Genomic DNA, 70,041 nt, shown 5'->3' with positions numbered 1-70,041 from the left:
AGAGGCTGCCATCCGGGCCCTACATCCCTCGGCGGTGCGGATTTGCGTTGACTCGGCCGGCGAACCCGAGATTTCGAGATGCACCACGTCCCGGGCCACCATACGCGACGTTTTGGCCGCTTTCGTCGGGCTAGGTGGCCTCAAAAACGAGAAAAAAAAAGTTTTGACATGCACCACGGAGGGACCAAAATCGTCGGCCATGGTACACCAGCAACCACGGCGCGACTTCAACTTCGTCGGCCATGGCAACTTTTCTTGTAGTGTATGAAGATAGATTGAAACACATAATAAGTTTAAGTCAAAGTACATAGAAAGGATATTGAAGTAGTTCAATATAGAAATATTAAGAAAATGTTCTTGTCATGTGAAGTTTTAACAAGACTTGAGTGTATCTGACACTCAATGAGTAAAAACACATGAGTGATTTTAAATCACAATTAATATGTACACAATCAGATGACCTGAGCTCTAAAAAGTTAGGAGCTTATACCAGTATGATTCATGTGATGATCATTGACAAACAGTAAGAATATCCATGTGTGCTTTAGAAGAACCAAGGATATATATATAGTTTTATATGGGTAATGACAAACAAAATCGCTGTAAAGTGTTGCACCGATATTAGTTTGGTCACATATAAAAATAAATTTCAATCTCAATTAGGCTAAGTGTTATTAAAAAGGTAGCACAATGCTAGATTTAGAAGAGCTCTAAATATTGTGACGGATTCTACAAAAGAAGGCAGAATATGTCATTGGTTTGACAATGATTGAGGATGTTGAGTCAAGAAGTTCTTTGAGAATTTGGTGTAGTTCCAATAGTGTCAGAACTTTGAAGCTATATTGTGTGTGACAATATTAGTGACATATTTCAAGACCGCGGAATTAAGGTTCCACCAGAAGACCAAACATATTTAATGCCGACTCATTTGGAAAATGAGTGACGCGTGAAGACGCAAATGAATTGCAAAATACATATGTTTCTGAGTGTGTCAGAACCGTTGACTAAAACCTCTCCCGTGTGCAAAACATGATAAAGCACCGGAAGGTCAAGGTGTTATATCTTTACATATGTAAACTAGATTATTGACTCTAGTGCAAGTGGGAGACTGTTGGAGATATGCCCAAGAGGCAATAATAAATGGTTATTATATATCTTTGTGTTTATGATAATGTTTATATACCATGCTATAATTGTATTAACCGAAACATTGATACATGTGTGATATGTAAACAACAAAGAGTCCCTAGTAAGCCTCTTAACTAGCTTGTTGATTAATAGATGATTAGTTTCATAATCATGAACATTGGATGTTATTAATAACACGGTTATATCATTATATGAATGATGTAATGGACACACCCAATTAAGCGTAGCATAAGATCACGTCATTAAGTTATTTGCTATAAGCTTTCAATACATAGTTACCTAGTCCTTATGACCATGAGATCATGTAAATCACTTATACTTGGAAAGGTACTTTGATTACATCAAACGCCACTGCGTAAATGGGTGGTTATAAAGGTGGGATTAAGTATCCGGAAAGTATGAGTTGAGGCATATGGATCAACGGTGGGATTTGTCCATCCCGATGGCGGATAGATATACTCCAGGCCCTCTCGGTGGAATGTCGTCTAATGTCTTGCAAGCATATGAATAAGTTCATAAGAGACCACATACCACGGTACGAGTAAAGAGTACTTGTCGGGAGACGAGGTTGAACAAGGTATAGAGTGATACCGATGATCAAACCTCGGACAAGTAAAATATCGCGTGACAAAGGGAATTGGTATCGTATGTGAATGGTTCATTCGATCACTAAGTCATCGTTGAATATGTGGGAGCCATTATGGATCTCCGGATCCCGCTATTGGTTATTGGTCGGAGAGAGTTCTCAACCATGTCTACATAGTTCGCGAACCGTAGGGTGACACACTTAAGGTTTGATGTTGTAATAGTAGAACTTGAATATGGAATGGAGTTCGAGCTTTTGTTCGAAGTCTCGGATGGGATCCCGGACATCACGAGGAGTTCCGGAATGGTCCGGAGAATAAGATTCATATATAGGAAGTCATTTTATATGTTTGAAAATGATCCGGTGCATTTATGGAAGGTTCTAGAAGGTTCTAGAAAAGTCCGGAAGAAAGCACTTTGGAAGGCGGAGTCCCGGAGGGACTCCACCACCCATGGCCGGCCAACCCTAGAGGGGAAAGTCCAAGGTGGACTTCCCCCCAAGGTGGCCGGCCACCCCCCTTCATGGAAAGGTGGGAGTCCCACTTGAGGTGGGATTCCCACCTTGGGTAGGTTTCCCTATCACATGGAAGGTTTTGGGTTCGGGTCTTATTCGGAGACTTGTAGTCCAACACTTGGGGCTTCCACCTATATAATGAGGAGCCAAGGGGAGGGGGCCGGCCACCCAAACAACCACCAAGGTGGCCGCACCCCTTGAGGCCGGCGCCCCCCTCTCCCAAACCCTAGCGGCTCTCTCTCCTCCACCACATCCCGCACGCTTAGCGAAGGTCCGCCGGATTTCTCCACCACCACCGACACCACGCCGTCGTGCTGTCGGATTCAAGAGGAGCTACTACTTCCGCTGCCCGCTGGAACGGGAGGTGGACGTCGTCTTCATCAACAACCGAACGTGTGACCGAGTACGGAGGTGCTGCCCGTTCGTGGCGCCGTGATCAAGATCTTCTACGCGCTTTTGCAAGCGGCAAGTGAACGTCTACCGCAGCAACAAAAGCCTCATCTTGTAGGCTTTGGAATCTCTTCAAGGGTGAGACTCGATAATCCCCTCGTTGCTACCGTCTTCTAGATTGCATCTTGGCTTGGATTTCGTGTTCGCGGTAGGAATTTTTTTTTGTTTTCTATGCTACGTTATCCTACATCTTCTTCTTGACAAGGCCGCTCTTCAGATCAGCCAAGTACTTGGGGCAATTACGCTTCCAGTGCCCCTTCCCGTTGCAGTAATAGGAGTCAGTATCAGGTTTAGGGCCACCCTTAGGCTTCTCAGGAGGCGCGACAACTTTCTTGCCACCCTTCTTGAGGTTGCCCTTCTTAGGTTTGCCTTGCTTCTTGAAACTGGTGGTCTTGTTGACCATCAACACTTGATGCTCTTTCTGTATCTCAACCTCAGAAGATTTCAGCATGGAGAAGAGTTCAGGTAACTCCTTGTTCATGTTCTGCATATTGTAGTTCATCACGAAGTTCTGGTAACTTGGTGGCAGTGATTGGAGAACACGATGAATACCCAGCTGGTTAGGGATCACAATCCCCAAGTCACTGAGCTTCCTCGCGTGTCCGGACATAGCGAACACGTGCTCACTAACGGAGCTGCCCTCTTCCATCATGCAGCCAAAGAACTACTTTGAGGCCTCATAGCTCTCCACGGCCGCATGAGTTTCAAAGATAACTTTGAGCTCATGGATCAACTCACAAGGGTCGTGGTGCTCAAAACGCTTTTGTAGCTCTGCCTCTAGGCTGCACAGGATGGCACACTGAACTTGAGAGTACCAAATAGCCGATTCTCGAAAACAATATTTTCTTCCTCGGATACTGCAGGGGGTGGTGGGGAACCTAGCGGTGCTTCGAGCACATATTGCAGATTTCCGCCATTGAGGAAGATCCTTACATGACAGAACCAGTCAGTGAAGTTGCTACCATTGCTTTTAAGCTTTTCTTTCTCTAGGAACTGGTTAAAATTGATTGATGGGGACGCCATGATCTACAAAACATATTTGCAATAGTTTAGACTAATTTTATGACAAATTGAGTTCAAATTTTTATTTAACAAAATTAAAAACTAGGTGAACTCCCACTCAAAACAATATCCCTCGCATTGTCTCAATGATCACACGAACCAAATCCACCACACCAAGTCCGATCATCACGAGACAAGATGTAATTTCAATGGCGAACACTCAAAGTGTTCATCATATCAATCATATGACTCATGCTCTACCTTTCGGTATCTCGTGTTTCGAGACCATGTCTGTACATGCTAGGCTCGTCAAGGCAACCTTAGTACCCGCGTGTACAAAACTGGCTTGTATCCGTTGTATGCACATGTAGAATCTATCACACCCGATTATCACGTGATGCTTCGAAACGACATTATCTTGATATTTAGTGAGAGGGATCATCTTATAATGCTACCATCGCGATCTAAGCAATATAAGATGCATAAAAGGATTAACATCACATGCAATTCATATGTGATATGATATGGCCCTTTTGTCTTTGCGCCTTTGATCTTCATTTCCAAAGCATGGACATGATCCTCCATCATCAACGGCCATGATCTCCATCATCGTCGGCGTAGCACCAAGGTCAATGGCGCTGTCTTCATGATTGTAGAAACTATTACAACTACTTTGAAATACTACTCAACATGAAATTTAAAGACAACCATAAGGCTCCTGCCGGTTGCCACAATACAATAATGATCATCTCATAAATATTCATCATCACATCATGGCCATATCACATCACCAAACCCTGCAAAAACAAGTTAGATGTCTCTAATTTGGTTTGCATATTTTACGTGGTTTAGGGTTTTCGAGTAAGATCCAATCTACCTACGAACATGAACCACAACGGTGATACTATTGTTGTCAATACAAAGAGTAAATTGGATCTTCACTATAGTGGGAGAGACAGACACCCGCAAAGCCATTTATGCAATACAAGTTGCATGTCGAGTGTGGAGCAAATATCATGAACGCGGTCATGTAAAGTTAGCCCGAGCCGCTTCATCCCACTATGCCGCAAGATGCAAAGTACACAAACTAAAGACAACAAAGCATCAACGCCCACAAAACAATTATGTTCTACTCGTGCAACCAATCTATGCATAGACACGGCTCTGATACCACTGATGGGATTCGTAGCATGGAAAACAAAAAAATTCCTACCGCATGAACGAAACACAAGCCAAGATCTAATCTAGTAGATGGTAGCAACGAGGAGATGAAGAGACTAACCCTCGAAGATTTTCAAAGCTTAACGAGATTAGATCTCGGGGTGGATGTAGTCGATCACTTGCCGCTTGCAAAAGCGCGTAGAAGATCTTGACGGTGCCACAATCGGGCAGCACCTCTGTACTCGGTCACACGTTCGGTGTTGATGAAGACGACGTCCTCCTCCCCGTTCTAGCGGACAGCGGAAGTAGTAGATCCTCCTCGGAATCCCGGCAGCACGACAGCGTGGTGGCGGTGGTGGTGGAGAACTCCGGCAGGGCTTCACCTATGCGCCGCGGGAGTATTATGTGGAGGAGGAGCGCTATGGTTTGGGGCGCCGGCCTCAGGGGTGCGGCCAACTGTGGCTCTTTGGGTGGCCGGCCTCCTCCCCTTGCCCCTCATTATATAGGTGGAAGCCCCAAGATTTGTAGTCCAAGTCTTCGAATAAGACCCCAACACCAAAACCTCCCATAGGTGGAAAACCTACTCAAGATGGGAGTCCTACTCAAGGTGGGACTCCCACCTTTCCTTGAGGTGGGGTGGCCGGCCACCCTAGGTGGAGCCCACCTGGGACTGCTCCCCTTAGGGTTTGGCCGGCCATGCTAGTGGAGTCCCTCCTTCCATAGTGCTTTTCTTCCGGACTTTTCTAGAACCTTACATAAATGCACCGGATCATTTTCAAACTTATAAAATGACTTCCTATATATGAATCTTATTCTCCGGACCATTCCGGAACTCCTCGTGATGTCCTGGATCCCATCCGAGACTCCGAACAAAACTTCGAACTTCATTTCATATTCCATATCTACTCAAACGACATCAAACCTTAAGTGTGTCACCCTACGGTTTGCGAACTTTGCAGACATGGTTGAGACTTCTCTCCGACCAATAACCAATAGCGGGATCTGGAGATCCATAATGGCTCCCACACATTCAACGATGACTTAGTGATCGAATGAACCATTTACATACGATACTGATTCCCTTTGTCACGCGATATTTTAGTTGTTCGAGGTTTGATCATCGGAATCACGATACCTTGTTCAACCTCGTCTCTGACAAGTACTCTTTACTCGTACCGTGGTATGTGGTCTCTTATGAACCATTCATATGTTTGCAAGCTAATTAGACGACATCCCACCGAGAGGGCCCAGAGTATATCTATCCGTCATCGGGATGGACAAATCCCACTGTTGATCCATATGCCTCAACTCATACTTTTCGGATACCTAATCCCACCTTTATAACCACCCATTTACGCAGTGGCGTTTGATGTAATCAAAGTACCCTTCCGGCATAAGTGATTTATATGATCTCATGGTCGAAAGGACTAGGTAACTATGTATCGAAAGCTTATAGCAAATGAACTTAATGACGTGATCTTATTCTACGCTTAATTGGGTGTGTGCATTACATCATTCACATAATGACATAACCTTGTTATTAATAACATCCAATGTTCATGATCACGAAACTATGATCATCTATTAATCAACAAGCTAGTTATACAAGAGGCTTACTAGGGACTTCTTGTTGTTTACATAACACACATGTATCAATGTTTCGGTTAATACAATTATAGCATGGTATATAAACATTTATCATAAACACAAAGATATATAATAACCAATTTATTATTACCTCTTGGGCATATCTCCAACACGTGGCGCCGGTGTTCAACGTCATTACCCGCGCCGAGGAGCGCGCCGTCCGCCGGAAATACATGCGGATGTCTATCCGCAACGGCGATGAGGCGGACATGGCCGCCTTCCGTGCGGCGCATCCGCAACACGTCGAAGCGGAGCTGGAGTTCTACGCGCAACTGACAGCGCAGCGAGCTGCGGCGGCCGCCGCTCGTCCGTCTTCATCCTCGGTGCCGCCTCCCACTATCGTAGTCGACAATAGCTCTGACGACAACGATCCCGATTGGATCGACAAGATGGTCGCAGAGCTGGAGGCGGAGGAAGCCGCCAAGAAGGCCGCGGAGGACGACGACGATCCCGATTGGTGCAACAAGATGGTCGCGGAGCTGGAGGCGGAGGAAGCCGTCGAGGAAGCTGCCAAGAAGGCCGCGGAGGATGGCGACATCTCCAATTTTGGTGAGGACTTCTAGGATAAACCCTAGATTTCGACGATCCGATGAACTATCTACCTAGTATGAATATTGATGAACTACCTAGTATGTATGTTCAGTGTCAGTGTCAGTTTGAATGAACTACCTAGTATGTATGTTGATGAGTCATGTTTGTTGAAGTTTAAATGTGTCTTAAAATTTGAATGTTTTGAGGGTTTGAAGGCCGGGACGCCAGTGCCCTCAAACCAACCCTGTTTTGAGTGTTGGTTTGAGGGCACTGGTCTAAGCCGGCTGTTTTAGGTCTTTAAAATCACAAATTCTCGATCCTCAAACTGCTTTTGAGGGTTACATATTTGAGGGCATTGTTAGTGATGCTCTGATCTGATGCCGAAACAGTAAAAACTGAGTTCTCGGTTTCTGGTCTTGTTGCACATTTTTATGGTTTCAACTCTCACGAACAGAATCTATAGTTTGTGAATGCTTTTTTTAACTGATAGTTTGTGGACTTTTTGTTTGAGGTGGTAGTTTGTGGACTTGGTTAACCTTAAAATCGGAACATGGAAGTAGTATGAATTGGAGGGAGTAGGATATTTTTCACGTCGAATTTGTTTTTGAATTGGCTTTAGAGAATCTATATCCCATTTAAAGGAATTCGATAAATAAGGATATCTGATTTCGAACTTACAATAGAGGTTATGGTATGCTAAATAACACATAGTGCTTCCTATTTTTTTAGGACTATCTGATGCTTTTTATCTGAATACTTCGACTTTCATCCGAAATATCAAAGCTAATAGAGCGTATTTAATAGTTCGTGAGTTGTTGAGCTCATCCGTTAAACAATAGCTCTCTTACATTGTCAATGTATCGAATATGGAGTCTAAACTTATTTAGGATACTCGCTATTGAAGTATGATTTGTTGTTTGCTTTAGTGTATCCATATGAACCCACTTTGTTTGTATGGTTGAGTTGCATTTATTCATTCCACCGTGTTACATTATTTATTTTATAACTATTTAGTTAAACATGGTTTTTATTTGTTGTATGGTTTGACGACATGGTTATGTCAGTACATAACCGATTAATTTTGTTTCCACTCCGCGTGGGCTCTATTTCTGTTTCGCATCCACGGTCTCATATATTTGTATTTGAATCGTAAGAGCATCTCCAGCCGTCTCCTCGATGAGGCCTCCAGAACGCCTTTTTTTTCATCTGAATGGACGAAAACGGCTCAGTCGCGCTCCCAGTTCCTCGATTTTGTTCGGATTAGGCCTTTCATCCGTCCGGAGAGCCCAGACCATCCCCGCCCCCCGGGGAGCGCTCGGGGACTCCGGACGAGAGAAAAGCGCGGGAACCGTCTGGTGGCCCCGACCCGTCGGCGACAAAGGCCTGGTTTCTACGGCAATACCCTCGTCTTCCCGATATACGGCACGCGTGCGTTTCCGGTGAAATTTGTAATTCTACGGCAATACCCTCGTCGAACGAAAGCTTTGAACAAACTAAGTGGTGCAACATAGACAAATTGCATATAAACCTTCGAATAAACATAAAAATTACATATAAAAACTTTAAAACAAACTTAAACTACTTCTTCTTCCTAGATGGCCCCGCCTTATCGTCCTGGCGGCGACGCTTCCGGCTCGACACCTCCTCCGAAGAGCCGGTGTCCTTCGACGTGTCGGAGGAAGTTGAGTCCTCCTCGTCGCTCGCCGGCTGCGCCTTCGCCTTTGCCTTCGCGTTCGCCCGGGCCGCCGCGTCCTCAACCTCTTCCTCCTCTTCCTCCTCCTCAGCCTCCTCCTCCTCCTCCTCAGCCTCTTCCTCGGCCTGCTCCTCGGCCTCTTCGTCCTCCTCCTCTTCGTCATCCCATTCCTCCTCGCTGGACGGCGGCGGCGAATCGTCGATGCTGGATGATGCAGCTCGGTCCCACCAATGGCGCCATCCAGGCGGTTTCCCCTCGCTGTCGGTGTCCGATGGCCAAGAGAGATCGCTCATGGTTACAGAGGATGCTGAGGAGAGAAGAGATGAATGGCGTCAGCCGTCGGAAACCGTATATGTAGGCCTACCGACGAAGAGAGCAGCGGTTGCTCTTCCACAAAGTTCGTGCGGGGGCGGTTCTCGCGTCGAGGCCACTTCGCCCGTTCCCGGCGAGACGGCTGGGCTCCTCAGACCACTTCACGGACCATTACGGCGGTTCAATGCGTCGAGGCCACTCTCCGACGGTTCCCCTTCCCGGCGACTGCGCCATCGCTATGCACGATGGGTGAGCGTCAGCAAGCGACCATGGGCTCGCCGCTGGGAAAATGTGCCTCCCCATACAAAAAAATACATCCATCCGGCGCTAAATAGCACCGGATTTCGGCCTGGGAGCTCCAACGGGGAGATGCTCTGACCCTCACAAACCGATGCATATTGAAGGCCCAGTAGAGTTGCCTAGGCTCTGTCAATCAGGCGGGATGATTTCTATTTTAGCCCTTCTGTGTCTGTTTTGCGCTAGGCCCGGTAAGAGTTCACCCTCGCCTTCTTTCTTTTCTTTTGTTTTCAGTTTTCTTATTCTTATTTTTCTTGTTTTTTATTTTATTTTTTGTTCTTCTTTCTTCATTTTCCATTTCTTGTGTCACGCGGTTTTCTAGAAAGTAGATGCTACTTATGAATCAGCTTTGGACGTTGGATAGGGATAGGCCGATGGCTCGCAAAGGGAACCCAATCTCCCTATCCAAGTAGCTATGGCTTACCAAACATCAAACATGCATGGTAAGTTGCAAATTATCTAGGACTCGCCAATCCCACTAGGGAGACTGTCAAATCTGCTCTCTTCCGGGTGAGTGGTATGCTGACCGCATCTTCATTCGTAGTGCCGGGGTCGCTAAAATTACCGTTTGTGTCTGGGTGGCTCCAACGGGGCGACGCATTTTTTACTTGTTTTTTTCCTCTTCTTCATTTAAACATAGTTCCAAATATTACATATTAGAACATTATTTTACACAAACTAATACAAAGTTTGGAACATGGTTTACATAAACTAATACATTGTTTGAACCATGGTTAACACAAATAAAAACATAAAAAAAATAAACCAGTTGTGTTGATTTCCGTATGTTCGCTGTCAAGAAAGAATATTCGAGGGCACACCCAGTCACCCAAACTGGAAAATCCAGCTGGTGACAGTGCCCTGTTGGTTCTTCCGAGGAAGAACAACCAGAAACCTTCACTACTGGCTTCAACTGGCCCGTAGCCATATTCGGTGCAAAGAAAGAACACTCTAAGTTCTAACTATCGGTGTCCGACCCGGATTCGCCGGTGTGGTAGTGCCTGCGGCAGGCAGGCTGTATCATCGAACACCTTGACGATCATCTCGCCGTCCCCCTCGTAGAGGAAGGTGAGCTGGCAGCCGGGCTCGAGCGCAAGGTCGCGGGCGAACTTCCACCCCGTGTGCAGGTACATCTTGCCCGGACCGTCGAACAAGACCTCGACAGTCCACCAACAGAAGTTGCAGCTGGCCTTCCGTAGCTGCAAGTGTGTCGGCTCGACGACATTGACGAACTCGGCGAACTTGTCCGGGAGTCGCTTGATGCGAGTGGGTCGTCTTCGATGTAGAGGAGGAACTCAAAGCAGCGATCGTCCTGCGAAGACGAGGAGGACGCAGACGACGACAAGCGTGGGGCCGTAGCTGCTCCATCACGCATTTTTCGGCCCGGCGAACGCAAACGGTCACTCAACGTCCGTTTGCTCGCGCCGCTGGAGATGCCGCGAGAGGTTCGGCTGAGCGGTATTGGCAAGCTATCTGCTTGTCTTGCTGAGGTGAGAGGCATTGATCTCTTCTGAGAAAAACGTTGGGAGACTAGCGACCTTTGTTCTCTCCAGTATGGCATTTGCTTCCTTTCCTTTTATATATATTCTATAATAACTTTTGCCCTTTTAAAGCCAAAGCGAAACTCTGGAACCTACTCTGAAATCTGAACCCATCACAAGTGGTGCAACCGTGCAACAGATCCTGCGATTCAGAATGTTTGCTAAGTTCACCGTTCCAATTAAGAACAAAGCATACATTGATTTAAGAAAATATTATATTCTGCATACAACAAGAAAATCAGGGCTCTAATGCGCAGCTGAAATGGTCTAGAATCGATCATGCTGCAAAAAGCATTTGACCTGAGCTACGATGTGAGACGCTGCCTTAAGGAACAGGACAACACAGACTGATAGTAAATTAGACCATCGCTGGCAACATAGAAAGTTTGAATATACTCCACCCGTTTCATAATTTATTCATTGTTTTAGTTCAAATTTGAACCAAACTACAATTACGACAAGAATTACGGAACATGGGGAATAACTAACACCCAACGAGTACTATTAACTGGAAAACAACTCAATTCAGATGAAGGAGATGCTATTGTCCCAAAAGGCCAAAATCAGAAAGCAGAAAAAGATAGGCATCCTATCATCTTCGAGGATTCCAATAGAAACAGATGTCTCAGGTGATGCTCTCGTGCTCCAGTTAACTTTTAAACAAAGCTAGAACTTGACCTGAAATGCACAGAACAAGAATTATTTTCTGCCAGATCATGCAAAGTGACATATGTAGGTCAAGCATTCAAAATACAGAGATTTATATGCATTGTAAAAGTGCCTTTAGAAGCTAGAAACAAGAGCCACCACAAAATATAAGAGATCACTGGTCACATGGTACAGAAATGCAACAGGTTTTTACTGCTAAACCTGGAAAGCACAAATACGTTTTGACCACGATTCATGCATTCTAAGAGCACCACCAATTCGGGATGCTTAGAAAACAGAAATCCCAGGCATGCACAAGCGCCTGGTCGCTGGGAGCCATAATTTGTATGTCTTTCCCAAGCGTCTGACTCCTCTTCAGGTGTCGATGCCAGAACAAGAGCCGGAAACGAGGCTGGAATTCCATTTCTAGTGCCTGTAAAATTAGCGCCGCGTTGTAGATGGCTTAAACTAACTACTTATTTGGTGCATTCTACAAAATTATTAAGTTTAGCACAAAACCAATGGTATTTATGTTTGTCAATCAAATGGACATTATCGAAGAAAATATAGTGAACTTAAATATGCAAGTAACTGATGCAAATTATGAGCTTAAAGGAAGTCCAGAAACAGATTACAAATGGATAAACATTGAAAACCAACTGAACAATAGCATAGAAAATTCAGAAGCTAACTATAGACTACAATGTTTGTAGTGACAAAAGCAAGTAGAGTAACAAATAGTTGCCGTGGTACGTAATGTTTTATTTCAAAATCATTCATTTTCAGGTGGAAAACATATAATGGGCTTCTCTGACTCATATGATTTGCATAGAAATAGTGTAGGATTTTGATCCTATGGAAATTTTTCCTATGCTAGTTGTTTGATTCATAGAAACTAATTCTATAGGAATTAATCTTATAGGAATCTTGTAGTGCAAATCCTATGACAAAAAAATATTTGGTCATACCTCATGGAAAATTTCTATGGTACAATCAAAGAGAACTCCTATTCCCATAGGATTCAACAAGGCATGACATCTCTAATCCTATGCTTTTCCTATTCCTATACTTTTCCTATCCTATGAATCAAAGGAGCCCTATTCATGAATTGGCTGACAGTTTGTTTGTAATTAGTTTTGCGGGGAATTTGTTTGTAATATCAAAGAAAATTAAACAAGTATATACAACACAATTTATTAGTTGTTTCTGAAATAAGAAAGATGTTCTACACATGATAGGTTCTAGGAAAATTGGTTGACGACTAGGGGATACTATACACACTCTAAGAATACTAACGAAATTTATGAGCAGCATTACTTGGAGTTTTTTTATTTACATTTAAGCTTGTTTCTTTAGCAAATGGGGACACATGATCCATTAAGCACCAAATTTCTAACCAAGAAAATAATCACAAAATCATGATCTGAGAGGGATATCTACACCAATAATTAAATACCTGAACAATGAAGTAGGAACCATAGAAAATAAATTGACCAATCAAATTAGACATTACCTTCTCCATTGTATCAAGCACCTGGAAGTGTTTTGTCATCATCTGGAGCAGGCAGAGGTGCCAACGGTATGAAGAATGGAAACGCAGGACCTCTGTACGGCTCGGTCGACTTGTTGGGAAAAATCTCCAGCTTGATGGTGTTCAGATTGAGCACAAGAAGGTATGAATGAGGCTTGTTTATGGACCAAAACTCCATGTAGACATAGCTGACCTTCATTGCCAGGATGCGCACCCTATTCATCCACTCCTCACGAGGAAGCTGCTTCTTCAAGTACCCAAACTCCTTCAGCAACGACACTTCCTTTTTGATCACCCACTCATCGCTGCTGCTACGGACCCAGAGCTGTACGCATTGCTCCTTGCTGGACACGATGCAGAGCCCACCGTGCTCCGCCATGTCCGCGATGCAGTACGACTCGCCTGGAGGGAACGGCGGTCTGATAACTGACCACACCATTGTTTCGGTGTTCAGCACCATTATCTTCTCTTTGTTCATGTAGTCTCGGGACTTCTTGGTGTTGGACCGCCAGTACACGTACCGGCCGGCGGGCATGCCGTCGCTCTGGCATCCGGAAAAAATAGGTAGCACACGGGTGGCATCCGACGACTCGATCATGTCCCATTCGCGGGTGCGGGAGGAGAAGACGGCGGAGGATGAGCCGGCCCAATACAGCGCGCCCACGACTCGGAACGTGGCGTCGGCATCATCCGCGACGATGGCGTAGCGGGCCACGTGAGAAGAATCGCGCCAGGCGCTGGGCACGCGGAAGAAGATGGCGGTCCGTGCGAGGGGGTTGTACACGGCGAGCTCCACCGCGGCGCGACCGCGCGCGAGGAGGAGGAGGCCGCCGTCGCAGCCGCGGAGGCGCCACTGGCCGTCGTAGCGTCTATTGCCTTCGTCGCCGGCCGGATCTATGTCGGGGACGTTTTCCAAGAAGAAGTCGCCGTCGGCGGCGGCCGAGGCCGCATCGGGGTTGCGGGATTTGGCGGAGACGAAGCAGAGGTTAGGGCAGTGGTAAGGGACGTTCATGTCGCTGCCTTCGGCGAGGATGAAGCCGACCAGTTGGGGCCTGCGAAGGGAGCCGAAGCGGCGAAAGATGGCTGGGACGCGGGCCACTCGGCCCCAGCTCTTGCAGACGAGGGCGGCGCTAGCGAGTGACGCCATGTCGGGGAGGCAGAGCAGGATCTCGCCGAGGAGATCGTCGCCGAGGGCAACCACCGGCGGCGCCGGCGGCGCCGGCGAGGTCTTCGCCCCCTTGACGCCACATCCCCCACTTCTCTCCCACGGTTCCATCAATTTCTCAAAAGCCTTTTCTTGGATTAAATCTCTCTTTGTAAGGGGGTTTTACCTGTTATTAACCTACCTATTGCAATATCAGAGACGCCGCAAGAAGTCCTATTTTTTCTTTTCTAAAAAAAAGTCCTATTTTTTCTTTTCGAAACACAGGACAATCAAAGACGCTCACACGCGCACACACTCACCCCTATAATCGCATACACGCATACCCTACTCTATGAGTACCTCCGAGAGACCACGTTGAAGAATTGATCCGGCGGGATACTGAGATTGACGAAGTCACCATAGGCGTCTCGTTGTCGACGGAAACCTTGCCTCCCACTGAAAAATATTCCGTCTTTTTTATGAGACATCAAAGTGTCAAATCTGAGATTTGAACTCTGGTAGGTTGGAGGTGTCACTGCCCTCCTAACAATCCAACGACATGTTGGTTCTCAAACTAAGATGTCCTTATAATTAATGATTAGATAGTTGATGATGTATCATACGAATTAGATAGTACAGTATAATGCCACGTAGAAATAGAAGGATAAATATGGAGTATTAAATAGGTTTTATACATAACTTTACATTAAAATTCTACAAATCAGTACATATAGTACTAGTATCATATGCATGTTAATATGGGAAACCCATTTTAGCTCATGGGTGTAGATGCATCCATTTCCGAAAAATATATTTTAAAATGTTAAAAAAATTCCAAAACAATATTCAAGGTGTACTTTCGCACATTCTATGCTTGCACACAAAGTGTCGCGAAAAAATATTATTTTCTGTGGCTTGTATAAAATGACAATTTAAAGAACATTTTTAAAAATCTTTTATACATAGGCCAAGGCAAAAATAAAGTCTGCAAATTTGTGAGCTAACATAGAATGTCTCACTGCACTAAGATATATTTTCATATTCTTTTAAAATTTTAAAATGGATTTACATATTTTTTATAATAGATATATCTACACCTATGAGCCAAAACATCATATCCACTAATAATATGTATTGTGAGTTTGTGACTAGTCTCACCGCTCCGCAAAAAAGACCAGAAAGGGGCAATGGAGGAGGTGAGGGGCGGTTAGGTGGCCGCCACCACCAGTCCACCAGCCACATATACTCGGGTCGGGTCACGTACATTGCTTTTGCTCGGACAATGTATAAGAGCATCTCTAGTTGCGTTCACCGAAGCGATCCTAAAAATATTTGGAGTGTCGGATACATTTTCGTTTCTAATCTACGCGCTTCAAAGTTTTGCACGGTTCAATACGGTGTCCGGCGCCCTAATCCTGTCCCCGGTCCACAGGGGGACGCTCCGAGCACGCCGGACACAACGAAAAACGAGGCGGGCTCCTACCTGTCGGCGACCACTTCCACAACAGTTGGTTCGCGCTTTTTATTTCTCGTCGCGCCTTTCCTCCCAGGTCGGTAAAGCGGCCGGCGAGAGGTGGAAAAGCTTGAGCGAATCGGTAAACAACCATACCTACTTCGGTTTGACTTAACACTAGATCACTCGCTGCTTCATTGATGCACAATCTCACCCGATTTGCTCTTGATTCCTCTCCGCAGGACAAGGCTCCCTACGTCGCCAAGGCCAACAAGCTCAAGGGCGACTACAACAAGGCCATTGCCGCATACAACAAGGGCGAGGTATCCACGCTGCTCACCTGCCTGCCTGCCCGCCCGCCCGCCTCTTTTTTACTACTACCTTGTACAATATGCTCGCTCCTTGTGCGTTGTGGTGGGTGCTAATCATGGCCTGTACAGAGCGCTGCTGCGAATTTTTGACAAAAGAGACCACCTGGCCGAGTGAATTATCAAAAAAGACCACCTCTGAAAATTATTGTCAAAAAGGACCACCTACACCGTGGCGGCACGCGTGCCAGGCGACACGTGCAGCTTGCCGCCACAGCCGGAGGCGGCAGGGCCTGCCACCATTGCCCGTGGCGGCATGTCTAGTGTGATCAATGAATAGTGTATTGATCGATGAACAGTACACGTTAGCTACAAAATTTGTTGAATTTATCTTTTTTGCTGAGCCAAAAATACAACGTATTTTGCAGTGAATTTTTGCACGATTGTAGTGCATAGAATTAGCTACATGCTGGTATTTTTTTTCGAATTTTTTAAGATGTTTAAAAAAAATTCAAAATGGGGTACTATTCATCGATGAGGAGACTGTGGACATGCCGCCGATGGCCGTGGCGGCAGGCCCCGCCGCCTCCGACTGTGGCGGCAGGCGACACGTGTCGCCTGGCACGCGTGCCGTCACGGCGAATGTGGTCCTTTTTGACAATAATATTCAGAGGTGGTCTTTTTTGACATTTCACTCGGCCAGGTGGTCTCTTTTGTCAAAAATTCCGCTGCTGCAGCCACCAAGAAGGCCGCTCCTGCTGCCAAGGACGAGGACGACAACGAGGAGGAATCCGACAAGTCCAAGTCCGAGATCAACGACGAGGAGGACGACGAGGGTAGCGACGAGGTATAAATCCATATACCATGCTTCCACTTACCACTAGGTTTATGTGCTACTTGGTTGTTGCAGCCTACAAACACAGCACCAGAGACTATGTATCTGAACACGAGCTTTGCTTGCTTCCATCGTGCAGGACGAGGACGACGACGAGTGAAGCCGACGGTGCTCCAATGGACCACAAAACCTGGGAGCTGCTGTGCAAGCGCCTTGCACTGCGGTAGTGGTGTCGGGCTCCCATAACGAGAGCCTATCCATCCATCCATCCCGTGTACTAGAATTATCTCTTCAACGTCGTCATGTTTTTACCTTTCTCTCGTCGTCGCTATAACGGACAGCGCTCCCTGTTGGCGCCCATCGGCGGTGTAGTCCTCCCCGCTTGTACCTAGATCATCATTACTCTTTCCCATTGTCACCCAGCGGCTGCTAACATTGTGATAATATCAGTTTGGGTAATGTTAGATTAAATTCCTGTTCCCATGCCTTGCATGCATCGTTTGTGTGGTATGTTTTCCTGTTGCTTTGCAAGTGTTTGGCTGTATTGTTTGCATCTGTGTTCTGTATCTCGTTGTTCAGCTATTTAGCTCCGGTGCTGCTGCTCGAGTTGTTGCCTCTGAAAGTCCTACAAGTCCATGGCTCTGAACTGATCGCTTCTCCTCATTTCTAAACTGGGAATGTGGGGTACTGCATCATGGTTAGTTCGGTCAATCCACTGGTCGAGTGGGTTAATGATTGGCTGCTGCTGACTGGTATGGTGGACAATCTTTTTTTTCCCTGAGTCAGCCACCGTCGTGCCGGCTGGCTCTCTCGCCGGCCTTTTCGCTGCCGCCACCGCTTCGCCAACCCGTTCCAGAACACGCAGTCAAATCCGCCCCACCACCACGCACAGAAGGTGTTCGACGCCTTGTCAGGTAGGCGCGATAAGTCGTTGTTCATTGCATCGTCTGCCACGGCTGAATTTTAACCATTAGTTTTGCTTCAGACATGGATAGCGACAGCGAGATGCTTGTCCGACTGCTGGAGGACGAGCAAGCCTTCAACGACGACATTCGGGAGCATTTGCTGATCATCGCGTCCCTCCAGAACATACTTGACGCCGAGACGGAGAAGCGGAAGAGGACGCGCCGTAGAGTTTCAACGCCGGGAAGAAAGAAGTCGAAGCCCCAACAGAGGATGGAGGGGCATACCATGCTGCACAACGACTACTTTGCAGATGACGCAAGACATGCCGATAATTTCTGGCGCCGGTATAGGATGAGCGGGGGTTTGTCCATGAATATCCTCCACGGCGTTCGAGAGTTCGACCCCTACTTCAAGTTGAAGCACGACGCTGTAGGCATTGCCAGGTTCTCGTCGATTCAGAATTGCACCGCCGCCATGAGGATGTTTGCATACGGAGCACCTGCCGATACACAGGACGACTACCTTTGCACGAGTGAGTCTACTGCCATTGAGTGCATGTACAAGTTTTGCCGAGCTGTGGTGGAAAGTTTGGCAAATACTACTTGAGATGGCCAGCTGAAAAAAGAGACTGCAAGGATCATGGCACAAAATGTTGCGAGAAGATTCCCTCGGATGTTTGGAAGCATCGATTGCATGCACTGGTTATGGAAGAACTGCCCGTTTGCTAGGCAAGGTATATACAAAGGGCGTCATGGATATTGCAGTGTGGTGCTTGAAGCTGTTGCAGATTATGACCTGTGGATTTGACGTTCTTTCTTTGACATGGCGGGATCACACAATAACATCAACGTGTTGCAGCGGTCTCCGGCGTTCAACACACTAGTGGAAGGTCATGCTCCACCATGCAACTATGAGATCACTGACCACGAATATACCAAATACTATTATCTAGCCGATGGTATATATCCAAAATGGGCCACTTTAGTCAAAACAATCCCGGCTCCATCAGGTCAAAAGAATTGCTACTTTGTTCCGAGACAGGAGGCTTGCATGAAGGATGTCGAGCGGGCATTTGGTGTCCTTCAAGCTCAATTTGCAATAGTCCGATACCCTAAGCTGGTCTCAGGATCAAATATGGGAGGTGGTGCAAGCTTGTGTGATCATGCACAACATGATCATCGAGGATGACCGCAAGAATCAGGTCAGCAGACATGTTGATCCCTATGAGTGTCAGGGCTTTCTTATAGAGGTTGATCATGAGGTTCCTGCAGATTTTGCAATGTTCATGAGCAACTTCAAAATGATCTTGTTGATTATATATGGAGAGTCAAAGGATATCTTCAAAATGATCTTGTTGAGCATATATGGAGAGTCAAAGGATATCAGCAAATGTTGCGGCACTTTGATCTAGCCCCACTTATTATGTTTGTTTAGTTCTTTTATTATTTATTGTATTTTAATTTGAAAACAACTTGGGTAAACATATTTATTTATATGATATGTTTAATAAATGATTGTGTTTTCAAAAACCCTATAAAAAAGTTCAGGGCCGCGTTTGGGGGGACACGGCTGGGGAGCGACCCCCAACTGCGGTACGAAGAAAACACGTCCCCCAAACGCTCAATAAACCCCAACTGCGGTACGAAGAAAACACATCCCCCAAACGCTCAATAAAACCGTTTGGGGGTCGCTTTGGGCTGGAGATGCTTTTAATCAACAACAAAATCAAGGGTGACCACATTCAGCGGATACAATCGCATCAAACAGTACAGCTACTTGTGTGACATATAATCACGGAACTGTCAAAGCTTGCAGCTAGTACGCGCCATTTTACATGAGTAACATCGTAATACCATTTTAGATGGAATGCGAGAAGGCATCTGTAGTTCCATCACTATATCATACAGTACTTACTAGTCTTTTTTCTCCGAGAGAGAATCATACAAAGCCTGACTGACATCAACAATCAACAGAGATGCCCCCATCTAGCGGAAGAGCTGTGGAACTGATCGCTTCGGTATCTTCCCTTCAAGCTTCAGTCTTCTATATGCTTCTCTGATGTGGCAAGGTCTGATCGGTCCAGAATCCTTCCTCTCGCTCATTACTATTCTAGCTGCAATATGCAGGTTGAATTGTTCAAAAACAAATTCTAAAATCAAGGTGCTCATTCTACCAACATTTTGCTAACAAAGAACATGTATTTCATAGTATATCAAACTCAGCTGGAAACCAGGAATTGCTTTTGGCATGGACATGTATAGATGACCAATTATAAAGTACAATGAGTTAACAATTATAAAAAGCAGATACTTTGCTTGTCATAACACAACGTAAGAAAAAGTATTGCATACATCAACATCATAGGAGTAGAGAGATTAAAGTAAACATGATAAGTACTCTGTACTTGCCTGTTTCAATAACCTCACCAACAAACATCTTTGCTATTCCTGACACAACGATAGTCGTTGGCATAGATATCTTTTGACTGCCAGTGATACTTGCCAATAGCTGCCAGAAAGGATAACAAAGTCAAGCAAAAAAATGTAAGCATAAACTCACTTGAATCACTGATGATAAAATAAATTTAACCATGTTTCCCTGCAACTACTAGAGAATTTTGTTGACACAATCACTCCATACACATGGTAATCAGTAATAACCCACTTTATAACATATTAGCAAGGAATAGTTTCAATCTTAGAATGATTCTGCGAGCAATGCATCTTAGCCACCTATAACTACAAACACATATTTTACTAATTATTTCTTCAAATTTGAGGAAACTACATACAAATGATAGTGGCATGTGATGAAAACCAGATTAGTCTCAACTGAAGGTGAAAGCAACAAATCATGAAGTCTGTCTACTATTCGACAAATATAGACATGTGCGATATATTAGTATGGTTAGAAAAAGAGACATATCACAGAGGAAACATCTATCCGAAAACAATAAGTGATTGAACAGGAAGACAGTCATACGTCTTAAGATAAACCAAGCGAAATGATAATGTGAACACAACAATCAAAAAGGAAAACGATCCACATTATACAAACATGCTTGCTTATAAACTCAAACAATGAGGCAAACTGAGAGAGATGAGCATGACACATGTACCAGATTCATCAGTTTATATGATTTAAGTTAGCTTCAACGGAAGATGGAAAGGGGCCAAACCTTCTTCATATTAGATTTCTGGAATCCAGATCTCCGGAATGACTCGTAGCGGTTCATCTGATCTTCAGTAAATTGGGACAGTAGGGCACTACAAAAGGAAGTTGATGTTACTCAATATGCAGTTCTGTATCACTACATCTGGGGGAAAGGTACGATACATGAGTAGCTAAGCAAATCAAATGTGTAAACGGATGCTACCACACTAGATTCGCGTCAAGGATCTGTATTTCCTAGACACATTTATGCTTCCTACTTGCACGTTGATGTTTATGCGGTTGATTTAAGTCAAATTATGGTACGCAGGCTATCAAATTCACAAAGGAATATGTGTTTTCAGCATAGAAAAATCTAGTAATTTCATCTAAAAAACACAAACGAAATTCTAGGACCATATACGGCAAAGCTAGGTCGAGCAAGGACAGAGGATACCGACTTCATCTTGGCGAGCTTGTCGGGGTCGCTGGTGCCGGAGGGCAGCTTATCGATGTCGACCTCCATCTGGTCTTCCTCCTCGTCCTCGTCATCCTGCTCCTTATGGGCCGGCACCTTGGCCTTCGGCGCCGACGGGGCGGCGGAGGTCGAGGGCGCGGCTTGCGACGGAGGCCGCGGCCGCGGCGGCAGGGCGCGAGTGCCGCCGGAGGCCTCTGCTCCGTCGTAGTCGTCGGCTAGGGCGTGGGGCGGCGCGGCGGAGGCATCCTCCTCGGGCTGCGCCGGCGATTCCGGCGGCGACTCCTGCTCCTCGACGGCTGCCTCGAAGGGGTCCTTCATGGGTCACGGTGGATTCTGGAACTGCGAGTTGGGGGCCTGAATTTTGTTTCTCGGTCATTCTAGTTATGGGCCGATATTGCCCTCGTCAATTTACTAGGCCTTTTCCGATAGCGGTAGTGAGTATGAGCACTCCTAGTCGGATGATAGTTTCGGCCCAGACGACCGGAGAATTCTTTCAGTGGTCGGACCTGGAAGAAGAAGAATTTAGATTTCGGATACGGCTCCAACAGTTTCTTGAAAGCACGAGTAATAAGAGGATTAAAGTGTACATAAAAATCCACACGGGGAAACACGCACGCGCCGCCGCGGCCGCCTCAACTCGAGCCGCCGCCAGTTCATCCTCCTCCATAGATCGGTTCCCCCTCCATAGATCGGCTTCGGCGGCGTCAGAAGGAGTGGGAAATCCGATCTATGCGAGGAGTTTCTAATAAAAGTATTGTTTTTATTAGATTATGTTAGGATTTTGGTAGCCGCCTTCTTGTTGGTTTTTCCTCAATGAAGATGGCATCGTCTGCGATAAGTGATCTTCGGCTTTTCGTTCGGCGACGAGATCTTCTTCCCGACGTCAATGGTGGTGTTGAACGATTACAAATTTCTAGGTATGGGCCTTCAGATTTTGCTTCGCCAGATCGATTTTGGATCTTTTATCGTTGTTGCCGTGAGGAGGATTATCCTCGCAGTTTTTGTCGCGGCTGCTACGTCTTCGACAAAGGTGATTCATAGTCTCGGCTCTTCATCGACGACGACAAAGCTAGTCGGTTGTTATTCCCTGACATACTCATGTTGGTACTCTTGCTGATGTTGAATGACTACTTTAATGGTTACGCGCATGCACTCAGCCTTGGCATTGCGGCTCAAAAAATTATTGGAGACTTTCATCGGTATTTACAGGTTTATGGTTTGTTATTTATCGTTGGCCGTCTTCAGAAGAGTACAAGATTGTGTTCTGGAAGAAAAAAGAATTTGAAGACCTCGAAGATTTGCTACTATCTTTTAGACTTTATTTTGTAATCGTTGGAGTTAGTCGTTACTATGAATATATGCGGTATTGATTGTCAAAAAAAAAAGTGTACCTAAAAAAGAATTAAAATGGATAAACGTGAGCTTGAAGAGGCTCACTCAGAGGATTTATCTGAGGCTCACTCAGAGGATTTATCTGCAGTCAATGTGGCCCGCTAGAAAGAACAAGCGGTGGAGATTGAGAAACTATTGGAACAAGAGGAGATGCATTGGGGCACAAGAGAGTCCTATTAATTGGTTGCAATTTGGAGATAGAAATATAAACTATTTCCATTACTTTGCAAAATTGGGAAGGCAAAGGAATAGGACCAAAAGGTTTACAGGACCAAGGGGATTGGGTTGGAGGTAATGATTATTCAAACTTAATGATTCCAGACTACTTCTCGAGGTTTTTCTCGACTGAGGTATTTGATACAGACCCACCAGAACTACTTGAAAAGGTAGTCCCCGGGTTTCTTTTGAGATGAATGATGCTCTTCAAAAACCATATTCAACAACAAAGCCCTCTTCTCAATTAGCACTATGAAGGTATGGATGGGTTGCATGCTATTTTCTTCAAAAAAATGTTTGCACGCCCTTGGTGATATTTTGACTAAGCAACTTTAACTTTTGGAGGCAATCAATAATAAAGTTATTTTCGATGGTTGGAATGATATGGTTATAGTTTTGATCCCAAAAGTGGAGAGTCCAGAGTCCATCTCTCAATACAAACCAATTAGTTTGTGTAATGTGTTATATAAAGAATGATTTCTTTAAGACTCAAATTTATCTTGAAGGAAGTTATCTCTCTAGCTCATAGTGCATTTGTACCCGGTACGCTGATAACTGACAATATTCTGGTGGCATATAAGACATTGAAAACAAGAAGGGAAAATTTGGCTACTGTGCGGTGAAGTTGGATATGCACAAAGCCTATGACCGTGTTGAGTGGCTTTTCCTAGAAAATGCGCTGATTCGGTTAGGCTTTATTTCTGAATGGTCGAATTACTTATGACTTGTGTCGAGTCTACAGAGTACAAAGTTAGATATAATGATCAAAAGACTAATAGTTTTGTTCATTTGAGAGGTTCAAAACAAGGTGATCCATCATGTCCCTATCTTTTATTAATTTATGCAGAGGGTTTGTCGAGTCTTTTGGCTCATCAATAGTAGGTTCGTAGCATTGAATGTATCCAGTTGAAGGTATACAAGTGTGCAGGAATGCACCGTCAATTTCATTGATGATTCCCTAATACTTATGAAGAAAAACGTAGATAATGCAACCTCGTTGAGACAAGTGCTTGACCGTTGTTGTACAAATTCTAGGCAGCTGGTGAGTGAAGCTAAGTGCAGCATTTTCTTCAGTCCTAATGTGGATGTTGAAGTTAAGTCTCAGGTGTGTTCTGAATCAAATATAATGACTGAAAGCCATATCTCTTGGTCTTCCGGCTATGGTAGGCATTGATAGAAGTGATGACTTTATATATCTGCTAGAAAGACCTATTGCTAGACTTGTTGGCTGGAAGGGAAAATGCTCTCCATGGCTAGAAAGGAAATCCTCCTTAAAGCGGTGATCTAGTCCATAACAGTTGTTGCAATTGCGGTTTTAAAATCCAAAAAAAAAATATGCAAGCTAATCGCAGATGCCATGGCTGCTTTTTGGTGGGGAGATACATAAGAACAGAAAAAAGATGCATTGGTGTGTTTGGTGGAGAATGTGCATTCGAAAATATTATGGCGGCATGGGGTTTAGGAATATCCATACTTTTAATCTAGCAATGCTTGCTAAGCAATCTTGGCAGCTGATCACTAATCTGAATACTTTATGTGCAAAGGTCTTAAGGGCAAAGTAATACCCGGATGAAAATATTTTAAATGCATGTCCAAAGAGTGGATTGTATTGCACTTGGAAGAGCATTATAGAAGGACTCCACACCTTTAAAAGAGGACACGTATGGAAGTTTGGGAATGGAAAAAAGTATAAATATCTGGAAAGACAACTGGGTCCTAGGTATGGATTCAAGGAAAACTGAAACTAACTGCAGTTAGATTATATTATAGACCGTGGATGAGCTAATGGATCCGGTTAATGGAGGATGGGATGAGTACCTTCTTAACACTCCTTTTCACCCCCTGAAGTTCGGCCTATCCTCCAAATACTGATCAATACTAACATGGATAATGACTTTGTTGCATGGCATAAAACAAAATCATGTACCTTTTCGGTCAGGTCTGCCTGCTACACTGAGTGGGAACAATAGTATGTAATTAAGATAAGAGGGCCAGGACAGATGGGTACTACGAGAAAAAACCCCATCAAATAAATACTATGGAAATTTAAAGTTCTAGCACAAATCAAAACAGTGGGGAGGTGCCACCTGGATTACTTCCCGGTGTTCGTATCCGGGCTAAAAGGCATATTAAAGTGTCTCCTCAATGTCCCTTATGTAAACAAGGAATCAAGGATGTCAGACACCTCATGTTTACGTGTAAGAGAGAAAAATTGGCAAAGTCTTCGTCTTGATGAAATAATTGGCCAGGTTCTTGTGTTGGATAGGTTGTGTTCAGTAGTCTTTGAAGAATTGTTTCAAAGTCCAATCAGGAAGCTGAATTTTCTAGAAAAAGACCGACCTTCGCGAAGGGAAGGCAACTCACTCCGCACGCGACAAGTGGCGCACTGTGGTGTCAGAAAATTTCTGGGAAGTGATCTCTCTACCCGCAATGTGTTGCAAGGAGAAGAAAGGTGGAGATGAGGGAGGAGAGAGAAGCACAGGTGGAGGGTGGGTTGTTCCAGTCTTCCCTTTATTTTTTAGATTCACTTTCTGAAAATGAAATATCTTGAGAACCGCAAGTCCAAATTACGAAACATTTTCATTTTTGGGATCCTCGCATCGAGATATTCAAAACTATATCCCATGTTCATAGATTTTGAGATACTTTTTTCGTACTTCCTATACAACTATAGTTGTACACGTGGTGTGTACTTAATTATACTTGTGCTTGAACTGATAAGTACTTCTGTTTTTAGTGTATTTGGTGTATTTTTTCTTTTAGTTGATAATTGTACTTGTTTATGTGCACGACTGTACCTGTACTTTCTCGTGTGCACGACTATAAATAAAAAATTTCAGCTTTGTCCGAGAGAGGCAAACAAAGTGGCGCACAACTTAGCTAGGTTTAGCTATGATTCTGATGGTGTAATTTTATGGGATGGTGATCCACCAATCTCTGTTTTAAATGATGTAATGAAGGATATCTCGTTGGGGTTTGAATAAAGTATGACCTTGTTTTAAAAATAAACATTTTCTGATCGCAGCCGCAAGAAAATTGTTCAGAACATGTGAAAGTCGGATTGAATCCGGGCTGCTTGATCGCAGTGCCTCGGCCCTCCTCATATATTTATAGACAATTACAAAATACACAATACAAGTATAGAACACGTATTTAGCTAGGTGACTTGGAGTAGACTCCAAGTTGATCAGCCGTTGCCTCCTTATCTAACACGCCCCCGCAGTCTGAACCTGGGAGAGCATCGACGTGAAGACTGGATCTGAATTCCCTGAACAAAATGGTAGGCAGGCCTTTGGTGAAGATGTCAGCATACTGGGATGTAGAGGGCACATGTAACACACGAACAGCGCCGAGAGCCACCTTCTCCCGAACAAAATGAATGTCGAGCTCAATGTGTTTGGTGCGGCGATGATGAACAGGATTGGCCGACAAGTAAACAGCGCTGACATTGTCACAATACACGATAGTGGCTGTGTCAATGGGACGATGAAGCTCTTGCAATAGTTGCCGTACCCAGCAGGATTCCGCGACCGCCGTGGCCACAGCGCGGTATTCGGCCTCAGCACTAGAGCGAGAGACCGTTGTCTGGCGGCGAGACGACCAGCTGATCAAGTTATCTCCAAGATACATGCAAAACCCCGACGTAGAGCGTCTGGTATCCGGACACCCGGCCCAATCAGCATCGGAGTAGGCAACAAGGGAATGAGAGGTGGAACGGTGCAAAGTGAGACCATGGTGTAGAGTGCCCTTAAGGTAGCGAAGAATACGTTTGATGAGAGAGAGATGAGGTTCACGAGGGTCATGCATGTGTAGACAGACTTGTTGGACGGCATAGGAGATGTCAGGACGGGTGAGAGTGGCATACTGAAGAGCGCCAGCAAGGCTACGATAAAGAGACGGGTCCGAAACAGAGGGGCCGGCTGTGGAGGATAGTTTGGCTTTAGTATCGATAGGTGTGGTAACGGGGTGACAATCGCTCATGCCTGCACGAGAAAGAATATCTAGAATATATTGGTATTGAGAGAGGTGGATGCTGGTGGGGGAACGAGTGACGGAAATACCGAGAAAATGATGAAGTGGACCGAGGTCCTTCATGGCGAATTCACGGCTGAGAGCAGAAGTGACATGGGTGAGAAGAGATGTGGTGGATGCGGTGAGAATTATATCATCAACATATAGAAGAAGGTAAGCGGTGTCAGAGCCCTGACGAAGGATGAATAGAGAGGCATCAGATTTGGATTCAGCAAAACCGATGGTACGAGCAAACGAAGAGAAGCGTTGAAACCAAGCACGAGGGGCTTGTTTAAGGCCATAGAGGGATTTGAGAAGACGACATGCATGATTAGGATGTTGAGGGTCGATAAATCCAGAGGGTTGCTGGCTATAGACCACTTCATCGAGATGACCATGGAGGAAGGCATTTTTGACGTCGAGTTGATGAATGGGCCAAGCGTGAGAGAGGGCAAGAGAGAGGACGATGCGAATGGTGGCGGGTTTAACTACAGGGCTGAAGGTTTCATCAAAGTCGACGCCAGGCTGTTGCGAGAAGCCGCGAACCACCCAACGGGCTTTGTGACGGGCAAGAGAACCATCGGAGTTATATTTGTGGCGAAAAATCCATTTTCCGCTCACGATGTTGGCACCAGGTGGAGGAGGGACAAGAGTCCAGGTTTGGTTATGTGTGAGTGCATCGAATTCTTCCTGCATAGCCTGCCGCCAGTTAGGATCGCGAAGAGCTAAGAGGTAGGTAGATGGTAATGGAGAGGAAACAATGGCAGAGAGATTGAGCCGCTCTCTGGGACCAGGGAGACGACCTGTTGTTGAGCGAGTGCGATAGACGGGAGGTGGTACTTGGTGAGGCTGAGGTGGTGGGAAGGTGGGTGGTGTAGGTGCAAGAGGCGTGGCGTGGGCGACAGGAGAAGGGCGCGCAGTGGGCGACACTGGTGCCGCGGGAGGCTGGCGAGGAGCCTCGGGAGGAGGAGTCGTTGCCGCGGCAGGGGATGCTGCCGGGCGAGGAGAGGGTACGGGAATCGGTGGTGAGTCTATGGGATCAAAGAGGTCAGGTGTTGGGGGTGGCGATGGTTGAACTGGTGTGTCTGGTGCATAGGGAAAGGTGTGCTCGTCGAAGACGACGTGACGAGAGATAATGATGCGGCGGGTAGCGAGATCCAGGCACCGATATCCTTTGTGTCGTGAGGGGTATCCTAAAAAGACACATCTGGTTGAGCGAGGAGATAGTTTGTTGGGCGTGGTGGAGGTAATGTTTGGGTAGCAAAGGCAACCAAAGACGCGAAGAGTATGATATGAAGGGGTGAGGCCGAAGAGGAGTTCGTAGGGGGTGGTGAGGGTCTTGGCATTGGTGGGGCGTATGTTGATGAGGAAGGTAGCGGTGTGAAGTGCTTCGGCCCAAAGAGAGGGAGGCATAGAGGCTTGAAAGAGTAGGGTTCGAATAACATTGTTGGTGGTGCGAATGGCTCGTTCGGCTTTACCGTTTTGTTGAGATGTGTGGGGACAAGAGAAACGAAAGAGGGTGCCATGTTTGGTGAAGAAGGAGTGGACTTGTTTGTTGTCAAATTCGCGGCCATTGTCACATTGGATAGCGAGGATAGGGAGGTTAAATTGGGTGCGAGCATAGGCATGAAAGGCAGTGAATGTAATGAAAACATCAGATTTCTTACGAAGGGGAAACGTCCAGAAATAATGAGTATAATCATCCACAATAATGAGATAATAACCAAAACCAGAGGTACTAGGAATAGGTGATGTCCACAAATCACAATGTAACAATTGAAAAGGTTTGACACTAATGGACTCCGAAGGATAAAAGAGTAGCCTGATGTGGCGACCCAACTGACACGCATGACATAAGGACGACGATGCTTTGTTGGGTGGAATTTGTTGGTGTTGGTGGAGACGCTGCATGGTGTGGTGGCCAGGATGTCCAAGTCGGCGATGCCAAAGCTCGAAGGATGAAGTGGTGAGGAGAGCTTGAGCGTCTGGTGGTCGGAGGGAGTAGAGTGGGCCAGAGCTATTGCATCGAAGAATCACGGTCTTGGTGAGAAGATCCTTCACAGTGAAACCGAAAGGGTCAAATTCAATAGAGCAAAGATTATCGATAGTGAATTGACGAACAGAAATAAGATTTTTGATAATATGAGGAACAACTAGAATGTTACGAAGATATATGTTTTTAGGATGAAGGGGCAGTGTGTAAGAGCCTATGTGTGTAACAGGAAGAGATGCACCGTTGCCAACTATGATTTTATGTGAAGAAGATGGTCTAAGAGAGGAGAGTATACCATGATCGGATGCCATGTGAGACGAGGCGCCTGAATCCATAAACCACTCTTGGTTGCCGGGGAGGTGCATGTTCTGGAGTGCTGTAAGAAGAGCTGGATCGAGCTGCTGCTGCGAGACGTGTTGCTGGGGGGGGAATCATCAAACCATTGTGCCAGGTCGGCGTCATGGGAGGAGGCTGCTGTCCGGTGGCGGTGTAGGCTTGGTGACCGGGGCGGGGACCCAGAACGCCGGCCGTGGGCGCGCGCCAGCGTGGCTGCCATGGTGCGAGCTGGAGCTGCTGCTGCTGCTGCGCGGCCCGGGTTGGGAGCCCGGTCCACGGATTGTACATCCAGGGAGAGTTGTTGTCGCGGCCGCGGCCACGGCCACCGCCGCGACCACGGCGACCACCGTAGCCCCCACCACGGCCAGAGTTGTTGAAGAAGCCAGGCTGGTAGGGCGAAGGGGGACGGGGATCGGTGCTGCCTGAGCCACCGCCACGTCCAGCCGGAGGGGCACGCTCGCCACCAGCGTGCGGGTTGATGCTGTTGCCGCTGGCCCAGAGCGCGGAGGCGGCCGCATTCTTGGCGTCGGTCTTCTTCTGCGCCTCCTCAAGAACAAGAGCAGATCGTGTTTGAAGAAAGGAGGGAAACGGCACCTGGTACGGGAGGAACGAGCGGAGATGACTGAACTGCTCGTTGAGGCCGCGAAGAACCGTGAGGACGAGGGTTTCGTCGGAGACAGGCTGGCCGACGTCGGCGAGGGCGTCGGCGAAGGACTTGAGTTTGGAGCAGTAGTCGTGGACGCTCATGTCTCCTTGCGGGGTGTTGCGGAACTCCGCGTCGATGGCGAGAGCGCGGCTTTTCTTGTTGTCGTGGAAGAGGCTGGCCAGCGCGTCCCAGATTTGCCGCGCCGTGGAGCCAGGGGCCATGATGATGCCGAGGAGCTCGGAGGAGATCGAGCCATAGATCCAGGAGAGGACGGTGTAGTCGTCCCGTGCCCAATCGGATGTGGGCGACGTGTCCGATGGCGTGGCGCCGGCGGTGCCGAGGACGTGGGTGGTGAGGCCGTAGCGCCCGAGCGCGACGAGGAAGAGTTCCCGCCACTTGGCGTAGTTGGATTCCTGCAGATCAAGGGTGACAGGGACATGGCTTTTGATAGAGGCAACGTAGGAGGAGGGAGTGGGATTAGGGTTTGGGGTGGGTGCAGTGTTGTCGACGCTTTTGCCCATCTCGGCGAGGCGGCGATCGAGTTCGGCTAGGCGAGTCTGGAGGAGGGACTCGCGTTCCTTGAGCTCTTGTTCGAGCTTCTTGAGATCGTCGGCAGACATGGTGGTGGTGGCGGCGGGAGAGAGGGAGGAGGGCTAGGGTTTTAGAGGGAATAGAGGATCTGCTGGAGCTCTGATACCATGAAAGTCGGATTGAATCCGGGCTGCTTGATCGCAGTGCCTCGGCCCTCCTCATATATTTATAGACAATTACAAAATACACAATACAAGTATAGAACACGTATTTAGCTAGGTGACTTGGAGTAGACTCCAAGTTGATCAGCCGTTGCCTCCTTATCTAACAACATGTTCTAGCTTATATCTTTATCTGAAACCTCAATTCAGTCAATTCGATGCAGGTCCATCGAGGACGAGCCCACGGCAAGCAAGCACCGCATCGAGTCAAACCACACAAAAGCAGAAAACTCAAGGCTACCATATCGGCACCGCACACATGGGGAGCCGAGCAATGTGGCAGGAAGCCGTGCCGCTGTCGCGGAGCTCAGCTCACATCATATGGGAAGACGCTCGAGCCAGACGAGACGAGGCAGTGAAGAAGATCACAAACAAGGAAGCACACCACATGCGCGTCCCGGCGACGCAGCGAGTAGGGAGAAGCATAGTCGCATCGCCATTAAATGAAGCAGGCCTCGTCAAATACGTACAGCATAGACATTCGTAGGCTCCTAGGCTGCTGCTGTTTCGCTCGCCGGCCGGCCTGGCGGTCCTGCGTTTCGCAGATTCAGATATGCCTGCCATTGCGCGCTGCTTCTTTGGAGCAGAGTAAAGAAAGTACCACAGTTAAGGCCATCTCCAACGGGGCCACCCAAATCGGTCCCGTTTGGGTGGACCCGCAGGCAGTGGCCGATGTCCGCCCGGTCGTTTGGATCGCACGTTGCATCCAAAGTTGCGGCCACACATTTTGCCAACGCGGCTTAGATATCATTTCACCATAAAAATTTATGAATAACATCCAAAAAAATATAAAATAATATTAAATAAAATATAGCATGAGCATGAAACGAAATGTGACATAGTTTAAACAAGAAAACAAATATAAAAATTACAAATTGAGATTGTCACGGTCTAGAATCTCCTTCTGCTTTTTTTTTTCAAACCAAGCTCTCTTCAACTCGTTCATGGCGGTCAAGTCAGCAGTCATGATCATGTGGTTCTCGGCTTGGCGTTTCAGCTCAACTTCTTTCTCCTTCAGCTCCATCTCTTTAGCCCTTGACGATGCAATGAGCTCCAATTTCTTTCTCTTTGAGCTCCACTTCCCTAGCCCTCGTCTTGGCATTGGCGTCATCAATGTCAAACTTCCCCTTTTGAACATCGTAGTAATTCTTCATGGCCTCTTCCTTCTCCTGGCGCTTCCTCTCTTCCCTCTTGTCCGTGGACACCTCTTTTTCGGCATACAAATCCATCAAGGTGCCGACCAAATGCATGGCCGAAGCATCACACTTCATGTCGGTCTTGGTTGCCTTGTGGCCTCTTGGCGGCTTGCACGAGAAGTGGGGTTTCCGCGAGGCTGGCCACCATCAAGGTCAATTACGATGGCATCTTTGCCAGTCTTGCTGCCAATCAAGCTCGCCATGTACGCCTAGTAACCCTCGTCGAACTTGGGGGTGCCCCGGAGATCCTTCCAACAATGAGGAAAGGCAAAGATCCTTCCTTCATTCACTTTGAAGTAATCCAAAGCTTGCCACACCTAGATTAAAATGAGACATAAAATCACAAATGTATGTGCAAACAACCAAAGAACAAGTTGAGGTAGAGAATCATACCAAGTCCTTGACGCCGATGCCGCTAACGGGCACCCGCTTCACGTGATCATACGTCGCCTGGAACTTGATGCATTCCGCTTGAATTGTTCCCCACCTCATTTGGATTGAGCACTCATTGCGGTCGCTATCAAATCGGTGCTCCCCGTACCTACGGTGCTCATGGAAGTAGTCATGGATCCGGTGCCCGAATGCGCCCCCTTCTGGTCGGCACCTTTCAGTGGATCTTGCCCAATGGCCAACCACCCCTCGACGATCATTTTGTCCTCCAGCTCCATGTAGTTGCTGGTTCTTTTGCTAACCCGGTGACCGCGAGGTTGTGCAGCTGCGGCTTGTGTGAGCTCATCAACGAACAAAGGCTCCTCGTCCATGTTCATGGTGCCGACATTGCCAATGTTATCCTCCTCTATGTCAATGGGAGCTGGTGGGGGAGGCTGCTCGTTCGACGGAGGTGCCATGGTGGTCGGCATTGTTGGTGTGTAAGACAGAGGGGCCTGCACCGTGGCCGCTGCCTGCAAAGATGGCGGCGCACACTCACCCGACAATTCGTCGAATAGGGTGCGGGCATCGGCCATCGCTGCTGCGGGCATCGGCCTTGGCACATGGTTGAGGTCAATAGACGAAGGCGACGGCTCCATCATGGACTCGTCCACCTCCGGTGACCCATCCGGTGGCGGCTACAAGAATTGCCCCGCCGGCGCCATCAGTTCGTACGCGCCGTGTGGGTACCCAAACGAGGCAGTCGGTGGGGTTGTTGACCGGGGAGGAAGCGCGCGGGTCACGGAGGAGCCGGAGCTTCCCGCCGAGGTTGTGCCAGCACCATTCGCGGCCAGCTGCGTGAGCACGTTGTGGCCGTAAAAGAGCATGGCATGCTCTTGTACGGCCTTTGCCTTTGCATCCGTTTGGAGGAGATGCAGCTGCTCGGCCGCCCTCTGTCGCTCCTCTGCGGCGGCCTTCCTCTTCCGTTGATCGAGCATCCTGCGCCGCTCGGTCTGCTTCTTGTTCTCGAGAGCTCCCTGCTCCGTGGTGAGCTCGGGCTTCGCCTTCTTCGTCGCCGACGTGGGCTACGCGACCACCAGGACCTCCTCCGCGACAGGAGTGACATCAACTGCGAGCTCGGCCTCGTCTCTGGCGGCGGCGATAGCTTCGTCGGTCATCCTCTAGGTTTGGGGGGACTAGAGTGGAGTGGTGGTGGTTTGGGAGGCAGACGCGTGGGCCAGGGGAGGACAGGGGAAGGACGCGAGAGGCCAGCCCTCGGTATCCGCGGCCACGCAAACCAGGCCCAGATTTGGGCTGGCTTTGGGTTGTCCCGGACGCCGCGGCCATCCGTTTTTTGGGATGCGTCCACGCGTTGGGCCACGGATTTTTCCGGTTCGACCCATCCGGACGCGCGGGCACAAGATGGGTCGCCCTGTTGGAGATGGCCTAAGGCTAGAATTCTGAGTCACTAGTAACATTGCTATTTTATTAAAAAAATACCTAATTTCGGGTAGCCAGCAACAGATCATGCAAACCCTCGGTAGAGAGAGAATTTACCGTTGCAGGCTACGGCTGACGTGGCCAAACGGCCATCTCTCCACCCGTTAGTGCTCGAGCCGGTTAAGGCCGAGCGGTCTCGACCGGTCGAAATAGCTTGCTGACTCTCTTCCACTCTCCCTTCATCAGTCTCGTCTTGCTGTTGTGTCCTTCTCTTCTTCGACGTCGTGCCCCCACGCCCCGGCCGTCGCGATGCCATCCTAGATTGATGGAGAGACCAGCAGCGGAAGTTCTGCCTCAAGGAGGTTCTGGATGATTTCGCTGCCGCAACTGGGTTAGCTATTAATTTCCATAAATCTTGCTTCATCCCTATGCATGTCTCCCCGACGATGAAATCTGCATAGCCCCTACTCTTGGGTGCCCGATCTCCTCCTTCTCTCAGCCTTATCTAGGCCTGCCTCTTTCTCCTACTAAGCTTCCCATCTCTGCCTACGCTCCGCTTATCCTCTCCTTTGATCGTCGTCTCTCGGGATGGCGTGCTCTCCTTCTCTCCTCGGGTGGGCGCCTTGTGTTATGTAATGCCGTGCTAAATAATCTTGCAACCTACTATATGTGTTCGTATTTGCTTCCACAGGGTGTGCTCGAAAGTATAGATAAAAGGCGCCACGCTTTCTTCTGGACTGGCAAGGATACTTGATCGGATGCTCGTTGTCTAATTGCTTGGGATAAAATTTTGTTGTCTAAACAGGAGGGCGGCTTCGGCATTAAGGACCTCCACCGGCGACCCGCTACCTTGGAAAGATTGGTTCCGACAGCACTCTGGATAGGATCTCGGCGACGTGACTTCATCTCCCTCCTTCATCACCAAAATCGTGCGCGAATGCCTCCCGCTGTACCGCGCCATCACCCGTGTTTCTGTGGTGAGTGGCACCTCTACAGCCTTCTGGCTCGACAAGTGGCTTCCCAACATGCCGCTTGCCGACCGGTACCCCGCTCTCTTCTCGCACGTCACCAGGCCTCATGCCTCGGTGGCCACGGTCATCTCGTCTGGCTTCTCACTCCAGCCCAGGCTGAGTGGTGCGGCCGAGCGGGAGCTTCGCGCCGTCGTGACCCTCGTGGGCTCCGTCGCCCTTGGTGATGGACATGATCTCCGCTGCATCGACTCCCCCTCTGCTCCCCCGTTCAGCTCCAGGGAGGCCTACCGCATGCTTTCCCCTCGGCATGGCAAGGATGTGTCCTCCTGCACCTCCTGGGGCCTCCTCTTGCCTGCCAAGGTTCGAGTTTTCGCGTACCTCGCCGACATTGAAAGGCTCAACACTCGATCCAACCTCTTCTTCAAGAACTGCGCCCCCTCCGATGTGTGCGCGGCCTGCCCCTCGACCGAGACGGGGAGGCATCTCTTCTTTGACTGTTCGCTTGCCTCCGAGGTGTGGGAACGGTTGGGTGTTTCGGTCCCAACCGGCCGTTTCTCCTTCTGGGATTTACCACCACCCCCCCGGGACGGGTACCCACATCTGGCATGCGGGCATCGCGACGATTCTCTGGTCTATTTGGAAGGCGCGGAACGATCTCGTCTTCAACGCCAAGACATCCTCGGCATGCAATTTGCTCCGCAGAGCTGGCGACGACCTCGCTACTTGGAGGTGGAGATACAAGATTCATGACCGTGGGCGGCTGGACACCCTTCGTAGTTTCCTTCTGTCCGCTACTATGTAATTTTTTGTGTTTCCTTCTCTATATTCCCCTGTACCCCCTGTTTTCACACTCTGTACGGATGGTATGACTGCCAAGTCTTCTCGAGTAATAATAACAAGCGGTGGGGTCCCCCCTAATGCTCGAAAAAAAGATATATTTTAGTTTTAGACACGTCTATAATAGCAACAAGTGATATGAATATGAGGAAGCAGCTCCTTTCCTTGTAATTTAGTCTCTGTTGCATGCTGTGGTTGTACTGGACCGAGCCGTGGATTCGCGGACTACGCAGACGAGCAGCTCTGCTGCTCTCTCTCTCTCTCTCTCTCTCTCTGCGGCCTGTAGACGCATGGAAAGGTTCTACCGCTGTATGTCTGTCATCGACGGTTAGTAGGCATCGATCAGAGCATTGATTTTAAGTAAGCCCGCACTTGCAATTAGTGGACACACTCTGCAGTCAAAGGGAGGTGCTGCAGATGATCGTCTTAAGTACATCCCTATCCTGAATTAATTTCTTTCAGATGTTGCGAGGATTGAGGCGCTGCGACTGGGGGGAGAAGGAGAGCACGCGTTGGCTAATAAGCTGTGCGTTTCCTGAAGCTAAACAGGAGCTACTTTTCGTAGAGCTGTGGGCTACAGGTTCGTACAGGGCCACCCCTTCTTCCCGGCCGATCCACGGCCCTCGATCGGCTTCCGAATCGAAAGAGCAACCAACGCGACGACGACGACGACGGCGGTCGGACGGACGCACGCCCGAGAAGTAGGCTTCCCGGTAAACGGGATCCTCGCTTCTCACGGCTAGCCATTATCCCAGGACGCATGACATGCAGCACCACAAGCGTGGCCATGACATGACAGTACGTGTCCAGCTCCAGTTCACGCGAAACTTCCTCGCGATCGATCAATGCGGATTGCGGTGCGGCCTAGCTTGAACGTGGGGCCGATCGAGTGTGACGCGGGGGTCTAAAAATGGATCTGGAAATGTTGCACGGTGGTACTGGCAGAGTAGCGCTTGGCTTGCTAGCTGGTGTACGAAAGAAGAAGGTGTGTGTGCAGACGCAGTGCCAGGCGCTTGTCATCATGCACCGCAAACAGCCCAAACGTTTCGTCACCTCTGTATGTATGTTTTGGGGTTCAAGCGGCGGATCGATGGGTTTGCAAAGCTGTGCCTGTGACGACATGCAGGAACGACCTTCAGAGGTTCTACATTCTTCGGGGACGAAGGAGGAGCAACACAACAGGATTACTGGTACGTACGCACCCTGGTTAAGCTGCTTCTCTTGGAGAGCGTCTTTCGTACGCAGGCAAGGTTCTCATGATCCAGCTTTGTTTCCCTTCTGGTTATGGTCTACTAGCTATGACTAGATCATCCAGATAGTTTGAGATTACTAGTCACATTACAGTGCAGTCAGTCTTGGATCATCTGATTGGGCTGGGAGCAAATGGTGTAAACATGACCCTAACAAATCTGTCCACAAACAGAAAAAAAATGCGACTTAGTATGTGATCAGTCAAGTTTACAATCAACATATTGGCATTGTGCCCTTCATTAGTTGTAAATAGAGTTGCAACTAACATTTTCAGTTGTAACCGGAGTTGCAACTCGGATTATTTTCCCATTACAAATAGGTTGAGATTTTTAAATCGCAACTCAGTTATAACCCAAATAATAGTTCACACACTATGAATTATGGGATGACATTATTTGATTGAGAATTCTCAGAATTAGTCACATCCAAAAAAGTCTACACTCCCACTCGGTACCGATAAACAAAAGGAAATGTCTATGGTGAAAAATATGTTGCATATACCATCAAGTTCAAAATAAACAGATATGATCTGTCAGTTAAAAGAGCAATGATCTAGGGTGCACCACCAAAAGGAGGAGGGATATATACGAATGTGTGTTCACTATAACAAATCTAATCCAAACAAATTAACTAACATCCGGTCTGCCGGTGCTCATTTATTCGGCTTCCATTATTTTACTCATCATCACACAAAGTTGTGCAATCTCCTCCACTCTTAAAAAGAAAGAAAACACCGTAATCTCCCACTTATCTCAGCTTAAATACTCCCCACCACTACACCCATTTCCCTCCTCACCTCACCCTCACCTCAAGTCCTCAACCCAGCGCAACTTGTCCATCTCACTCACTCGCCAATGTCCTCCACCCCGCCCCCGATCCTCGACATGCCGGCCTCGGACGACGTCGCCAGCAATGGCGCGCGAGCAGCGGCGAAGCGGAGGCGTCTGCTGCTGTGCGCCAACTACATCGCCCTGCTCGGCGGTTCCGTCGCGTCCAGCCTCATGTCCCGCTACTACTTCGCGCACGGCGGCCACGATCGCTGGGTGGCCACGCTGGTGCAGTCGGTCGGGTTCCCGGTGCTGCTCCTGCCCGTCTACGCCGGCCGCTCGGCCGGCCAGCCCAGGCCGTTCACGTGGTTCACGCGCCGGCTGCTCATGGCGTGCGTCCTCATCGGGGTGCTCATGGGGGTCAACAACCTGCTCTTCTCCTACAGCTCCTCCTACCTGCCCGTCTCCACCTCCTCGCTCCTGCTGTCCATGCAGCTCGCCTTCACGCTCGTGCTCGCCGCCATCATCGTGCGCCATCCCTTCACGTTTTCCAACCTCAATGCCGTCGTGCTCCTCACCCTCAGCTCCGTGCTGCTCGCGCTCCGGTCGTCCGACTCCGCCGAGCAGCCCGACGGCGGGAGCCGGACGAGGTACTTCGTGGGCTTCGCTGTCACGCTCGGCGCCGCGGGGCTCTTCGCGGCCTACCTGCCGGTCATGGAGCTGCTGTACCGGAGGGCCGTGTCGGGTGGGTTCCGCATGGTGGTGGAGGTGCAGGTGGTCATGCAGGCGGCGGCGACGGCGCTGGCCGTGGCAGGGCTCGTCGCGGCGGGAGGGTGGGGCAAGGAGGTCGCGCGGTGGGACGGGTCCCCGGCCGCCTACTGGACGCTGGTCGTCGCGCTGGTGGTGACGTGGCAGGCCTGCTTCATGGGCACCGCCGGGATGGTGTACCTCACGTCATCGCTGCACAGCGGCGTCTGCATGACCGCGGTGCTCACCTTCAACGTGGTCGGCGGCGTGGTCGTGTTCCGCGATCCGTTCGGCGCCGAGAAGGCCGTCGCCACCGTGCTCTGCGTCTGGGGCTTCTCCTCCTACCTCTACGGCGAGTACACCACGCGGCAGAAGCAGCAGGAAGGCGACGGCAAGGTGGCCGCCGCGTCTGACGGAAGCGGCGCGGACAAGAGTGTTACAGGTGGCGGCGGTGGCGTGGGAGGAGGTGCAGTTGAGACCGTTTGAGCTAGCTTTTTTTTTCTTTCTTTTTTCTTTTTTCTTTTTTAGAGCATAGCATCCGAAACATATGCTGCATCATGGAAATGTTAAGATGGGGGAAAAAGTCTCAACGGTAGTGCATCGAGTAGTCTCTAGTCGCAGAACGCATGCGTGGAACATAAGTTAGACATGCATGTATGTATGGCACAAGAGACAAAGCAGGTTGTGTACATAGTGATCGATGCATGAGCCGTGCATGAGAGATGGAGGTTGATGGTTGTGCTTTGCTGGCTGCTTGTTTGTAAGGTTTAAGGTTTAGTAAAAGTGTTTCTAGATCGTCAGTTTTAGTACAAGTTTCGGTGGATGAAATGGAAGAAGGATGAATGATGGAGTGACATAATATATACCTCCTGTGATGTACAGCCTCTGGATTAAGATCCTTACAAAATTGTGGTTCCTTTGGAGCCTATCAGAGCATCTCGCACCAGAACAGGGAAATATTCCCCAGCTCAAAATGTTGCCTTGTTTTGTGTACATGCCTGAACTGTTAACTAGCACAGCCCCGGTTTTTATATATATGCAAGCTTGCGTCATTGTGAATGTGATCGTTTGCCGAGCACACCTAAATGCTCATTTAGTACCCGGTGATGTTACCTTGCCAACCGCTAGATTTAAGTAACGAAAAGAGTACTTGGAAGTTGGAAACTTGAAACCATGTTTTGTTATGTAGCCTCTTGTCTCGTAGTATGTTTAAGCATTTCAATTAACTACATCCAATAGTTGACTATATATGATGCATAGGTAGTTTGCGTAGATAATTCTATAAACATGAAATTTAGTGGCATGCAAAACCACAATATAAGTTTGCATAAGGGAACATCTAATTTGCAGGACTGCTAAAAGACACGATTAAAAACTTACATGATTGGAAAACTACATGAACTACCACCTAGCATCAAATGGTTTTTTGCACACCACATGAAAACCAAAAGAATTATAGCAAACCAAATTAGTGGATAAATTTCTTCCTCTACAAAATATAGTACATGAATTAATTCATAGGGAAAAACCGAAGGATCTGAAGCTTGCATATCAAAGAACATTATATAGAAAAGAACTCCTGAGAATATGATACGTCCAAAAATCCTACAAAATAGCTTTGAATATCAAGGCACCTGACTAGAAAAATATTGCATGGTTCTATTTTTCTTAGATAAAAGGCATCATAATGCCCGACTTTAAATGAATAAAGCACTTAGGTTCACACATAGTTTGATACATGTTGCGGCATACAACTTAGCCAACAAAGTAACGGAAATACGACATAGAATAGCTAAAAGCACATGCATAGAGGAGATAAACATCGGCAACAGCTACATGATCTTCTTCAGCTTGGGGTTCTTGGTCTCACGACGGCGTAAAGCTCTCTCAGCTTGTTTTCCATCCACCTGAAGCCCTCCCGATCGCTTGGTTCTGTTATATAACATATTGTGTGTGTGCTTCAAAATCACTTTCGTAAGCACCCATCATCATTACTTACTGTGAGTTTATGGTCTCTCTAATATGATATTTTAAGGCATGTTGTTGGTTGTCCAACTCCACATTACAAAATGGTGGAAAAGAATGGGGAAGTTGGGTTGGTTGAAGGGAAGTAATCAGCTCGAGAATGAAGTCCACACACATCAAAGTGGCCGGGCTACATAGTGGCCATACATGTAATTTTTACTCAGACGGCCAATGATGTCTCAGGCATTTTGGGTTGAAGGATGTCTTGGGGCATTAGCCTTGAGGGGAGATAATGGAAAAGTGGAAGCAACAAAAAAAAGGGGAAAAGGGGGCTATAGAATTGACATTATCTTATTAGTGATGCTAAGACTTAGTGCACGTTCTGTTTTCTCCTTGCACAATTGTTAAATCAGTACTATACATTACATACTGCTGTGTTAGCTTGAGGTATTATTGCTATGCTAATTTGAGGAGGAAACACCCATATTATTAAGAAAGCAGTTCTAGACCTCTATGTGTGTTTTTGTCAAAGGAGAGTTGTATGGCTTTAATTAGAAATATTGTGTCGAGACAAGAGGATGAGCCTAGTGGGTGGGAAGAAAGCCAGGAGGTTATGATTTTGTTTCATCATTTTGGTTTGATCAACTTGAAGTGGAAGCACTATATATAAATAAGCATGGGCAGTTACAGAATCACAGCCATCTAGTTTCTTGCAACTCTAAATTTTGAATATGATATGTCATTGAATTGAGAGTGCAAATGTGATCTTTAATGTAATGAGGTCTGCTAAACCATGTTTGGGTAGGTAGGAGAGGATAAAGAAGTAACAAAATGGTGTGTTGGCAAAAAAATGATGCCCCCTTTATCGAAAAAAATGATAGCATGTACTACATACAGAGCACCAAAAGGTTACAACCTTTTTTATTCTAGGACCGATTGGATTATTAGCTCAATAGGTAAATGAACCATGTCTTTTGTGCTTTGCCTCAGAATTTCAAGAAGCGAAGAACTGTCGAAAAAACACAGCTGTACGAATCTGTAGTTATTTGGAGCACCACTTCAAGCAAAAAACAGTAAGAAAACTGAGATAGTAAGTGTACGTTTCTCTTTTTATTTTTTTGTTTTCTTGTACATCTTGTATCCTCTTTCTAATTCAATGAAAAGCAGGCCAGGCTGCCTTTTTGTCAAAAAAAAAAGTAATTTTAGTTTTAAAGTAGGCCAAGTTTGCCACGGGAAATAGGTTTACCATTAACGTCCTTGGTCAGATACACAATATGTACTCTCTCAGGGTATGTTCACTTAACAATGAATATGCACAAACTGAATGGACCTATACATATAGAACTAGTGACAACGTTCTTACTTTTATTTTTATTTAGTGGTTAGCCTGTCTCGGCACAGACTATGTATAACAATAACTCTCTACTACGTGAGAGGAGGATAAGAAAATGGAGAGGCACATCAAATTCTTTTTTTTCGATAAAGGGAATATATTAATATCAAGAAGATACCAATTACACCCAGCCTCTGCAACAACGCACCACCCTAATGGCACTACGGATGCACACAGCCAAAAAACAAGAAAAGTCCCGATACAGTATCTCGGGCCTAACAACAGCAATACATCCACCGCCAAGATAACACCTGAATTACAGACTCTCCAAAAACGACGTCTCCAAGAAGGGAACAGTGCTCAAACACCATCGTCGCCCGATCAAAGATCTTAGGTTTTCACCCTGAAGATAGTCCCCGCTCTCAAAACAATGCCTCCACCAAGGTCATTGCTAGGCACAACCAATTAAGGCCAGACCTTGGGTTTTCACCCTGAAAGGTAGGACTCTGCACTTCACCTGTGTTGTCGCCCCCACTTTCATACTGCTGCTGTGAAGCCCGGAACACCAAGCCAGTCCCTCAATAGCGCAAAGACTTGAACCTCCCTTAGCTAGTCCTCCCCTCCGGCCTTCATGAAATTCTCTTCTTCCGACTTTCATCATGGATCCATAGTCACTTGATGTCAACACAGAAAAAGAGCTTCGCGCTGCTCCCTCCAGAACCAATCGGTCGGAATAAAAACATGGGTCCGCACGACCAAATACCTCCGATCCAGCAAACTCCAGGCAAAATCACTGTTACATTCGCCGGTGGAGCCTTCCGGAACTCAACACTCTGGCCAGATCACGAATCCAGGCCTCCGGTAGGTCCTCCTCTTCACGCAAGAGAGGCCCTAGGACCGCCGCCTTTATTCAGGTCGGACCCCCACGTCGGCGACCATCCTGGGCTGGCCACTCCAACCCTCCACCGGTGACACCATCGCCGGCTTCCAAGCTCCTCCATCTCGCCGCCGGATCCACCACCACCAACCGCAGGCCGATCCTCTCCGGTGAAGAAGAGGGTCACCTCCACCGTCGAACCCAAGGCTGCTGCCCCGGGCGTCCTCGTACCGCGGGAGAAGCCCAAGATCATCGCCCCTCACCGGCGAGAGGCGGAGGAAAAGGCGTTGTCCGCCTCCACCAGCCACCACTGCCGGCATGCCGCCGATGGGAGGCGGGGAGGCCGCAGCCCGCAGCTGGATCGTCCCCGGGAGGACCGCCGCCGCCCCTCCATCCTTGTCCGACCGCCACCGCCCCGGGAGGCGGAAGGGCCGCCGCCGCGTGAGAGACTCCTTGGCCGCCGTTCCCGACGCGTCACAAGGGAAGGCCCCCGCCGCCGCCACGCCCCGAGATCTTTGCCCCGGCGGCGCTGCCGGCGGCGGCGGCGGGAGGGTTGGGAGGCTGGGTGCGGGAGGCTAGGGTTGGGGGCTGGGTGCGGGAGGCTCAAGTTTGCTATCATAATATTTTGAAAAGTATTTTGTATTTTAACTCATCTTGGGCCTATGATTGGTTCATGGCGCGCCTCTAGGTGGGGCCACACATGTGCATGTTTACCCGGTCACTATATTTTAAATCAAATATACCAAGTATGGTTGCAGTTCTTGAAAAGTTTTGCTTGCAGAGGTAGTACTATTGATTGGCACACAAAAAATGACAAGATATGTAAATCACAAAATACGCATGTACAGTTAAGTGTCTAAATGTAGATTCAGCATAGTAACCACTCACCACCCACCACACCATATAAAATGCTCAAGGCAAAATCGTGGTCTAGAATATTAGAAAGGATCGACATGTTCCACCTTGACATGCTTTCGAGATTTACCTTGTACCATGTCCCCACCATTAATATTAAGTCCTTTTCAAGTATATCTTTAGTATGAAACTTTCTTAGTGCCTCTTGACATCAAATTTAGTGCTGTCCATCCATGTGGCCATCATCTTAGAATACCTTCCATTCGATAAGCATATATGCAAGAGACAAAATTGTAATTCTACTCTTTCGCAGCTGTTGCAGTATTGTTTTTTCATGGCAATCGCTGCATGATGGGCAGGAAAAAAAAAAGGAAACCATATACAGTAAATAGATTTCAAGTTCTCAATATTTTGACAAGAGAATGCCTTAGCGGTGGAGCTTATTGTATTCACAAAGGATTCTCTGGACCTAGCTACTCGAATTGAACATTATCTAATTAAGCCTCTTTTAGTGAAATATCAGTTCCCTTATACTCCATGGCATGCTTAAATGTACTCTTCAGCTTTTCTAAGATAAAAGTTGGATAAATTTCAATGGCTTCCAAGACAAGTTTTTGACAATTATCATGGTACTACTCCGTAGTACAAATTGTACTTAACTGTGCGAATCATGTACTGCCTTTAACTGTGATCAAAATGAGGTAGCATACCGGAAAATAAAAATAAAAATAAAAAATGTGTAGCAGAGATTTGAATAACACTCTTTTCTGTTGCTGAGTATCTGTGTGCACGGTGGCTTTCGCACACGGGCACACGCACATAAAAGAGACAATGATTTGGTCGTGCTAGTGCACAGAGGTACACACACGTGCGAAGCAGCACGATGGCGAGGACAGATCACAGACTTGACAGCATCACAAGAGGCCCCCTTGACAGCATCACAAGAGGGAGGGTTTTGCAGGATATGGAGAAATCGTCGGCCTCTTTTTACCAAAATTGGCTGTCCCATTCTGCATTTCTTGAGAGGTGCTATGCAACTGCTGTGGGTGCTGACAGTTATTCTGAGAAGGCACACTGCACTAACTGGGGCCTGGGCGGTTAGTGGAGTGGAGGGGCCAGCAGCACCAGGTTTTATATAGCATTGACAAATCAGGAGGGGTAGTGATGGACTGATTAGTGGCTGGCCCAATCAGGGCAGGAAGATGGCGATTCCTCATAGCATTTTGACTACGCACAGTCATGCTGCCAGGGAAAGAGGAAAGCCACCGCACCACTTGGGTCATGCTTGACTTGTTTCCTATCAACGGCTGCCAGTACCATCGGCTTGCCCCGTTGTGGTTTATACTACCGGACAGCAACGTCCGTCCGTCCGTCGTCGGCGTGTGTATGTGTGTCTTCACTGCTGCTTGAGCTCCTTCTGTTCCCTTTTCATCTTCTTCAATTCAGAGTTGAACTGATGTCGATCGAAGCCTTTAGTTTCTCTGAAGATTTGTCTGCATCCCGTGTGGAAAAGGAGCTCGATCTCTGTGGTTATCCATCTCGATCGAGAAAGCCACTAGCTGTTTTCACCCACAAAGAGCCGGCCAGAAGTACTTTTGGAACTGGTTAGCACTTAATCCTCTTAATCCCAAATAGTGCATAGATACAAGTAGGGCGCACCGTACCGGACCCATTCATCTTGAATGTCATGTGAAAGCTAAAAATGTAGCGAAGTCCAACTGCTCAAGCATGATATGGACCCAAGGTTCAGTAGTTATTGGAACCATCTCCGTCGTGCCTTCCGAAAAAGGAATGGTAAAAAACGTCCGTTATCCTGACCATGACCAATTCCGACAGCAAGATTTAACGAGTTGAGGTTCAGTCTGAGCTACAAACTTGAGGCCCGTGCACTCCACAGTCGTGATAGAATTCGGGCACTATAGCCGCAGCGATTGCCATACATAACATAATACTTCGCCTCCAATTCTATTTAGTCAAGCCTCTCGATCCGTCATTATCCCTCAAGAAGTAGAAAGGATAGCAATTCCCGTTCTACCCCAAAATCCATCCCGAGCTTTTTATTCCACCTCTCCCTCCTCTCCATCCTCGATCAAATAAGTATTTTATATTATTAAGCTTAAGTATTTTAATGATCAGGTGGCACGAAGATTTGATCCACTGCCTTGCCGCTTGGCCATGCTGCCAAAAAATCCAAGCGAAAACCAAGAAAAGAGTAAGAATGTAACGGGTCAAAAACTTGAAATTGATGTGCTGGGTAACTGGGTTGACATACATCGATCTCGTCCAACAGCGATGAGCACTCCTAGCTAGCTTTGCTGTTTGATGCCTGCCACTTGGTTTCGATTCCGATGCCCTAGCCCTATCTATCTATATACGCACGCTTCTCTTCCATCCTTGTCAAAGTCATATGGCAGTCGAATGGAATGTTAACCTACCGATTGATCATGAAGTCAACTCATAAGATCGTAAAGCTAGCACGAAGAATATCCCCACGGCTGCGCAAGAGCAATCCAATTAATCTCTCGATCTGCACACATGCATCTTAGGTTTTCCTTGCAAGTACTCAGAGATTAACCTTGCTGATCAGTGCTGCTACATAAACATGTACCCTCCGAGTCTAAAAAACGAGGACTTGGCGCCTTTGCAAAGATCCCTTGTGCACGCCTTGGCTTCATCTAAATCGGTACTAGCTTAGCTGGTTCTTGCCTACGCACGCGGTTAGCTAGAGATTTGGAGAGCTGGAGTGACACATACCATATAAGAATGATGACATGACTCAGCAACGCACATAATAGCAGTGCTTGATGACGCGCTGATGAGCCCGAAATGCTGCACCAGAATTAATAACCCGTTATTTCTCCTTGATAGGACCGGCCGCACGTAATGACAACCTCCGCGCTCCATAGATTTTTGCTCCATGTTCGTGCTCTGACATGTGGGTCCTGCTCTTTCTTCTCAATGCGTCGAGACAGAGATGACCTAATAGAGAACAAGTTAATCGGATGGGTATGCAATTAGCAGCGGTAGCTGTTGGATGGAGTGCTCTGCTTTTCTGCATTACATAATGGTTCTGCTGCACACATTGGTATGGTGTATAGTAAATTTTTGGTGTCAAGTTAAACAAATGTCATATACTCCCTGCGCAGACTAAGCTTTTGCGCAATAATGGAGGCGCCTTAGCAGCCAACTGGTCGCTTTTACTGGCTGAGAGATTCTCCAGAGTCATTGGAACGTTATTCTGACAGCCAAACCAATGCTCTCAACTCTTTACCAAAGTCAGAGGGTACTCTCTAGTCCTCTGTGACACACGAGCACCGAAAATGGCTACAACTGGTATTGTATTGTTTATACGTTGTTGCTTAAAAGGAAAATTTACTAATTCTGGCAGTGCAAGTAACTAATGTAGAGAAACAAAGTTGATAGCAAACGTGATTTGTTTAACGGGGATATAAAAAGATTTGCATATTTTCATTTCCTTTTATAAAGGAGGTGGTTTAGATGTGCAAAAACAAATCAGGCGAGGGTCCACAATATAAATTAAAGTCTACCCCCGCCGCATGATGGAACTCAGATGATTCATCCTAGCTAGGCTACATGATAAGGCTTCTTGTTTGATCTTTGCGGTGATCAACTTGAGAAACTCTTTTTTTCTAGCATGACAAGGGGTAGCATGGCCTGCTTGTTAACATCTTGGAGGGTGTTATATTGTGATCCAAATATAATAAGAAGGCTAACGACGGAGCGAAGCAATGCCAGTCATCGGTAATAGCATAGTTTTATTCGTGCATTCTTTGGTATTATGGCTATGCATGATCTTGAGCTTGAGCAATTAGATGTGAAGACTGCTTTTCTGCATGAAGATCAACTTGACGAGCACAAATATATGGACCAACTTGAAGGTTTTATTGTGCCTATTAAGGAGGATCTTGTTTGCAAGTTAAAGAAATCCCTTCATGGTCTGAAACAGTCTTCAAGACAGAAAATTTTGATCCATTTATGCTTGCACAAGATTTTAAGAGATCTCAGTGATAGCCGTGTTTACATCCAGTTTGTTAATGGATCACCTATATACTTGTTGTTATATGTTGATTTCTATCAAAAGAAAAGAAAAAGATCACTACTCTGAAAACACAATTAGGTTGTGAGTTTGAGACGAAGGATCTTGATGCTACTAAGAAAATACTAGGTATGAAAATTACAAGGAACAAAACAATCTAGTGTGTTATTTCTTAGTCAGCAAAATTACATTTAAAAAGTCCTAAAATGTTTTAATATGCATGATGCAAGTTTGTTAGTACACCTATTGATCCTTAGTTCAAATTGTCAGCATTGCAATGATCCAGTACTGATGGAGATATTAAGTACATGTCACGAGTTCTTTATTCTGGAGGTGTTGGTTCTTTGATGTATGCCATGATTTGTTCTCATCCTAGTTTATCATATCATATGAGTTTGGTTAGTTGTACATGACTAATCTTGTTAAATAACATTGGAAAGTTGTTCAGTGAATTTCCAGGTACCTTCGTGACACATCAAAAAGCTTGCTTGAAGTTCGTCAAGACCGGTGAGGGACTCGCTGGCAATGTAGATTCAGATTTTGCTATCGATTTGGATAAGAGGATGTCCCTCACAGGTTATGTGTTCACTGTTGGTGGATATGATGTGAGTTGGCCGGCAACGTTACAACATGTTGTTTCTCAATCTACAATCGAAGGTGAATATATGGCTATTGCTGAAGTTTGCAAAGAGTCTGTTTGATTAAAAGGTTTGTATGCTGACCTTAATTTGTGGAGATGATTCTTGCATCAACTTATTTTGTGACTGTCAAAGTGCCATATACCTTACTAATGATCAAATGTTCCATGAGAGACAAATCACACATTGATGGCAAGTACCATTATGTTCACGACATTGTTTCTCAAGGTAAACTGAATGTATGCAGAATAAGTACTCATGATAATCACATTGATATGCATGATGACAAAGCCAGTTCATGCATGTTGCCAAGTTTGAGATTAGTTCGAGCTTGGTTGGTATAACTGTTTAGCCCAAGTGATTGTTGGCGCCAGCAAGTGTTTTTTTTTGTTGTTCAGGGGATTATTGAAGTTCATGCTACAAGAAGAAATTTGTCTCAAGGTGGAGTTTATTATGTTGTGATTCAAATTCAATAAGAAGGCTAACGACGGAGCGAAGCAAGGCCCGTCGACGGTACGGATCGTCATCACCGCCTATATATACCTCTTGTAAGACGTCGGCTAAGGTTTATCAGATTATAAGATAACTCATGGTGTTTGTAAATACTCCCCGTACAATGAAGTTGTGTTGGCTGGAACCCGTGGTTGTCCCCCCTCTGTGTTGGAGGGGTTTTCCATGTTAAAATCTTGTGTCTCGATCTCGCTGTGATTTCCTTTTCTTCTTCTTTATTGCTTGTCTTGTTTATAACAGAGGGTGAGTGACCTTCGACCACTAATCCTTGTCCGAGTATAATTTTTTTCAAGAGCTTATGAGCCTATATTCATGTCATGAAGGCCAGGCCAATCCCACAACATACCCCTAATGTGGATAGAAAGGCTACATCCAAAAAGAATATAGGCTCATAGCTTCCATCTTTGGAAACCTCCTACAAAGTTGGAAAAGGCCACAACTTGGCCAACCCGTCGGTTGAAGCCTGCACATTGTCCACACCTAGTCTTTAATAATTGTCCACGCAAAAAACTTGCACTTGGGGGTGGAATGTGTGTCCTTGAATTGAGTATGGTAGTTCAAACCCAATGCTTTCAAACTATGCAATAATGAGGTTGTGTGTATCAATTGATGAAGAGCGTCGATCTATGTTCCTCATTTCTAAGAGTAAAAATCTAGGTCCAAACCATCGATGAGGTGCACTTCGTGAAGCATAATCAATAGGGTGAAAAACTCATGCAACTAATGGACGTTTATGTCTATTGAAGTGTTAATTTTATTGAATCATGCATTGTTTGGGAGGGCATATTCACATTTCAACTCGTCGCCTTGGATAGTCAAAGTTATATCGTTCGGTTTGAGGACGTCAAGCCAATATTTGTGACAAAAAAAATCTTCTGCCCGTCACCAATAGTTGTTGTCATGGCATAGAAAATGTCCATTTTACCTCTGTAAACGAGTGGTGGAGGTTACTTCGTTAGCGTTTAATGTTAGTTGATGAAGATTCCTCTACATGTAAGTAAAGTTACTAACAAGTTACGAATTTTGAAACTTACCCATGAAGTGTTCAGATTTTTTGTTTTTATACAGACCACAAATAATCATATTTAAGTTTTAAATTTCATCCACATATATTGCATACATTACCTAGTATAAACATTTTCAGATTTTTCTGAATTCAAAAGTACGATTGTGATATGCCATAAAAATAATTTAACTTCTCATGCGAGCCCAAGCCCTCACATGTGAAGGTAGCATTAAATGTATGCGGAATAACATCCATCACTCTTTAGCAAGTGTAAACCAGCTCGGGTGTCTTAGGCTGCCTTTAGAGTTTAGCATGGGCTGCCTTTAGAGTTTAGCATGCTGATGGCGTGTATTTCACACATTCGTTGGGGAACCCCAAGAGGAAGGTATGATGCGCACAGCAGCAAGTTTTTCCTCAGAAAGAAACCAAGGTTTATCGAACCAGGAGGAGCCAAGAAGCACGTTGAAGGTTGATGGCGGCGGGATGTAGTGCGGCGCAACACCAGGGATTCCGGCGCCAACGTGGAACCTACACAACACAACCAAAGTACTTTGCCCCAACGAAACGAGTGAGGTTGTCAATCTCACCGGCTTGCTGTAACAAAGGATTAACCGTATTGTGTGGAAGATGATTGTTTGCGGAGAAAACGGTAAAAACAAGTATTGCGGCAGATTTGTATTTCGGTATTAAAGAATGGACCGGGGTCCACAGTTCACTAGAGGTGTCTCTCCCATAAGATAAAAGCATGTTGGGTGAACAAATTACAGTCGGGCAATTGACAAATAGAGAGGGCATAACAATGCACATACATGTCATGATAAGTACGAGTGAGATTTAATTGGGCATTACGACAAAGTACATAGACCGCCATCCAAGCGCATCTATGCCTAAAAAGTCCACCTTCGGGTTATCGTCCGAACCCCTTCCGGTATTAAGTTGCAAAGCAACGGACAATTGCATTAAGTATGGTGCGTAATGTAATCAACAACTACATCCTCGGACATAGCGCCAATGTTTTATCCCTAGTGGCAACGAGCACAACACAACCTTAGAACTTTACGTCACCTGTCCCGAGTGTCAATGCGGGCATGAACCCACTATCGAGCATAAATACTCCCTCTTGGAGTTAAGAGCAAAAACTTGGCCGAGCCTCTACTAATAACGGAGAGCATGCAAGATCATAAACAACACATATGCAATAACTTGATAATTAACATAACATGGTATTCTCTATCCATCGGATCCCGACAAACACAACATAGAGTATTACGGATAGATGATCTTGATCATGTTAGGCAGCTCACAAGATCCAACAATGAAGCACAATGAGGAGAAGACAACCATCTAGCTACTGTTATGGACCCATAGTCCGGGGGTGAACTACTCACTCATCACTCCGGAGGCGACCATGGCGGTGTAGAGTCCTCCGGGAGATGAATCCCCTCTCCGGCGGAGTGCCGGAGGAGATCTCCGAGAATCCCCGAGATGGGATTGGCGGCGGCGGCGTCTGCGGAAGGTTTTCCGTATCGTGGTTTTTCTTTTTGCATCAGGGGTTTCGCGACGGAGGCTTTAAGTAGGCGGAAGGGCAGAGTCGGAGGGCTGACGAGGGGCCCACACCATAGGGCGGCGCGGGCCCCTCCTTGGCCGCGCCGCCTTGTGGTTTGGCCACCTCGTGGCCCCACTTCGTATGCTCTTCGGTCTTCTGGAAGGTTCGTGGCAAAATAGGCCCCTGGGTCTTGATTTCGTCCAATTCCGAGAATATTTCGTTACTAGGATTTACGAAACCAAAAACAGCAGAAAACGACAGCGGCACTTCGGCATCTTGTTAATAGGTTAGTTCCGAGAAAATGCACGAATATGACATAAAGTGTGCATAAAACATGTAGGTATCATCAATAATATGGCATGGAACATAAGAAATTATCGATACGTCGGAGACGTATCAGCACCCCCAAGCTTAGTTACGCTCGTCCCGGCGGGTAAAACGATAACAAAGATAATTTACGAAGTGACATGCCATCATAACCTTGATCATACTATTTGTAAACATATGTAGTGGATGCAGCGATCAAAACAATGGTAATGACATGAGTAAACAAGTGAATCATAAAGCAAAGACTTTTCATGAATAGTACTTCAAGACAAGCATCAATAAGTCTTGCATAAGAGTTAACTCATAAAGCAATAAATCAAAGTAAAGGTATTGAAGCAACACAAAGGAAGATTAAGTTTCAGCGGTTGCTTTCAACTTGTAACATGTATATCTCATGGATAATTGTCAACATAGAGTAATATAACAAGTGCAATATGCAAGTATGTAGGAATCAATGCATAGTTCACACAAGTGTTTGCTTCTTGAGGTGGAGAGAGATAGGTGAAGCTGACTCAACATAAAAGTAAAAAGAATGGTCCTTCAAAGAGGAAAGCATCGATTGCTATATTTGTGCTAGAGCTTTTATTTTGAAAACATGAAACAATTTTGTCAACGGTAGTAATAAAGCATATGAGTTATGAAAGTTATATCTTACAAGTTGCAAGCCTCATGCATAGTATACTAATAGTGCCCGCACCTTGTCCTAATTAGCTTGGACTACCGGATCTTTGCAATGCACATGTTTTAACCAAGTGTCACAATGGGGTACCTCCATGCCGCTTGTACAAAGGTCTAAGGAGAAAGCTCGCATTTTGGATTTCTCGCTTTTGATTATTCTCAACTTAGACATCCATACCGGGACAACATGGACAACGAGATAATGGACTCCTCTTTAATGCATAAGCATGTGGCAACAATTATTATTCTCATATGAGATTGAGGATATGTGTCTAAAACTGAAACTTCCACCATGAATCATGGCTTTAGTTAGCGGCCCAATGTTCTTCTCTAACAATATGCATGCTCCAACCATTAAGGTGGTAGATCTCTCTTACTTCAGACAAGACGGACATGCATAGCAACTCACATGATATTCAACAAAGAATAGTTGATGGCGTCCCCGGAAGCATGGTTATCGCACAACAAGCAACTTAATAAGAGATAAAGTGCATAAGTACATATTCAATACCACAATAGTTTTTAAGCTATTTGTCCCATGAGCTATATATTGCAAAGGTGAATGATGGAATTTTAAAGGTAGCACTGAAGCAATTTACTTTGGAATGGCGGATAAATACCATGTAGTAGGTAGGTATGGTGGACACAAATGGCATAGTGGTTGGCTCAAGGATTTTGGATGCATGAGAAGTATTCCCTCTCGATACAAGGTTTAGGCTAGCAAGGTTATTTGAAACAAACACAAGGATGAACGGTGCAGCAAAACTCACATAAAAGACATATTGTAAACATTATAAGACTCTACACCGTCTTCCTTGTTGTTCAAAACTCAATACTAGATGTTATCTAGACTCTAGAGAAACCAAATATGCAAACCAAATTAGCAAGCTCTAAGTGTTTCTTCATTAATGGGTGCAAAGTATATGATGCAAGAGCTTAAACATGAGCACAACAATTGCCAAGTATCAAATTATCCAAGACATTTTAGAATTACTACATGTAGCATTTTCCAATTCCAACCATATAACAATTTAACGAAGAAGAAACTTCGCCATGAATACTATGAGTAGAGCCTAAGGACATACTTGTCCATATGCTACAGCGGAGCGTGTCTCTCTCCCATAAAGTGAATGCTAGGATCCATTTTATTCAAACAAAACAAAAAACAAAAACAAACCGACGCTCCAAGCAAAGTGCATAAGATGTGACGGAATAAAAATATAGTTTCGGGAGAGGAACCGATAATGTTGTTGATGAAGAAGGGGATGCCTTGGGCATCCCCAAGCTTAGACGCTTGAGTCTTCTTAGAATATGCAGGGGTGAACCACCGGGGCATCCCCAAGCTTAGATCTTTCACTCTCCTTGATCATATTGCATCATACTCCTCTCTTGATCCTTGAAAACTTCCTCCACACCAAACTCGAAACAACTCATTAGAGGGTTAGTGCATAATAAAAATTAACATGTTCAGAGGTGACACAATCATTCTTAACACTTATGGACATTGCATAAAGCTACTGGACATTAATGGATCAAAGAAATTCATCCAACATAGCAAAAGAGGCAATGCGAAATAAAAAGGCAGAATCTGTCAAAACAGAACAGTCCGTAAAGATGGATTTTATTAGGCCACCAGACTTGCTCAAATGAAAATGCTCAAATTGAATGAAAGTTGCGTACATATCTGAGGATCATGCACGTAAATTGGCTTAATTTTCTGAGATACCTACAGGGAGGTAGACCCAGATTCGTGACAGCAAAGAAATCTGGAACTGCGCAGTAATCCAAATCTAGTACTTACTTTACTATCAAAGACTTTACTTGGCACAACAAAACATAAAACTAAGATAAGGAGAGTTTGCTACAGTAGTAAACAACTTCCAAGACTCAAATATAAAACAAAAATACTGTAGTAAAAACATGGGTTGTCTCCCATAAGCGCTTTTCTTTAACGCCTTTCAGCTAGGCGCAGAAAGTGTGTATCAAGTGTTATCGCGAGATGGAGCATTGACATTACTTTGGGCTTTACCCTTACCTTTCTTGTCCTTACTCTTTGGCTTAGGGAATATATGACTACCCCCGGGTGTAGAGGTGAATTTTATGGTGCCTTCTCTCACGTCTATGATCTGCTCCCAATAATTTCAGCAGGGATCTTCCGAGTGTGATTTGTCCTGTTCCTGCGCATTCAATGACAAGGTAATCAATGGATATTGTTATCCCAAGAATGGTTGTATGCACACCCGCGGCTATCCCTTTAGGAATTATGACAGAGTTATCAATAAGAGTTATTCCTTCTCCCCCTTCAGTGAATTCCCAAAGTTTCAAAGATTTATGAATACCCTTAGGCATTAGGCAAAATTCAGTCATAATATCACAATTAGCACGAAGAGTTTGGTCACCTATGACAATTTTAATAGTAGGTTTCCACAATGAAGGTTCGAGTTCACTAAAACTTGATCAAGACGGTTACGAATGTATCCATAATTTTCATTTAAGCGAGATGCACTTGTCTCAAGAGTGTTTAATCTATTATGAATGCTAATAAGGGCTGAATCAAAATTATTAGATGAATCATGTGATGCAACCAACTTCTTTATGGCATTAAAAGCTTGATCCCCATTACAACGAAGGAAATCTCCTCCCACTAGAGCATCCAAGGCATATCTATAGCGAATCATAAGACCAAAATAAAAATTACTAAGGAGCAAACTTAGAGTCATTTGAGGTTCAGTTTTACGATAAGAAGTAAAAATCCTAGACCAAGCATCTTTAAAACTTTCCTCATCCCCTTGTTTAAAGGTAAAAACTAATTCCTCAGGTGAAGAAGTAGCAGGTACAGAGCTAGACATGATAACAAAAGTAAACTAAATGCAAGTAAACTAATTTTTTTGTGTTTTTGATATAGAGTACAAGACAGTAAATAAAGTAAAACTAGCAACTAATTTTTTTGTGTTTTGATATAAGTGCAGCAAACAAAGTAGTAAATAAAATAAAGCAAGACAAAAACAAAGTAAAGAGATTGAGAAGTGGAGACTCCCCTTGCGGCGTGTCTTGATCTCCCCGGCAACGGCGCCGGAAAAAGAGCTTGATGGCGTGTATTTCACACGTTCGTTGGGGAACCCCAAGAGGAAGGTATGATGCGCACGAGCAGCAAGTTTTCCCTCGAGAAAGAAACCAAGGTTTATCGAACCGGGAGGAGCCAAGAAGCACGTTGAAGGTTGATGGCGGCGGGATGTAGTGCGGCGCAACACCGGGGATTCCGGCGCCAACGTGGAACCTACACAACACAACCAAAGTACTTTGCCCCAACGAAACGAGTGAGGTTGTCAATCTCACCGGCTTGCTGTAACAAAGGATTAACCGTATTGTGTGGAAGATGATTGTTTGCGAGAGAAAACGAGTAAAAACAAGTATTGCGACAGATTTGTATTTCGAGTATTAAAGAATGGACCGGGGTCCACGGTTCACTAGAGGTGTCTCTCCCATAAGATAAAAGCATGTTGGGTGAACAAATTACAGTCGGGCAATTGACAAATAGAGAGGGCATAACAATGCACATACATGTCATGATAAGTACAGTGAGATTTAATTGGGAATTACGACAAAGTACATAGACCGCCATCCAACTGCTTCTATGCCTAAAAAGTCCACCTTCGGGTTATCGTCCGAACCCCTTCCGGTATTAAGTTGCAAAGCAACGAGACAATTGCATTAAGTATGGTGCGTAATGTAATCAACAACTACATCCTCGGACATAGCGCCAATGTTTTATCCCTAGTGGCAACAACACAACACAACCTTAGAACTTTACTGTCACTCGTCCCGGTGTCAATGCGGGCATGAACCCACTATCGAGCATAAATACTCCCTCTTGGAGTTAAGAGCAAAAACTTGGCCGAGCCTCTACTAATAACGGAGAGCATGCAAGATCATAAACAACACATATGCAATAACTTGATAATTAACATAACATGGTATTCTCTATCCATCGGATCCCGACAAACACAACATAGAGTATTACGAGATAGATGATTTTGATCATGTTAGGCAGCTCACAAGATCCAACAATGAAGCACAATGAGGAGAAGACAACCATCTAGCTACTGCTATGGACCCATAGTCCGAGGGTGAACTACTCACTCATCACTTCGGAGGCGACCATGGCGGTGTAGAGTCCTCCGGGATATGAATCCCCTCTCCGGCAGGGTGCCGGAGGAGATCTCCAGAATCCCCCGAGATGGGATTGGCGGCGGCGGCGTCTCTGGAAGGTTTTCCGTATCGTGGTTTTTCTTTTTGCATCAGGGGTTTCGCGATGGAGGCTTTAAGTAGGCGGAAGGGCAGAGTCGGAGGGCTGACGAGGGGCCCACACCATAGGGCGGCGCGGGCCCCTCCTTGGCCGCGTCGCCTTGTGGTTTGGCCACCTCGTGGCCCCACTTCGTATGCTCTTCGGTCTTCTGGAAGGTTCGTGGCAAAATAGGCCCCTGGGTCTTGATTTCGTCCAATTCCGAGAATATTTCGTTACTAGGATTTACGAAACCAAAAACAGCAGAAAACAGACAAGCGGCACTTCGGCATCTTGTTAATCGGTTAGTTCCAGAAAGTGCACGAATATGACATAAAGTGTGCATAAAACATGTAGGTATCATCAATAATATGGCATGGAACATAAGAAATTATCGATACGTCGGAGACGTATCACATGCCCGCTGCAAGGAGAGCTTAACCGGACCCATGATCGATTTGGGTCATCCATTCAAGCCATCGCAATCTCAGCATCAAAGCCATAGAGAAGTTATCAAGGTCGCAAGTTGTGAATCAGATAGGGATTAATCCCCCAGTTTATTTTACATTGCCTACCGAAAAGCTTGTCTATACCGGACTAAAGGAAGGTGCTCGATGCCTTTAAGATTGTATACACCAACGAGGTGAGGACATATGCGATCAAACGTGCATATCAAACGTGCATCTCCTAGACATCATGATGTGTTTTCCCAACCAAGAACATAGTTTGACCACCATCCTAATGATCAGGTGCTCAAAGTCGATGGCACACAGGCAGTGCACTGACAACAGAAAACTTAGGAACTTCATTGAAAACACCGCACTGCAGGGAAACCATAGAGGACCACTGACCGCATCAAAATATATATTGGCACATCAAATTGACGACACCGAGCTTCTGTGGACATTTGTAACCAAAGCGGCAACCTCACCAAACCCCTGAAAGATGACTTTTAGGTTGTCAACATCGTATGTGCTTGGAGGGGGCCATAAAGATCCACACGCTAGCAGTGTGACAGAGGAGTGTAAGCTCTTCGCCCTCCTATGTGGCAAGATTTTCGTTTAAAGTTGCCATTGCAACAAGTTGTTGTAAGGGGGTCAATTGCTATGACCCTCCTTCATGCCCCTCACATGAAGGATCGTCGCCTCCGCGGCACACCAAGCAAATTTTCGGAGGAGGAGGTAACATGCAACGTTGCTACCCAAGTACTAGATCTAGACAAGAAGCCTCTCCTCTGTGGAACATCAAGCTGCTATTCCCATCTAACCAAGTCAAAGTCCCTTGTGATGTCGAGCTTCAAGGGTAGAGTAGGAGTGTTAGTGTGATGCACATTCTCGGAAAGTTTCTAACATAGACGAAGTTATCACGGATTCTCCAGGGCAAGCCTGCTAGACATTATTTTGGCAACAATATTGGCGATAGTAAATGTATGTGGCATAGATGTTAATAGAAAATTAACATCATGTATTGTGTTGCACTCAGTGAAGGGATTCGTTGCATAGAAAACAAATATTTTCCTACCGCGAGAACGCAATCCAAACCAAGATGCAATCTAGAAGACGGGAGCAACGAGAGGATGAACGAGACTCACCCTTGAAGATTTCCAAAGCCTACAAGATGAGGCTCTTGTTGCTGCGGTAGACGATCACTTGCCGCTTTCAAAAGCGCGTAGAAGATCTTGATGGTGCCACAATCGGGCAGCACCTCCGTACTCGGTCACACGTTCGGTGTTGATGAAGACGACGTCCTTCTTCCCGTTCCAGCGGGCAGCAGAAGTAGTAGCTTCTCCTTGAATCCGGCAGCACGACGGCGTGGTGGCGGTGGCGATGGAGATCTCCGGTGGAGCTTCGCTAAGCATTGCGGGAGAGGGGGAGGAGTGGGGCGGCTAGGGTTTGGGGAGAGGGGGTGGCCGGCATCCTTGGGGTGCGGCCAAGGTGGTGGTGTTGTGGTGGCCAGCCCCCTCCCCTTGGCCCCTCATTATATAGGTGGAACCCCCAAGTGTTGGACTACAAGTCTTCGAATAAGACCCCAAACCAAAACCTTCCATGTGTAGGGAAACCTACCCAAGGTGGGATTCCCACCTCAAGTGGGACTCCCACCCTTCCATGAGGGGGGGTGGCCGGCCCCCTTGGTGGAGTCCACCTTGGACTCCCCCCTCTAGGGGTAGCTGGCCATGGGTGGTGGAGTCCCGAAGTGATTTCTTCCGGACTTTTCTAGAACCTTCTAGAACCTTCCATAAATGCACCAGATCATTTTCAAACTTATAAAATGACTTCCTATATATGAATCTTATTCTCCGGACCATTCCGGAACTCCTCGTGATGTCCGGGATCCCATCCGAGACTTCGAACAATACTTCGAACTCCATTCCATATTCAAGTTCTACTAATACGACATCAAACCTTAAGTGTGTCACCCTACGGTTCGCGAACTATGTGGACATGGTTGAGAACTTTCTCCGACCAATAACCAATAGCGAGATCTGGAGATCCATAATGGCTCCCACATATTCAACGATGACTTAGTGATCGAATGAACCATTCACATACGATACCAATTCCCTTTGTCACGCGATATTTTACTTGTCCGAGGTTTGATCATCGGTATCTCTCTATACCTTGTTCAACCTCGTCTCCGACAAGTACTCTTTACTCGTACCGTGGTATGTGGTCTCTTATGAACTTATTCATATGCTTGCAAGCTAATTAGACGACATTCCACCGAGAGGGCCCAGAGTATATCTATCCGTCATCGGGATGGACAAATCCCACTGTTGATCCATATGCCTCAACTCATACTTTCCGGATACTTAATCCCACCTTTATAACCACCCATTTACGCAGTGGCGTTTGATGTAATCAAAGTACCTTTCCGGTATAAGTGATTTACATGATCTCATGATCGAAAGGACTAGGTAACTATGTATCGAAAGCTTATAGCAAATAACTTAATGACGTGATCTTATGCTACGCTTAATTGGTTGTGTCCATTACATCATTCATATAATGATATAACCTTGTTATTAATAACATCCAATGTTCATGATTATGAAACTCGAATCATCTATTAATCAACAAGCTAGTTAAGAGGCTTACTAGGGACCCATTGTTGTTTACATAACACACATGTATCAATATTTCGGTTAATACAATTATAGCATGGTATATAAACATTTATCATAAACACAAAGATATATAATAACCACTTTTATTATTGCCTCTTGGGCATATCTCCAACACTCAGTTATCCCAATGTTGCTTGTGTGAGTTCACTTTTCACATAATTCCATGATTGGACATTGTTTCAATATAGTAGACAAAAATATGTTAAACCTTTTGGTTTCCCAAAATAGTAGTGTTTTTATCTGAGAGGTGGTTAGGTTAGAAATGTTGTAGGTGGGTTGAAACATAGTACACAAAATTTAGAAGTGCACTTATCCTACAAAATATACAAACAAACTCAGAACTTCCCATGATTAATGGCGACTAGAATCTGGAAACTCAAATTGATCATAGGTGTATATGCACCCGGTATGTTCAAAATATATTTTTAAAAATTAAAAAATTAGGAAAAGAATCGCATGTAGAGGGACATGTTCTATGTGCGCATGCTAAAATTTCACATAAAACCGACATTATTTGTGTCCTATGTAAAAAGACAAAAATGTCTCGATAAACGGATTATTTAAACACCACAATTTGTCTTTTTTGGTAGAGCATAAAACATGTCAGTTTTTGCTGAAATAATTTTGTGAGCATGTAACATGTTAAGATACACAAGAGACATTTTTTTCTTGTATCTTTTTCATATTTTAAATTTTAAATATGCTTAACATGCATTTCAAATAAAGGGTAGTGCATATGCACCTTGTCTACTAGAATCGCACAAGCTAGGGATTTGCTCGTGGCCATGGGAAGCACACAAGGGGGAAAGGAAAGCAGATCGAGTTGCACCATAACGAGTACGAACAAAAAGGATTCATGAAGCTTGTCTCTGTCTCCATGGAAAGAAAAAACGAAAGAGACATGCATATATTCATTCAGCCCGTATATATTATAGGCATAGCTCGAGGCTAGGTAGCAGCGATCGAGCACCATGAAACTCCACCAAACCCACCCATGTCATCTCGGCTCGCGAGGGCTCGACACATCGCGGTCCAGATAAACAACGCCTGCACTTCCGCGCTCCTGCAGTTCGCGCGCAGATACGGTCGATCATTCGATCCCGGCGAAAGCGAGCGCAGCTGACGGAATGGAAGGGCAGGAGGAATAAGCACAGCACAAGACAGCAATGATGAGTTTCATGACGGGCCAGCCAGAGGAAGAGCCGAAGGAATATTCACGATCGGCGAACCGCGAGGCGAAAACGACGAGGATCCGATGTCCTTGTGTTGCCAATATTATAGAAGAGCAAGTGATGGGCGCCAAAAAGGACCCTTCTGTCGCCCTGCTAGCTGCTGCTGCTGGTGTATGCAGATGGCACCTAATTCAGTTGGGCAATGGTTTGTTTATGTGTGATCTGGTTCGTGTATGCAGGTCGAGCTAAGCAAGAGAGCGATGGAAAGAGGAGGTCAAAGGAGAGCTCGCCGGAATCCTATGCGCCGTCGATTAAACAACCGCGGCCACTAACTACATGGGATACGAATCGTACGAAAGCTCGGCGCAAATCCTATCCTAAGTTCCTTGCCCGTGGTTGGGGATTAGCTCCATGGCACGTACGCGATTGATGATTGCTTCCATCGGCAAATCGGTGTCACTGGCTGGGACGGACTGGTTACTACTGGGCACATATTGTTTAGTTGTTGTCAGATCAACACTATCGACAATCGAGATAGCAGATCCAGCATTTCAGTCTATATTGATTTCGTTGTTGGAAGTAGTAGGACTAGGCGGTCATTAATTGTAATTGGCATGGATTGCAACCGAACGGTAATGTAGTGGTGGATGGTTGAATTGCAGCACAAAGCATCAATATTCTGGTGGTGGTAAGCAGCGGTGCTACCCAAGTACAAGATCTGGGCGAGAAGCCTCTCCTCTGCAGGAAATCACGCGTTCACTCCCATCTGACCAAGTCAAAGGCCTTTGTAATGTCGAGCTTCAAAGATAAAGTAAAAGTGTTAGTGTGATGAACATTCTCACAAAGTTTCTACCATATAGCATGGATGCTCCTAGTATTTATGAGAGCACTTGGCTTGTGAAAATGAGCCAACCCATAAAGAGGGCAAGCCTGCGAGACATTATTTTGGCAACAATTTTGGCGATGGCATAGATGAGGCTGATTGGCGATGGCATGGATGTGGCATAGATGTTACTAGACGATTAACATCACGTAGTGTGTTGCGCTCAGTTATCTAAATGTTGCTTTAGTTCGCTGATTGGACATTTTTTCGATACAATACACAAAAAGATGTTAACCTTGTGGTGGCACAAAATAGTAGTGTTTTTTATTCGGTTTAGTCTGAGAGGTGGCACAAAATAGTAGTGTTTTTTATTCGGTTTAGTCTGAGAGGTGGTTAGGTTACAAATGTTGTACTCCGCATACATCCATATTAACGATAATTAATATGGACCAGAGGAAGTAGGTGTTTTTATCAGCCATCATGCTATCTTCGGGGAGGTGTGTACATGTTAGATGACTGAGCGTAAGGAGGATAAGTGGTAGCGCAGAGAAGCCTTTGTTGGAAACAAATAAAAGGAAAGAAGAGGTAAACTCACTCTTGGTCTATTCGAGACAAGCATATTGGTCACTCAAATCCTAAAATGTTATAGACCGGCCACGAACCCGTTGATGGCTGCTTTTTCTAGCCACGTGGCTTGTTGACTCAGCCTAGAGATAACTAGTGAAACTTTTTCTACATAAAGGACTCTAACATGGTTTACCTTGTACTTATCCGGTCCTTACTAGGGGCAAGGACATGGTGAGTGGAATACTAACCAAGATAGGGGCTTTTTTGCAAAAAATCCTGACAGTCACCTTCTTTCGATAAAGATGCTGACGGTTACCTAGATTGAGTCAGCACCACACGTGACCGAAAAAACAGTCGTCGACCGGTTCATGACAAACCGCTCATAAATACGCAGTAGGAGTTAGTGACCGGTATATAACATTTTTAGACCTCACCGACTAATCACAACGGTGCACCAGCGGGCGGACCCAGGATTTTGGTATGACCAGGCTAATTTTCAATGTCCAAAAATGATGTTTTTTAAACCATTTTGTACCCTCCCAATAACATAATGTATTAGCTAAACACACTACAAATTGGGCATATGGCATTTTGGCATGAAACATAAGCGTAATGTATAACCAACCAACAATACGAAAAGTAGAAAAAACATACGTTGTCATTATTGTGTAATCAGGACACATTTTGAGTACCTAAATAATTGTGTAACCAGGACAGATTTTTAACACATCTTCCTACCAAATAATTATGTAATCTGGACACATTTTGAAGTACTTAAATAACGAAGATTTTCTCCGACTCTAGTGTATCATTCCTCATCAATGATAGGAGATGAATAAGTCTTTGATCTCTTAGTCCCCCTTCATCTTTTGTGTAATCAGTTTGTATAAAATCTGTTAATTCACAATTCTCTAAACCTAATTCTCGTTGTTCTAGGACTGAATTTGACGCTTCCGTTTTATAGAATTCAGACTTCGTATTAGAATCTGTCGAACCGAGGGATTACCTACAAATAGAGAAGGGGAAAGCACAATGCATGCTAGTTTGGGCGGTGCAACCAAGCGAGGCAACATTGGCCGCCCGCCAAGATTTGGTCGACGCCTCGAGGCGGCAAACAGAACTTCAGAAGCGAAAAAGTTTTACAGTCGTGTGGATTTGAAAATGTTTTTTTTCTTTAATCTCGAAAAATCACGTGAGTTAGTCGATCACTTCCTGGCTGGGCTTTATAAGCTGGGGAGTGCTATACACCGACCCGGTCCATGACTACCGGATGCCGCACACCCACGGTAGGTGTTGGGCCGGCCCAACATTTTTTTTTCCTTTTTCGAATTATCTTTTTTTTTCTATTCTGTTTTTGTGTTTTTAAATTTGAACTTTTTCGTAACATGAATTTTTTAAAACTTGAACATTTTTTCGAGTGTGAACATATTTAAAATTTGAAAAAAAATTAACATTTTCAAATTACGAACATTTTTTAATTTCAACATTTTTCAAAATATGAATATTTTGAATTTAAACATTTTTAAATTTAACTTTTTTGAAAATTTGAACATTTTTCATATTTGGACAAAACCGGAATTTTTTAAAACCGACAGAAAATCATGTAAACCAGGCGTCAAACAAAATCGCGATATATGGGCCGGCCCATAACAATGTCCAGGGTGTGCGGCACCAGTCGGTGCCGACCGGGGAGTGCTGTACACCGACCTGGTCGGCGTGTACGGGCCACCGCACACCCCACCGACCAGGCCGGTTGGTTGGGCCGCGGCCCATTAATAATAGGTACGTTTTTTTTTCGTTTTTTGCTGTTTTTTTTCTGTTAATATTTTTCATTTTCAATATCTAACTTTTAAAAATATACTATTTCGGAGAACAAAATTTCAAAATCTGTTCAGATTCGAAATTTTGGAAATTTTAAAAATGTTCAGATTTTGATTTAATTTTTTTCGAAATTCGAACATTTTCGGATATGGACATAATTTAAATTTGAACATTTTTTAAAATTTGTAAAATTTATTTTTTTCCAAAAATTAACATTCTTAGTTATGAACATTTTTGAATTTGAACATTTTTCCAAATTTGAACGCTTTATATATTTGAACGGATTTCAAATTTGAACGCTTTTATAATTTGAACATTTTTTGTATTTGAATATTTTTTAAATTTAAACGGATTTCAAATTTGAACATTTTTTTTTGTATTTGAACGGTTTTAAAATTTGAACGTTTTTAAAATTTATACATTTTTAAAATTTTGAACGTTTTTCAATTTTGAAATTTTTCTGAATTTGAACTATTTCCAAATTTGAACAAAAATAAAAATAAACAAAAAAGAAACAAAACAAAAAAAGAAACAAAAAGGAACAGAAAAGAAAAAAGGAAAAGAAAAGAAAAGAAAAAAGAAAAAAGAAAAAAGAAAAAAGAAAAAAAGAAAGAGAAACAGAAAACAGAAAACAGAAAACAGAAAAAAAGAGACGAACTGGGCCGACCAGGCCGGCCCATACCGCGCGCGGGGGGTGTGCGGCGCGCGGTAACGACCGACCTGGTCGGTGTATAGGATTTGCCGTGCCGACCTGGTCGGTGTATAGGGATCACCTTATAAGCTAGCCCTGTTATTTTGGTCTAAGGAGACGGGCTGGGCTGCTTGCGGTCCAGGATTTTCCAGGAAATCAGTAAGGGTGTACATGTATTACGGGCCAAATACGGGGCCCGTAGCCCGGGCTGCCCGGGGCCCAGATCAACGGATAGTGGGAATTTTGTTTTTTGCGAAATAACAACGTTAGCCCAAAGCAGCTCACGCTGGCAGTTATTAACCATAAAAACCACGGTTGTTTTCTCCCTTGCTTTCCTCTCACTTCGTTTCGCTTTTGTGGAGGTTGATTCCCAAGCCCACCACAGAAAGCAAATCACTGCAGTCCAAGGAAATCCACGATTGCAACTTTTGGAATGTCAAAACTGAGAAAGCCAACCAAGCAAACCATAAAAACCACGGTTGTTTTCTCCCTTGCACAAAAGCAGACAAGAGAACCGATTATGTAAAGCACCTATCCACATTTGCTCATCATCAACAAAAGTAGCATGTAGGACAGTACACATTTCGAAAGACAGTACTAACAACAATAAAGTTGATTTGTACACACGCGCGCCATGCGTGCATGCTTGAGCAGAGAACACGCAGACATGGTGTCTCCCTTCCACACAAGACCTGGATGTGATTTCCCAATCGATCAAAATCGTTCAGGAAAGAGCTGCACCGCTTTGCAATGCAATAGAAGCCACAAATGTCTGGATCAAACGCCCATTTCGAACCAGAAAGAAGCAACCGAAAACAAAAGGCTGCAAGGCATACACGCTCTCTATGAAGCATAAGGTGAACAGCTCTTCGGTCACTTTCTCCTTTTCTTTTTCTCATTAATGGAAGAAATTCTGATACAAATTGAAGTCAATCTACACACTACTAAAATTAATGAAAATGAGAACACTTTTTTTTTCCTTTTTGCCTCCTTGCTAGTACCTAACACAAGTCCCTAAACCCGCACGCAAGTGATTTGCTTCCCAATAACTTAGTGGTAGAGTTAGATAACACAAGATAAGAAAAAACACCAACAACAAAGAGGATTGAAATACTCTCTCCTAGCAGAAAATTAGAAATTGGAGGGTGCTGCCTCCGTGACAGAGGTAGTAAGCATGGGAACATCTCTAGAAAGATATGCCTCAGACCATTTTCCCAGTCATCGAATATTTCTCATGGGAAGACAGCTCCGAGGATTTGCTTTTTCATTTTCCACTTGCTTGAGAAAATGGAATAGCTTCCAGGATGATTGACTGATATCAGTGTTCCGCACAGCCAAGTTTATTGTTTCTCCGATCTGATAGTACCACCTGTTCAGGTACGCCCTTACTCCATGTCATCAGCCTGCCCTAGCAACACTGTTGGTCTGCTCTGCGCTTCTCCTGGCTGTACCAAGTCCAAGTTCTGTCACAACCTTGTCGCTCTGCTCCTCACTTCTCTCGGGTATATCAATATCTGCTGCAACCTTATTGGCCTCCTCCTCACTTCTCTTGGTTGTATCAATAGCTGCTGCGACGTCATCGCTCTGCTCCCTACTTCTCTCGGCTGCATCAAGATCTGTTGTAACATTGTTGCTCTGCTCCTCGTTTTTCTTGGCTTTATCAAGCTCTCCAGTACTTAAAATTTGAGCTTGCTTCTTAAACTCTTCAGGTTTTTCATCTTTTGGCTGCGAAAAATAATTTAGATCATGAGGTACAGATAACCAGCATTTGTCAATGTTTCATGCAAATGTCACAAAATTTGGAACTAAAACCTTATGTCGCTAAACACCAACCCTTGTAAATTCTGGCCCTCTATCACCAACATGACCAAGAAGCATATTATTGTCAATTTATGATCATTTAACAGGTAAGTCTAGTTACTTTAAGCTCCAGAAACACAACGAACCAAAATTCCTGCGCTGACTAGGATTTCAACACGATACCACAAGCTAAAGTACAAAGTTATGAAGTGGCATTTCCTCATATGCAGGTAATAAACTTTAGCAACTCATTGAGCTGCATTGTACTGTTTGATGTTTGTCTTCATGCCAGGGTCCTTTTTCGCACAAAATAAAAATGCAACTCCTGTCTTTGTTGACAACACAGGTGCTGCCCTTGATAAAATAAATGTAGAGAAACAAGGTGTTCACTATATACCATGAAGTGACCCAATGATGTAGTAAGCGGCTTGCCTCTTCTGTCCTGCATTACTTTCTGCCTATTCTCGTAAAAATCAAAGTCATCCAATATTGACGTTTTACATGAGAAGTTCTTGAAAATTTTCAGCATCTCTGCACCTTGTAGAAACCTGACCTGGAATTCTCAGACAGTTAAAATTCAAAACTAAAAAAATCGATAATTAACTGTGAGAAATGCATAGTAGGTAATAAAATATTCAGTCTAAAATAAAACATTAACTGATCATAACAGAATGCAAACCAGATATCAGCCTGGACAGTAACTTGAAGGCTGCACTGACCATAAAGTTATTAACATTCTATTGCATGCCTAAGATCATGAAGAATCAAGTGAAGGCAATGACTAAGTAGCTAAAAAGTTTTAACATTTGTATGTCAGTAAAAGATTCAAAACAAAACAAAACAAAAACATCATTTGTTGCACAGTGCATAGATAGGATTATTTGTTTCTCCAGAGAAGAACAAGGAGGGAAGATAACATGAAACTTCTATACCAAAAAACTTATTTGCATGCTTAAGATTCAAGAGATGACAATTGACCAACAGAGCTCTAAATGCTAGCTGCAAAAATACCAGGATACTCTAGTTATATGGTTGAGCGGAAGCAATACCTCTTGTGTGTCCCTGCTATTTGTAACAGGTTTGTTCTCATTATTCTCCAATATTATGTGTCGAAACTGTGGATTAGGCACATCCTTGATAATGTGCCATTTTACTGGGAAGAATCCGTTCCACTTGTCCTGTTGCCAGAAGTTCATATTCTTGTTGAAATCAAGTGGGCCGACCATCTCAGCCACGCCACAGAACTGACCACTAGCATTAACCTGATCACCATAGTATAATAATTAGTAGAGTACACAAACACAAATTAACATAAGCAAACAAACATACTTTCCCTAAGAGATATAAAACTCATTACTTGCGACAACAAAGCAGGGCATTGAGTACTCAACAACAGTCAGATACAAAAACAAATTGAATATCACACTACTGACGTTTAAGATGATACTCACGAGAAAATGCTTGAGGAACAGGTAGTGTTATTAACTTACCGAAAAGAAGAGGAAAACAGGGCATTTGGTTCCTTTTCCTGACATTCTTTCTTGTGCAACTTTATAGGCACTGTCAAGCCTTTTATTTCCATTCGGAGTACTTGCCCAAACATTGTACTTGATACTCTTGTGAATATCATCTTCGCTATAAGATTTAATCACGAAGAACAGAGCTTGCTCATACTTCGTAACAAAATCTGGAAGATTATATGAATCTCTGCTTACTTTAACAAGTGAAGTTGTATCATCGTTAGCCCCCTGTACACCCGACAATCCAGAAAAATCAGCTCCTGGGCTCACACTGTTTTTCAAGTCATTATTGCAGTTATTCGATATATCACAGTCACCAAATCCATTTAGCTTGCTTCTTTCCTTAAGCTTCTCACTACCATTAATGCCTTTACTTTGATAAAGGCTGCCTTTTCCTTGGTTAGCATGCACCACAAACTTGCTAGGTGGAAGATGCCCTTTTGCCATGGAAGCACCAGATGCCTAGCATAACAACAGGCATATAAACATAAGTTTCCTACTTTATGCTCAAGAGCAGTGTGTTCAGTTCCACAGAAATTTTTTAAGTACCTTATTTGCAAACTTTGATGATGGATGATTATTGGCAGAGGTTGGCACTGTGTCAACAGTTGATGAAGATCCTTTAATGGTACCCGAGGCATACTTTGTGCTGCGCGAAGCTTTTGAAGATGGAGCAGCGTGTTTATTAGAAGTGTAGTTTGATCTTGCGGGGTAATTTGTTTGATGCAAACCAGCTGGATGTCCCTGAATCCCATCCAGAAGAACGTAAGAAGGGTCCCAGGTGTACGCAGGGACTAGTTCAGGTCCATAAGCAATTGGTTGAGTAAACATGCCAGGTGTAGAAGAATTCTGCATGGGAATTGCAGTGGAGTAATATGTCTCATTGCTAACATATTGACCATCCACACCAGTTCCAGGAACAACCGGACTATAAGCAGCATATCCATTTTCATAACCGGGCACATAACACAAATAAGACCCATTTTCAGCTTGGACCCTCTGAAAAATATAACAAAATAGGTATAAGTTCGGTGCTCTACTGACATGTCAGCTTCCCCAGCTGCACCTTCAAGAAGCAGTTCACCCTATAACTGATGAGACCAAGGAATCACTAAAAAGGATATAAACAGGACAGGGCAATGCAAATGTCAACTGTTAGATTGAGTAGTCTGAAGTCTGGACAACCCGCTAGGAATTGGCTCTTTGTCATTGAAGTTTCACTCAAAATAAATAAGCTATGGTTCTTGACCAAAAATTCTTGAATAGCAGGATGTATTAGAAGGTCTCCCTTGAATTAGACATCCATTTATTGGCAGCCACCTAGCTATATTTATATTAGTCATTAGAATAAAGTAATCATGTGTTCATGACAGCATATGTTGTGGTGACAACTAAAGCGAAAATAAACAAATATTTTTTAATAAAGTTTTGCAGAGGGATTTTTTGACACGACGATACCAATAGAAGAATAAAGAGTGATATTAAAAACCAACGCTCGACACTTTCCAAAACATAGCAAAGGAAAGGCAAAGAAAAGATGATAGGAAATAAGTGCAAAGCTAGCTGGTACCACCATACCACCACAGAGATGCGCTAAGTGCAGCATTGTTTGATTTTAGACAGGACCACCTGTGACTGCTGTACGAAAGGCATATGCCATGCTTGATAAAGTACACTATTTGATAACTTACTGTCGGGTGCATCTCTAGTCCATTCGATCCAGTATAGTAGCCATTCTCATCCCATCCTCCAAATGAGCCTAGGATAAACGATCAAGCCATCAAAACGGATGAACAGTATGCTCTGTTTTCATCAGGTCATAGTACTGAAGTACCCACCTGGATAATAATATCCGTAGTAATACATCCCTTGGTCCCCCATATAAGTTCCTTGGTTCATTTCAGTTTCCTTGACAGTGCTAGCTGCATCTAACGAGGAAATGCATGATATTGCATCGGAAGAAGTTGCGTCTTTTGCAGCAGGCTGCAAAGTTTGGGCACGAAACGAATCAGCAAGGACACGATGGATACGGGCCAACTAACCACACAAGGAACAAAGGAAATAAAGGTTGTCCTTGTATGCTAAGATAAGAAAGCAGTATACAATATGCAGAGAGGAATGAGAATCTTACCAAGTTGCCGTTGCTTGCCTTCGTGCTAGCATCAATCTTCAAGTTCTCTACGGCCCCTT

At 45.2% G+C, this 70,041-nt stretch overlaps 3 protein-coding genes and 2 long non-coding RNA genes across 5 annotated transcripts in view; 3 read left to right on the top strand and 2 right to left on the bottom strand.

The window, feature by feature from the left end:
* The first annotated feature begins 15,743 nt into the window (after positions 1–15,743).
* On the top strand, positions 15,744–16,111 carry LOC124661361. The gene is made up of 3 exons (XR_006990153.1): positions 15,744–15,800; positions 15,901–15,981; positions 16,099–16,111. It is a non-coding gene; the product is annotated as an uncharacterized LOC124661361 (long non-coding RNA).
* Positions 16,112–16,700: 589 nt separating this feature from the next.
* LOC124661360 lies at positions 16,701–17,281 on the top strand. The gene is made up of 2 exons (XR_006990152.1): positions 16,701–16,813; positions 16,941–17,281. It is a non-coding gene; the product is annotated as an uncharacterized LOC124661360 (long non-coding RNA).
* Positions 17,282–19,628: 2,347 nt separating this feature from the next.
* LOC124661359 (transcription initiation factor TFIID subunit 11-like) lies at positions 19,629–21,654 on the bottom strand. Its single transcript, XM_047199222.1, has 4 exons — positions 21,319–21,654; positions 20,886–20,973; positions 20,116–20,215; positions 19,629–19,820 (listed from the first exon to the last, which is right to left on the bottom strand). The coding sequence occupies exons 1-4, from the start codon at positions 21,651–21,653 to the stop codon at positions 19,693–19,695; spliced, it is 651 nt and encodes a 216-aa protein (XP_047055178.1). The 5' UTR covers position 21,654; the 3' UTR covers positions 19,629–19,692.
* A 15,936-nt stretch (positions 21,655–37,590) lies between these two features.
* On the top strand, positions 37,591–39,118 carry LOC124666936 (probable purine permease 4). The gene has a single exon (XM_047204269.1). It carries the CDS (start codon positions 37,600–37,602, stop codon positions 38,743–38,745), a length of 1,146 nt encoding a protein of 381 aa, XP_047060225.1. The 5' UTR covers positions 37,591–37,599; the 3' UTR covers positions 38,746–39,118.
* Positions 39,119–65,608: 26,490 nt separating this feature from the next.
* LOC124659758 (YTH domain-containing protein ECT4-like) overlaps positions 65,609–70,041 on the bottom strand; it is a 5,701-nt gene continuing 1,268 nt past the window's right edge. The window contains exons 2-9 of the mRNA XM_047197576.1: positions 69,983–70,041; positions 69,690–69,834; positions 69,543–69,610; positions 68,401–68,850; positions 67,822–68,313; positions 67,381–67,593; positions 66,729–66,884; positions 65,609–66,256 (exon numbers count right to left, since the gene is read on the bottom strand). The exon at positions 69,983–70,041 is cut by the window's right edge and continues 6 nt beyond it. Of these exons, the coding sequence (XP_047053532.1) occupies positions 65,930–66,256; positions 66,729–66,884; positions 67,381–67,593; positions 67,822–68,313; positions 68,401–68,850; positions 69,543–69,610; positions 69,690–69,834; positions 69,983–70,041 (1,910 nt within the window). The 3' untranslated portion in view covers positions 65,609–65,929. The remainder of the gene's footprint in view (positions 66,257–66,728; positions 66,885–67,380; positions 67,594–67,821; positions 68,314–68,400; positions 68,851–69,542; positions 69,611–69,689; positions 69,835–69,982) is intronic.

Source organism: Lolium rigidum, chromosome 6 (assembly GCF_022539505.1).
Source record: "Lolium rigidum isolate FL_2022 chromosome 6, APGP_CSIRO_Lrig_0.1, whole genome shotgun sequence".
In the NCBI taxonomy this organism is placed as follows: domain Eukaryota; kingdom Viridiplantae; phylum Streptophyta; class Magnoliopsida; order Poales; family Poaceae; genus Lolium; species Lolium rigidum.
The sequence above is the reverse complement of the archived record's forward strand: the minus strand, read 5'-3'. Positions and strand labels throughout refer to the sequence as shown.

Bases quoted from the DNA above. Each gene is read 5' to 3' on its own strand.
- LOC124661359 (XM_047199222.1), bottom strand. From the start codon at position 21,653: ATGAAGGACCCCTTCGAGGCAGCCGTCGAGGAGCAGGAGTCGCCGCCG. The intron at 20,216-20,885 runs GTTTGGCCCCTT...CCTTTCTGGCAG, and splicing joins AGAAATCTAATATGAAGAAG to CTATTGGCAAGTATCACTGG. The intron at 19,821-20,115 runs GCAAGTACAGAG...TGCATATTGCAG, and splicing joins TGGTGAGGTTATTGAAACAG to CTAGAATAGTAATGAGCGAG.
- LOC124666936 (XM_047204269.1), top strand. From the start codon at position 37,600: ATGTCCTCCACCCCGCCCCCGATCCTCGACATGCCGGCCTCGGACGAC.